At 41.7% G+C, this 72,089-nt stretch overlaps 1 protein-coding gene across 2 annotated transcripts; it reads left to right on the top strand.

Annotated features, from left to right (window-relative positions):
* The first annotated feature begins 40,518 nt into the window (after positions 1 to 40,518).
* smg7 (SMG7 nonsense mediated mRNA decay factor) lies at positions 40,519 to 69,420 on the top strand. Of its 2 annotated transcripts, XM_076295213.1 has the most exons (23): positions 40,519 to 40,631; positions 44,552 to 44,583; positions 44,859 to 44,976; positions 45,224 to 45,356; positions 51,362 to 51,533; positions 51,836 to 51,907; positions 52,224 to 52,374; positions 52,716 to 52,851; positions 54,321 to 54,483; positions 54,668 to 54,824; positions 55,995 to 56,065; positions 56,210 to 56,270; positions 56,377 to 56,496; positions 56,693 to 57,119; positions 57,287 to 57,428; positions 57,679 to 58,058; positions 60,755 to 61,111; positions 61,614 to 61,763; positions 61,997 to 62,080; positions 62,778 to 62,937; positions 64,487 to 64,657; positions 64,955 to 65,103; positions 66,118 to 69,420. In XM_076295213.1, exons 1-23 carry the CDS (start codon positions 40,606 to 40,608, stop codon positions 66,229 to 66,231), a joined length of 3,546 nt encoding a protein of 1,181 aa, XP_076151328.1. In that variant the 5' UTR covers positions 40,519 to 40,605; the 3' UTR covers positions 66,232 to 69,420. The 2 variants fall into 2 exon arrangements, with proteins under 2 accessions (XP_076151328.1, XP_076151329.1); XM_076295214.1 differs by lacking the exon at positions 61,614 to 61,763.
* Positions 69,421 to 72,089: the final 2,669 nt, after the last annotated feature.

The raw sequence follows: 72,089 nt of genomic DNA, 5'->3' as shown, positions 1-72,089 counted from the left end.
AAGCTTTTATAAAAGTTCTGGGATGAGGGAGAATTTTATTAAAATTCTTATGCGGATTATAACTTCACTGCCCAACCTGCGAAAAAGGGAAAGAAAAGAAAAAAAATGTCTTGATTTGCGAGAAAAACACAGTTATGGTAACCTACTAACAATAAGGATTTACTCACAACACTCTAAATACATTACACTGCTGTTTTAATTGTCCCAAACTTTTAGATGATAGGCCTATGCACAGTCAAGGACTTTTTAACACCCGCATCAACCCGACTCGTCATGACGTGCCTTAGCCCCAAAAAGGTTGAGAACCTCTGTTCTACGCCTTAACTGAATCCCTGTTCCAAACAGTGCTTAATTTTTTTTTAAATAAGCCTACAGAGAAAAAAAACAATTCAACATTTTAAACATGTGTAGAGGACAATCTCTCACTGCTGTCAGTGTCAGCATCACTGCTAAGAACAGTCTTTTAACGTTACGGTTAAACGCCTGAAAAATATTAAGCTGCTGCTGTTGTTTTCTTTTCATGACTGAATGATTTAGGCTATTATCCTATGAATGAATGGAACGTTGTGTTTTTAAGCGCCAGAATTGACCCATCCAAAGCCACGCCTGAAAACCGCCACAGGCCGATCGTTATCATGTCATGACAATGCTACGTTTTCATATTTTATAGTCTATCCATGCACACCATATTCCGTTTTTATTCGGAATAATGTCAATATTCAGATTGCACATGAGTCAATAACTATAGGCTAGTTGTCACACATTTTTTTTTTATTGTTGTAGGCTAATATTGAATGATTTCACAAATAAAGCTGTGAACGAATTGTACGCACAGTGCGTACAGGATTACACCTGCCGGCGCCACTGACAGAAGAAAGCAATTCAAAGTTTTAGATAATTGTTGGTACTGGTAGTGGTAGCTCTATTTTAAATACAGTATGTTTAGATGTTTTAGTTTTTTTACAATAGCGTCAGGCCTGTGTACATGCATTATGTCATTCTATGGACAGCATGTCAGAGCACAACATTGATTTTGCGAGGATTACAGAACAAGATTTTATAAGCTTATTTTTTCCACTTCTTTCTCTAAATAGATGTACTCCATTTTGGAATTTAGCTGAGCCGATCATGGAAGCTGGGCAAGACTCCGTGATTTCGTTTGCGCTAATCAGTTTTCTATTGATCAAGTCAATCATATATCACTGTGGGTAGGCTACCCTACAGTGGGCATTATTTCAAATTGGCTGGCTTCACGCGTGATTCGCACGTGACCTCACGCGCAATCACGCAACTTTAATTTGTATTTCTCCAGTGGCACTGCAACGACGCTGCAACAACCCAAACAACCGCCAGATGGCTCTTGTGAGCAGGGTGTCTCGTAAAACGAAATGGAGCCTGGAAAACCCTACACAGACTTCACTAGAGACTTTAGCAGACTGGTTTAGAAATAATTTAATAGCCAGAAATATGCCTGCCCTGCCCTAATAAAGAAATATTTGGTTAACTGCGAGTGAATCCCGTTTGCAGCCGTAGAAGAAATGTACGCCCTGGCTGTCAGTAGACGGAGGAGGAGCACACAGTCTACGAATGCGCGACGCTGCCGCTCAGTGATTTAAAATGTCTCAAAACCACTTTGTATTAAGTTTTAATGACTCAAAAATGACATTTTTAGAATCAGAGAATGAAGAACACGTCAGGTTCATTAAAAAGTATTTTCTATGTGTCACGAAAGGCTTCAGAGGGTGGGTTACAGTTAACACGATAGTACCCAAATTTCAATAGCCACAGAATGGACGTCGTTTGGTATGTTTTAGGAATCATTAGCCTATGCTTTAGGCTACTTCAGCAGATTTCGTTAGTTTATTTGGAGCTCCTTAAAATAGGCCAATTGTTTTTCATCAGGGTTATAGGTTTTCAGAACAGACAAGTCACATACAAACCACTGGGGCAGGTAAGAGCTAGCATACCCCAAATATACAATCAGATATGTTGAAATTTGTATAGGCCCTGACAGTTAAAAATAAGAAAGTGTATCGGACAGATCATGTAATGTGCAGTAGCCTATAAGGATAAATCGCGCTGATTTGAAGTGACCTATAATAACTATCAGTGAGCCACAGTCTCCCTGCACCTGGCGCAGCGCTTCACTTTTTGACACTACAATATGCATACATGAAGTGCATACATACATGCAATATGCATACATGAAGTGCATACATGAATTTACCCGTCCGAAATTTTGACAGCTATTTGTTGTTATAGTCTTGAACAGAAGTAGCAATTGAATTCCTTTTGCGCTCCGCACAGGTGCGAGAGCGGGTCACAGTCAATTTCTCCGCGACTGCGCCTCTGAAGTTCCCTAAAAAGCGCTTGAACATGGATTTACAAGCAAGAGGGATGTCGACCACACCGCTGAAACAACACGATTGAAAGCCCTTCTTAAATCGACCAGAAATCTGCTTGTTCTTAGTGTAGCCCATCCTTAAAAAACATTGACTGATGATAGTGGAGATAACGTGTTATCCTGAGGCCTTTGCAAGTCAGCATCTCCGACAGTAGTCTACCCTATTAAAAATATAAGTTTTCGATGTCCCAAACGGAGAGCCACATGTGCTTACTTTATTTTTTTTAACGATCTGTGATTACGAGCCAGTGGTTTTCAAACATTATGTGCGACTCGGACATCTGACGAAATGCAACAGGCTCGTCCTCGCATTCGCAAAATGAGTACATACATTAGACTGCTCAGATAATAACAGTTGTGCCTCCTCAGTTTTGCACGGTTTTAGTCAAGTTATATGCTGGTTTTAGTCAAGTTATAGACCTGTTTACCTTTAAAGGTTCTGTTTCATTTTGCAATGAGCAGTGCTTTCCCTTTTGAATTGGAAATGCTCTGTGTCATGGTGTGTGTGTGTGTGTGTGTGTGTGTGTGTGTTATAATAATAATAATAATAATAATAATAATTAAAACCGCCCGATTCACGTTGGCTGGGGGGCAGGGGGGCCCATCAGACATTTGTGCCCAGGGGTCTATGAATTGTTAATCCGGCCCCAACAAATCGCACCTTTCCACCTCTGGGCTAATGTCCAGGAGGAGGAGGGGCCTGAGGCTAATGGCCTACAAGCTGATCTAATGTCTGATGTGTGATCAGTGGAATATGGGGAGGGAAGTGGCAGTGTTTTTTTGCGCGTCTGCAGAAGTCAGCCAAATATGAGGGGACTGACATGCGATTCTCTGTGCTTAATGAAAATATACATTATTCCCAAATCACAAAGTAATGGTCAAAGATTACTGATGATATTTCATTGTTATTTAAGAACATGCAGTGCGCGTAGGGCACCAAAAACATCTTGCTCATAAAAAATGATCATACTGCATATTGTGGCGGGTCTGTTATTTAGCCTACTTACTTTAGGCTGCGCAAACCACAGGTCTTTATTTTGGGCAAGCCTGCATTCGAGGCAGGCCTTTATTTCATAGGGCTTCTGTTGAAGAATTGTATAAAAAGCCTGCGCTAACTTGTCCTCCTGTCCCCGCTACCACAGCTGTGTGAGCGCGTCCCTGGATAGTGTGGCATGCTCAGGCGTTATGTCTCCTTCTTGCAAACTTGACTATAGCGAAACCATTAATGAAAGCAAAGCAACCATTTACATCTTCATAAAATAACAGCTTGCCAGATATGCCTTCATAGCTTTGGGCTTTATTCAGCATTTTGTTCTTCCACTGGAAATGACTATTCTACATTTGCTGCCTGCTGCATCCTTTCTGTTTTTATTGTTTAGAAAACGTTTGAGGTCTTGAGTTAATGCATTAAACATTGTTTGCTGGTAACTCACCACAAATAGCCTACATATTTTTGCGTGCGTACATTCTCATTCTCTCTCCAAATTGTGCCTGTTCTATAGGCTGGCCAAGTGCGTAATTCTGCGGCATAAGCAGATGTATTTGTTTATTGTACAGAAAAATAAAAATAACCTGTCAAGCAGTCAATTGACTACATAACAACAGCAAGCCGCTAACGCCATGTCTCTGGAGTGAATACACCCGCCCCTCACCAATCAACTCACGTAGGCAAGCAAGGCACGAAGGCGGATAGATTGGATACACCTGCCCACCAATCTACTCACATGAGCATTCGATAGCAAGGATACTAGGCTGTTACGTTACTGACGACCAGAGAACAACACATTTGGCACAACCACTTTTGAAGTGGATTGTCATCTCATTTTCTTGTCTCTTCAGTTCAAGAAGATTAACATTTGGAAGATTGAGGTAAAATTGTTTTCATGTATTTGTTAGATGCATGTGTATTCGTTGTCAGGTCATTTTAATTTATGTTAGTTAATATCAATGTTTGCCGCGGTGTCAAGTCAAACATTTCTGAGCTAACGTTAGCTAATTATGATAGTCAATGCTTAGCTAGCATACCAGGCAAGGATATCTAACAAGCTTTGTTAAAAACTCACCTATAGTTATAGACATATGTTCTCCTCTTGAAAGTGTTTGCTTACGAGTAGGATCGGGATCGGGCTTTTTTTCTGTTACGAAAGGAGAGCTTGGTATGTAACATTTAACACAGATTACGTTAGCGTAGCTGTTGTTAGCCTAGCCGTTTGCATGAGAGGGGTGCTTAGATTAATGTTGTGATGACCTTGTTCCACTGACACTATCATTCAAGTAAAGTATTAATGCATTAGATAGACCTAACGATGATGTATTTTTTTCATTAAGGCTTTCCTCCTGTATTACATGTGTAAAGTGAACTTGTATGACCATTTCTGTTATTAATTTCTAATCTATTATTTATTTCTTAATTTCTTTACTCTTACTATCCAGCATACATTTGACTCATGGAGAGGGTGCCACTGAACAGCCCTGATATTAAAACAATTGATGAGGGCGTCAAAAATCGTTTTAAGTGGAGCTGGTTGGAGGAGACTGTCAATATTGAAGGACAGACCCTGCGACTGAAATGTTTTAGCAAAATTAGAGAACCTGGCAAGGCGATTTGCAACACCTGCAATCACCCAATAAGTTATGGAACAAGTGGGAAGACTGCACTAAGGAAACATGTGGAACAACTGAAACATCTAAAGGCCTGGAAGCTTCAACAACAGAATATGCGGATTGAAATTGCACCAGCAGACAATGTCATCATTGCAGCTCCACAGAACAACTCGGTTCAATCCAGAATACCTTCCTTATGCAGCCGAGTTGCACAGAATCAAGTAAGTGCTTTCTGACCATGTGGTCTTATAATGGCATCTTCTGGTCTTATAATGGTTACAATCTAATATGGCCTTATGACATTGTGTGTTTTAGGATTTCTGGCAGAGCACTCCCTGTCTCTGACAATTGCACCACACCTCATCAATTTAGCACAGGTTCTGGCAAGAGATCCTAAAGCTCTTGCAGAGTTGTCAATGGATAGAACATCTGCGTCATAAAAACTAACACATGGGGTGAAAAAGTCTGTGTTGGATGATATACTGGAATAAATAAGAACTGTGCCCTTCTCTCTTAACATCAACAAGGCCTACAAAAGGATACTGGGTGTCCTTGTCAGCTACTGGTCAGAGAAGGTGGAGCGAATGGTCGTCCAGCACTTGGCTGCACTTCAGCTGGTTTCTGTGACTGCAGAGTCTCTCTTTAACAAATTGGATGAACTCTTCAAACAGATGTCTCTGCCCTGGAGTAATCTAGTATCCATCCTAATGGATTCATGTGCAGTCATGAGGGGTTCCAAAAGTGGGCTGGAGAAATTGATCAGAGACAGGCGTGCGCCATAGATGGTGACTCTTGTCACCACATACACAATGCAAGTAAGAAGTTCTGCAGTCCGTTTCAGCACTGGGTCGAAGGTTTGATGTCTGATCTCCACACTGACCACAAATGGTCTGTGGAAATGAGGGACAGTCTCCGAGAAATTGGAGACATAATTGGTGTTTACACCTCACGGCCAGAGTGTTATGTGCCACACCGGTGGCTGTCAGTGTTGGATGTCAGCCTGGACACAATGCGTTTATGGGATGTGGTGGTTCTCTTTTATTACGCATTTTTCAATGGACAGGACAAAGAGACTGCAGATGCTGTTGCACTTAGGAGGGGTGTGCAAGATTAAGGCAGGGCTCGGATTGAGGAAATCTGGAAGGAGCTGGGAAGGAGGTCCAAGCATTTCACAGATGAAGGCAGGATGAGGAAGGCAATAATCTGTAAAAAGGTCAGCACATTCTCAGTATTTTTTTCAGTAGTTATGTCGGTGGCTGTTGCCTATATGCGTTTCATTATGTATTTTCATCTTTTGGCAGGAGGAGTAGAGGACACTCCTTGAACTGAATTTCTATGCCTCTGTACTTCCAATGCTTAAGAAATACACACTAACATGTCAGACAGTAGAGCCCAAAATACACAAGCTACATGATAAGCAAGAGCTGCTACTCAGGGAGTTCCTGAGTTGTTTCATGAAGCCTGAGTCTCTCCTCAGTGGACAGGGAAGGAACCTCTCTGGTCCAAAGTTGGTTCAACTCGATCTCAAGTCAACAGAGGCCCATCTATCAGAGCCCTTTATTGGCTCTGAGGATTTTGAGGTTGTGTGTGTGTAATTTCTTGTGGTTTACTGTGCTTTTCTTCTTAGATATGCAAGTGACATGATGCTGCCTTTAAAGACCAGGGAAACCAGAATTGACTCATGGTGGAACAGTGTCAAGAAGACCCAGAGGTACCCAGCTCTCTGTAAGCTGGCTCTATGTGCCCTTTGCCCATTCCATGGTCCTTTGGTTGAGTCCTCTTTCAGCATGATGACTAACATCTTACAAGCCAAGAGCACCAACATGAATGTGGAAACCTATGAGGCTTATGAAGTCATCAAGTACAACCTAAAGGCCATGCAAGTGTCTGCAGTTGAGCTTTATTCAAGACTCAATAAAGAAAGCCCTGTCAACATACCACTGGTCAGGAACATCAAACTCTCAAGCCAGCGGTACAGGGCACAAATAAGGATGAGGGCAGAGGCTAGGAAGCGCTTATATAATGCACCTTGCACCTCTGGAAAGAAACGAGCCAAAGATGTCCATCTGGCAGCTGCTGCAAAGGCACGAAAGGACTTTCGGAAGAGGCGCCTAGAAAGAATGCAAAAACTGGCTCGTAAATAGACTGCAATCTCTCTTTCTCTCCCTCTCCAAATGTACATTGTTCTACATTTAAAAGTAAAGTAAAAGTATCAATTGTATAACTTTGTTTAAAGGCTTGACTGTTGCTTTACCACACTGTTTCTGTGCCCCACGTGATTTTGCAGCATCAAGCTATGCGTCGTATATTTTCCTGCTTTTTTGTTGTAGGCCAAACACATCCCTGTACATTGCAGTCAAGAAGTAGGGCAAATTAATTTACGAAACCAAAACGTGGGTCATAGTTGTCTAAGCCTCTATTGCGTAGCCTGTTAAAAACGTTGCTAGATGGTATTAAATCGCCAACAACATTGTTTTCTGCAGAAGCCTACCCTAGGCTACAGATTAGTTCTGAACAGTTATTTCTCTACTGGCTCAATTTTCAAAAAGGTTCTTTCTCTTCGTCCTCCGCAAATTAAGCAGGTTCCGTAGAGAGACGTTAAATAAATTAGCGTTTGCGATTGACAACGTTGTAGTCCAGGCAAAGTAAGGTCTGACCCAAAACTAATTGCAACAGAATTTATTTTTCCATTTTTATATTTCAATTGGTGATCTAAACACCATAATAAAAGTCCATGAAAATCCAGTTGGTGGAAATATGTTAAAATGAGGGTTGTTTTTATGCATTATCCTTCAGGAAATACTGACAAAACAGTGATTAGAATGTTTTAGAATAAGCATTCTAAAGAATATTGGACCCCATTTAAACTAACATGGAATTTTAGAATCTTGCATTGTTGAGTAAAATTCTTTTATATTTTCAAAGAGTTGTTCAATTTATACTTCAAACAGATTTGTTGCTAAATTGTTCTACAATGTTAAAGCTGTACATAATTAATGAATATGATTTTTCTCTCATTAAATCGAATTGATCAGACACACTGCTTCACTTACACAAACAAATTTATTTACATGTCGTCTTCATCAAAGGGGCCTGAAATTTCTGGATGAGGAGCATTTGTGCAATTTACACCCCTACAATCCCCACAGGCTGGAGAGCACTGGAGCCCATGCTTTCTGCAACTGCAGGTTGCTCTAGTACAATCTGTTTTGCAGTTGCACCTAATTACTTTCAGGAGAGCTGGTGGTGCTGGGGGAAGGTCTGTTTCTTTAGGGATGAGTTTTCCATCTACCAGATGCCAGCCCCAATCAGTTGGATTCAGGTCTGCTCTACCTAACCATTCTTGTACTTGCAAATACACACGGAAACTGTGGTATTTTGTGGCTGAGGCAGTAGGAGGTAGCACTTGTGGATGGACAAAGGTCGAACTCGTCGCAACTTTTTTACTGAATATTTCATGTCGAAGTCTGTCAATATTCACATGTTTTGCACCATAAACAATCAGAAGCACTGCTTGTCCGGCCTGTTCAATTTCTTTTTTGGTTGAAAACTCATTATAGAACACAGCTGCTTGTTTCCTAAAGTGTATCAGTTTTAAGGCGGTGCCTTTTCCAACCCCAAAGAGGCTTGATGTTGTATCACAGCCTAATGCTGCATGCCCAAAGAGGATATATTTACAAACTTCACCCAAGTCTTTTTTTAAGTTGGTAATGTTCCAAATTCGTGTTCTCTTTCCATCCTGTTTAAGGAAGACTGTGTGACTGTCCAGGTTTACATGATGACACAGCAAAGCCAGCAAGTCTGTGTCTTCTCCGACAACGACAGTTTTTTCAGTTATAGCCTCCTGTACTGCTGTCTGCACAATCAGCAGGTCAGCGTCTCCATCACTATGGAAGACTCTGAAACTCTCATCTTGAAACTTTCTTACCATGAGATTTAACATCCGTTGTTTATTTGCCTTGTTTGACAGGAAATTCTCTTTTTGGGAGTTACAGACCATATCTTCTGTGAAGGTAATTGTTGGCTCCATATATCCTTTTCTGCGACGCTGATGTGTGCTGTCCTTGGTAGATCGTCCACTGTCATATCCATCAAATACAATCACAGTTGATTGGCCGTATTTCTTCCTTACGTGGTTGATGTATAAATCTGCAATGGCACCATAGGTAAGCCCACGCGGCCAAGGTAACTTTTGCAAGAGAGAGCCTCCATCAAGTACAAAATGGACATTACATGAGGGGTCCTGTTCATCAGGCGTATGTAGAGCTAATACAGCATCTGTGTGCTGGTTTGTTAGCCTTCCTCATCATCCCCATGTTATCAAACAATGCAGCAGGATGTCCGCATAATTCATACCGGAAGATTTCATCAGGATTCTCCATGTATTCTGATGCAGCAATGTAGCGCTGGAACAAAAGCTCAGGAGCAACCTGCACAAATTCACCATCAGCTTTGATGGCATGTTTGGCTGCTAGTGTCACTGCTCTATCATTTTTCCTAAAAGTATACTCTGCAACATTCTTTCCCTCCATTTTATGTAAGATATGCAGACCAACATCTTTGGCCTTATCTACATTAGTAGAGCTGTCAGCTGTGACTCCACTGGTGATGTTGCGGAGGGAAGGGTCTGATGTTGTAGGAAATTCTCAAGCTCTTGGATGTCTTTTTGATCCTTTTCAATTCTTGCTTGCATGCTGTCCTTATGATGTTCACTTGTTGTGAATGCTGTTCCGGTGACTTCTTGCATGGCATTGTTGACCTCAGCACATGCAGGCATTGACAGCAACCAGGTCACCCGCTGCAACTCTGTCATGCCTCTACCTCTTGTCAGACCACCATTCGTCTTCATGCTTCTCATCAGTACCTGCTCAATGACTAAGTCTGTGGAGAGGCCAGCCCAAAGGCGATCACTTCTCCTGATGACATGGAGGCACATGACATGGAGGCAGGTTGTTCATGTTCAAGTTTGGACATTTTTTGCAGGTACAGATTAGCTGACTTGAGATAGAAATTATGTCCAGATGCAGCTAGGTATGGCAGCATGTCAGAAAGTGTGTTGATGTGAAGTTTCCAGTTTCCCAGACGCTCTGCCAAAATGAACCGCCTCAGTATGTCTATCATGTCCATATATTGAAGCCATAGGGTAGCAGTCCGTGAGTTTTTCATTTTCTCTTTTGCTTCATCCATCTTTCCCTCCATTCTTTTCAAGACTGATGAATCTTCAATCTCCATGAAGCTGATGTCATTTTTCATCATTCTCTCTAGTAACTTAGTGGCCAGAAGCAGATCATCATTATCCACAGTGCATCTCTCTGTTGTCTGGGGTGGCTGTTCCAGATGTTCATTTGATTGGATTGCAGAGTTTCCACATATTTCAGCAACACCTGCATGCCATTGGGTGGTTTTGGGGAGGACATGGTTGTATACCTCCGACAAAATTACTGTATTCAATGCTGCATCCACCAAGAAGTGTCTTCTGATAGCACGAGATGTTGCCTTTCCAGACAGCATATGCACAACAGCATTCTTTGCATAAATAGTCTCTAGTAGCTCCTGTAGGCCTGATGCTGCCATCAGGTGGCCAATACATCCCAGGAAACTCATCATTGTATGGAAACCTCCAAGACGGAGCACTATCTGGCGAAGATCACTGTCTTGTGGTTCACTCTCAATGATGGTCATAGCTTTCCACCAAAGTGGCTGATCAAAGGTGATGATGGGAGTAACACTATATTTCTTTGCTTGTTCACAAACAAACTTCAGGGTGGAATACACACAAGACATATCTGTAGGACTCATGTCTATCATAGGCATGAAAACAACTGATGACTTCCCAGGGTGATTTCCTTTGTGGATTTGTTGCATTAGTCCTGACCACCCAGGCAGTTTAGGTTTTAGGGCCCGAGAGACTTTACAGAGTAGCTGCAGGTTAGAGTCATTATCCACGTATGTGGCATTCTCAATCTTTCCATAAGACATGGATGAGAGGCTAGGGGTCTTTGACTTCCAAATGTGGATATTGACACATCCAACTGCTGCTATATCATGTGATGTCACGGTTATCCGAGGTATTGGTTTGGGCCCTTTGGTCTGTGGTGTAACTCCTGCTATGATGCCCATACCATGGAATGTGTTGTGGCCATCAATTGTTCTGATGTTATGGTCAACATTGTCAGCAATATATTGGATGAAACAGCCTTCAATATTCCCAGGGATGTCTGTTCCTTGAGAAACAGCTGCACATGACTCAAACCTTTTCACCTCCTGGTAAGATGAACAGAATCCAAGGTTATTAAGAGTTTCCACCAAAAACCTGGATCCAAACTGGTGATGCATTTGTATGCCAAGTCCTATCTGCAAAGGTGTTAGAAGAACTCTTGGCCTTGTTGCCTGCATTATGGCCTGTCCTATTGCAGCTATCTTTAATTCACAGTTTTTCCCAGCAAATAGTTCTTGCAGGAATAGCTGAAGGATCTCTGGAAGGAATTCCAGGTTTGCTTTGTCTGATGATATATCTTCACATGATGGAAATGTGTCTCTTGAAATCTTTACATCTTTTATGTCAGCCTTGATGAGTCTGGCAGCAGTTTTTACTAGACGCACCTTTTCTTCATCCATATCACTCTTGTCCTTCCTGAATTCATGCAAATATGCACTCAATACATTTGATGCCTTAGGCTTGAATGTAACCACGTTAGGTTTTCCATTTATATTTTTTATTATTATTTGATCACCAAATGTTTCTAGTAATTTGTTTTTCAAGTGCATTGCTGTGTATGGCTCACAGATGTCATCACTGTCCTCCTTCAGATGGTACTTCATTTTCACAAGAAGTTCTCCTAGTGTGATCTGTTCATCATCATTCTGCTCTAAATATTTGACTACCTTCAGGAATGCTTCTGTTCTGGCAAGATCATGAGGCCTGCCCTTTTTCTTTGGACAATACAGAGTCTCATCATAAGGGTGAGGTATTTGTTTTTTTGTTCGAAAATTCACACTGCACTGTTGGTGGTAGACTGCATCTGCAGCGTGAAGATCTTGAACAAATTCTATTCTTGCCAGAACTTTTAAAGCCCAGCTATCATTGCGCTCAAAGCATAGCTCACGCACAGAATCCTGAAAATCTTTTGTTCTCACAGGGAACATCTCATATCCTCTTTTCTTTCCGTCATATTTTGCCGGCTGTCCACAAAATAGACAGTTTACATCAAATGAGAATTTTTGTTCCATGGAACGTAGTACAGGTTGGGCAGGATGTAAAGACTCAATAGCTCCAGAATGCCTTTTATGGCCTGAAATTCTGATTGGGTTGCAGTAGTCTTTTCTGCATTTCTTATGAACCCTCTGTCCACTTTGAACAAGTATCGTATCTCCACGAGCCTCTGCCGCTTTGAAAATACCTTCACACCCCTTTTCCCCAAGGGCAGACGTAGCTTGATCATCGTCTGACACAGGGTGATCACAGAATACACATGTTTCCATGCTGTTGCCCTGAAATGAAGACAGATATGCCACCACCATTTAATTATCGAGTGAGATAGGCTCTGTAAAGCTAAAATGAATGTGTTTTTAAACTTAGGTTAGCCTACCTCTTTGTTTAATCCACTGCATACAAAATACTAAAGTAGTTTACATTTCTAGATAACTCTATGTGTAACACACTAGATGACAAACTTACCTGCTTAAGTTGGCCTGAATTTCTGAAGTGAAACCAATATTTCACCAAAATTGCACAAAATCTTACAAGATTTCACCAAATGTCTGATTTGGATGAACAAATTTCAACCGAATTGGAATTCTAAGTTAGAACCTTATAAATACAAATTTACCAACTACCATTAGGCCAAATATCTTAGGCCCTGTCCACACTAACCTGGGTAAATCTATAAACACATAAATAAGTAACCGTTTAGCCCTTCCATCCACATTAAAACAGCGAATTCCGACACTGAAGACGAAGCTTTTCAAAAACGATCGCTGAGGTGGATAAATGTGAAAACTCCAGGTTCGCACTATAGTGTGTACAGGGCAGGGATGGAAATTAACCACCCGCCCCCCGCCAAATGCGGGTAGTTTTGTGCGCTGGCGGGTGAATTTGGTCAACTTACCAGCCACTGTGGCGGGTAGAGCTAGCATACCACAAATAGTCAGATCCGGTCTAATTTTCATACTTATTGACGGTTAAAAATAAGAAAGTTTCTGTAGGGATCATGTAGCCTAACGTTACCAGCCTATAAGGGTAAATCGCGCTGATTTGAAGTTCTACAACTCGTAGTGAGCCGCCACCGCAGCATAGCCTATAGGCACTGATGCAACGCTTCACTTTCACTTCACTACCATTAAGAAACTGTCACTATGCTTTCATGTGCCACTGCTAGATTATTTCAGGATGACTGCATAGACATAAATCTAGTGAGATCTGTGGATCTACGTTATATCTTCACAGGCTAATATTCTCACGTAAATAGTTCTCTTTTGAATTGGCCCGTAATCCGGCCCGCGACACGCTGCTATTTAGACCTATGAGGCAGCCAGACGGACATCTCCACACCCATTCGTCGTGATGGAATATCTCACAAACTTTTCATTCAAAGAAATTACAAACCGTATCAGAATAAACAGCAGAACTTACCGAACGCAAAGGTGTAAAGCATTCCCTTATACAAGTTATAGCCGTTCTCGAGTAATACGGTTTTGAAATTGAAGCAAATGTCCACACGGTCTCCAACGTTGGGCTTTTGTCATATATGATAAGGCCAAATACAAAATAAATGTTAACAATATCGCCTAGATAACTGTACAACCAGAGTTTTTCCAATGTAGTTTCACAAAATGCATGCATATTACGTTTCTTAAAGCTGAGCTGTGCTTAAATTGTTCAGTGCATGATGTCATTACGGGACCAAATAGAAAATAAATGCTAAAGCCTTGATACCTGTAAATACTTAAATCAGATGATGTACACTATAGTTAGATCAAGTTGGAGAGTTGGATTATAGGATGCTCCAGAACTCACACAAAAGGAGTCTTAAAGGAGCCACACCACTTTTATGACAAGACACTATAGCATATGAATGTGGTTCTGTTGACCTTTCGTTTTGTTGCTACTGTGCTTGGAGAACAGGTTTAGGGCAAAACTCAGCACATTTTAGTCATATTGCAATAATGTCGATTACCGTGATCAGGGCCGTAGTCACCATAGACTTTGGGGGGGACGTGTCCCCCCCAATATTCAGATGTGACCAAAATGTCCCCCCCAATATTCGGACATACAAAAAAATAAAGAAAAAAATGCTATAGGCTACTACAGGAAACCAACAAGTCCCGCCATCTGAAATGCAATCAAACGTAAATAACACACAAATTAGTGACCTATTCATGGTTTCAGAGAGTACACTGTGAGTGGTTTGTCCTGGAGGTTTTGCGTTTATCGTTTGAGGCGTGCGCTATCAAAAGCTTTCTGCACCCTACTGTGGTGCGGGCTGTCAATAACATCGCAAAAGATACCGGTACAATTCTCACAAAACTTGTTGGAAAGGTGTAGCACTGTCTAAGGAAACCCCATTCATTTTTGAAGCTGATCAGACTCAAAGGTAACTTTGAAGCATTTTTCATATTGTAGCCTATTTTCTCGCAATGAAAGTGAAACGTAGTGTCCTTTCATTTGAATTTGTGCGTGCCTGTGTCATTCATTTCTTTCACATGTCTTACAACATAAATAATGCATTCATATGCTAGTAGTAACGTCAGAAATGAACCGGTTTATAAGCCTCTTAGAAATGGCTGTTGCATCTTGCATGTTACATTTAGATGCGCACACAATCGGACATCCATGCAGGCAAAACGTAGCACTCAAATGTGGCGACGGCACAAAAGTTGAAAAAACGTTTACAATGGCGGTGATGGCCTACAGTTCATGTAAATCGCGGACCTTAACCAAAGAAAGGAATTTCCACCTCCATTCACCAAATAAAGGCTGTGTTTCTACATTTTAACACAAAATGTAATTTCTGTCAGAAACCAGCCTATAATGCATAGGGTAACTTGAGGTGAGTCAGACAGAAGAGGGACCTGTCTTAGTAGCCTATATTGAATCCCATCCCTTTCAAACAACCTTAAAATTGTGTGATTAGCCGCCAGAATAATAAAATCAAAATACAAAATATGATTGGGCTAGGTCCAAACAAATGAGTAAGCATTCAGTGTAATATAGAGGTTATCAAAGATACTCTAGTTTGTATTTTCTTTTAAAATATAAATTTTGGAGACAAATGGAGTCATACCACAGGTCTATGTCCAGGGATCAATTATTGAATGGACCTACGGGGCCCAAGAGCTCAGGGGGCCCTGAAGCCTAAGACTGTGTGAAGTTGCTTCTCCGCCCTTCTCTTCTATTTCCACAAAACTCACAAGTCGTCATAATATAAAGGGTCATTTTTTTTTTTTAAAGTCTTCCGGGGAAGTATGCCCCCGGGCCCCCCTATCTTAACAGAGGAGGGTTTTTTTTGCATCTATGCCCAGGGCTTCATAATCCATCCGTGCCTATGTCCGTCAAAAGTTTGGTATATCCTAATTGACTGACTTAACTAATGACTTGTTTGTGATTTTAATAATATTTTTGCATGGCAGGAAATGTATTAAAATTCTGTTATTGAAATTCACACCGCACCACAGATTTGGTCCCCCCCAATGTTGACATCATGGCTACGGCCTTGACCGTGATCATTTTGGGTAGCCTACTATAATCATGATATCACATTTTCATGCCGTTTCTCTAGTGGCTGGTAAAAAAGTTGAGTGGCTGGTAGATTTTGGAATTCACCAGCCACAGTGGCAGGTAGAAAAAATATTTAATTTCCATCCCTGGTACAGGGTAAACGAATGTTTTCAGAGAAGATGACGTTCGGTTGCCATGACACTGCCGCAAGCTTGTGCTCGAGATGAGACGCTCTTAATTAAATATGGCAGGTGAAATGGAAATGATGATCTCTCTGTACAATTTACTGATGTATCTTCAGTTACAGCTCGTCATAGTGTTTAATACATATTCGTTACTCCAACGCAGAAGGCGAGCGCTGTACTTGTTGTGCTTAAGCGATGGGAGAAAAACGCAAAGACGCTGCAAACCTTACATGGAGCGCCGTTTCTGGATAAGACCCGGCCGAACAGCTAGCTGGTGGGACAATTTTGTTAGCCAGACAGTGCTGCCAGAGGAGTGGAAAGAAAATTTAGGATGTCGAGAGGCAGCCTATACAAGTTAAGTGACATTTTGCGCCCGCACATAGAAGGCCAGACAACTCGCATGAGAGATCCAGTAGATGTGGTCAAAAAGGTTGCCTGTACTCTGTATTACCTGAGTGATGAAGGTAGGCTACGGAAAACAGCTAACTCTTTCGGCTTGGCCCGTCAAACTGTCTCCAAAATAATCAGAGATGTATGTAAAGCGATTGCCAATCACCTGGGTTCTGAAAACATTACCCTGCCACTGACTGAGCCTGCCGTAGCGGACCTTACCTGCCATTTCTTTCAAACCCATGGTATACCTCAGTGTATAGGAGCTATCGATGGCACACACATAGAAATTAAACAGCCTTCGTCAAATTCAATGGACTTCCTGAACAGAAAGAACAGGTATTCCCTAAACGTCCAAGCTGTGTGCGATTACAAATACAGCTTCATAGATGTAGTTGTAAAATGGCCCGGCAGCGTTCACGATGCCCGTGTATTTGCAAACTCCAAAATTAACAAGCACCTGCGAGATGGCACGATTCCTCCATGTCCCAAAGTAATCGTGGAGGGAGAAAGCCCAGTGCCCGTGTTTATGTTAGGGGATCCAGCATATCCCTTAATGCCCTACCTCAGCGGTCCCCAACCACCGGGCCGCAGGACATTCCTAACCGGGCCGTAGACTACGACATGAGTTTAAAAAAAATGCATGCAAACTAAACTAAATTTAATTCGCAATAATGTCACGTTTTTACATGGCATAGGCCTATATGCAGTTGTTTGATTGCACGCATGTTTGCATTTTGCAAGGTCTATTTTCTTACGTCTGTCTGTCCCGCCTTCAACACTTTTACATATTGCCTTCAGCGCTGCGCAGCCTCAGGTCAGCTCACTTCACTTGATCGATCAGTTCTTGGCGAACAAAAACAGCAACAAAAAACAAGCATCTTTAGCAGGTCACTGGCCAGAGTGTTTGAGTTGCGAGAGCCGCTGAAGATATTTCGTACAGAAAAAAAGTCACCATTAGCTGCGCATTTTAGTGATGAGGACTAGGTGTCAAAACTCGCTTACCTGTGTGACATATTCGGGTTGCTTAATGACCTCAACCTGTCACTCCAGGAGAGAATGACGACTGTCTTTAAACTGGCAGATAAAGTCGCTGCATTTAAAGCCAAGCTTGATTTGTGGGGACGACGAGTGGACCAGATAAGTTTCAAACAGTATTGGGGGTTTTGGGAGAGACTGAGGCAGGGCCCTTTCTCTCGCAGCTGGTGCGCGATCACCTTGTTGCGCTTTCAAATGAGTTTGAGCGTTACTTCCCATCCTCCAAAGATCCACGGAAAAACCAATGAGTGGGTCAGCAAACCATTTGTCAATATCCCAGTCCTAACTTGTCAGCGCAGGAGGAAGAGCAGTTGATCGAAATTGCAAATGACGGTGGTGTTAAGAGTGTGTATAAGGAAACCTCTCTGGCGGGTTTTTGGATCAAAACCAAAGCAGAATATCCCGAGATAGCCGTAAAAGCGCTGAAAACGTTTCCCACCACGTATCTATGCGAGGCCGGGTTTTCGGCAATGACTGCAACTAAGACCAAATTACGCAATCGACTGGACATTTCAAACACACTGAGGGTGTCACTGTCTTCCATCACCCCCAGATGGAAGCTTCTTAATTGTTGTAGGGAAACAAGCAGGGCTCCCACTGATTATATTCGTAATGCACGTTTAGTTCCCATGTTTTGTTCCCATATTTTGTTAAGCATGTTAACACTTATAGATTGTTCAATATTCATAGTTCATATTGTTCAATTTTCACTTCTTCAAGTTCACGTTTTTCACAAGAGATCGTTACCTTCACTGTTCATACATAACTAAAGCTAGTTCTTTTCAAGTAATGCATGCACAACACATATGGAACATGGAACCCCCGAACACCCCCCCCCCCCCCCGCCGGTCCGTGAAAAAAAAATAGGAACATGGTACATAAAAGGTTGGGGACACCTGCCCTACCTTATGAAGGAATACACAAGCGGTGGACTGACACCCCAGGAGCAGTATTTTGGATTGTCCCTTTGCAAAGCACGGATGGTCATTGAATGTGCCTTCGGGCGTTTGAAGGTGCACTCCGGAGAGCAATGGACTTGAACCTTAATGATTTGCCACTGGTTATCATTGCATGTTTTGTTCTCCACAATTTCTGCGAAGCCAACAATGAAGCACTCGCGCAATCAACTGTTGATGCGACTATTCGCTACGAGCGAGACTTTCAGCCTTCAACTCAGCACAAAAACTTCCGCACAGAGTGCAACGAGTCAGAGGGAAGACGCATCAGATATATATCTGAGATATCTGGATCCTTGACGTTATGTGAGCCTTGTTCGTTTAGCCAGGCCAGCTGACAAGTTGTTGAGGCTTAGGCCTAATTGTTATCTTAATAAAAGCCTTTGTTAACATTTCTTGATGAATATTCCTGATTTAATGTATATTAATAATAAATTACTAGGCTATAGCATAATGACTTAAAATTAATTGATGTTAATACTGTTGCCTTCATATAGCTAGAATTAAATGGAGAAGTTTGAGATAGGGCTGTGCAGTTGGAAGCAACAGTGAGACCTAGCAAGGCCTAATGATTCTATGGCAACATTAGAAACTTTAAAATCTAAATCATTCAGCCTTTCAGGATGTTTAATTTTAATGTTTGCCTCATGCTGCCACTGAATTATGTAGGTGTTAGGCTATTTTGTCCCGGCTATTTAATCCCGGTGATGCTGCAGGGCTGTACGTTAACTTTTTTTGCAAGTAGCACTGGTGCTACAGAGGTTAAAAGTTTTGTAGCACCAGCCACAAATTCTATAGCATCGATATAAAACCTCTAAAATCTCTAAAAACAATCACAAGTAGGGCAGTTAATCAATTGTGGTTGGGATCTAGGCCTACTGCAACTGGATTGATAAAAGGTCATGTAGTTGCAAACATCTCACCTGGTTACATTGTGTTTGAGATTAACAAAAGCTATCAGCATGATGTGTTATTTGGTTTTTGTGATTTTGTAAAAACAAAAAAAACAATCCCTGACAGTTCCATACAGTTCGACTTTTCAACAGGTAGGCCTATCAGGAAAACAGGTCGCCATGGATTTTTTGTTATTTTTTTATACATACAGTATGCATTGGAAGTCAGTTCATTTATTTTTGAATACTGTAAGTAGAAGATATGCTGAAGATTTTATTCCACTAAGATTTAATTCACGTTTAGTTCATATGTCTAAGTTTTTAGATTAGAGTAGGCCTACATTCAACCTTATTGTCATTGCACGAGTGAAATATCGTTTTAGATCTAACAAATGAGTAGGCTAACTGACATGTCAAACAGTGCACCCATGAAATGCATCCCTAGACTGTTCCATACACATAGGCTACAGTAGGTAGCCTACTGAATATAGCTGAAGGTTTGTGGCTAACGCAGTCGTAATTAAAGTGTCGTGAAGGTTTTTTCCCGAACCGATCATGTTCTTGTATATGTTATTAAGCACTACTAAGCGATACTATGTTACGCATAAAGCATGAAGTGGGCTCATATTGACAGATATAAGCGAACATCCCGGTGGACTTTTTTCTTCGAAGTTTTAGATCTGAATGGTACCGTTTGTATACTAAGTTGTTCGTTTTAAACTGAACTAAAAATGCAAAGCAACAAGGCGATTGCCACAAACTTCTACTTCTGCGTGCCTAATCTGAATTCACCTCAGCCCGGTCGGAAGATACTTTTTCGCGAGGACAATTTGCAAGGTATTGTTTGATTTGGAGTTGGATTGTTTGGATACTAGGCCTACAAACAAGTAGACATGCTTTTTAATCGCGTAGACTGCAACTACCAAGTTGAAATCAAAGTAGCCTACTGTACATCGATTCCCCCCTCACAGAAGCAGCCTATACATACGCAAGTGTTTCACAGGGAGCCTACACCGGGCGCGTAGCCTAACTGAAGCGCTCCGTTCGCAACGCGCAAAAACAGAAGACGGGTCTATTTTTTTTAACGTAGCCTATGCACCGCTATCACATCTGGTGTAGCCAGCTGCACTGATCACAGTAGAAGGTAATTGCTGTAGCCTCCCTGTCAGTCTCACACGCATGCATTGTATTGCCATCAGCAAAACTGTATCGCACCAGTGCTACGTTGGTAAACAGTGTTGGGAGTAATGCGTTACAAAAGTAATGTAATTACTGTAATATATTGCTGTTTGCGGTAACGCGGTAATGTAAGGCATTACAAAAAAAAATTGGGTAATATTTACTCAGTAACGCACGTTACAATGCAGTTTAACCCAAAATTAAGCGCTTGATTTGTTTTGATACATATTCGCAAACACAACGCAAGAACAACAGAGGAGAAAAAATCTGCGCAAAATAGTAGAACGTTATCTTCTGATACTGGTTGAATATGACTGTGGCTGCAGCAAACTATGGTGTTGTGCATGTCAGCTTTGTGCTGTGAACATAAATTGAAGAGAATAAAGGGATAGAAATGCAGAAAAAGATTGTGTAGCCTGGCAGTGCCACCGCTCCCACCACGCGCATCACACACTTTGCGTTGAGCACCAAAGGACAGAGTGACCCAAATGTAACCAATGAATAGTAGCTTTACTGCAAACTGCGTTTCACTCTTCATCAATAACGTTTACAATGTCAAAATGCACTAACACGATGTTACATGCAAGTTGGATACCTTTTGGGTTCTCTCAATCACCACCTAGTACTAGAATTGGTGGGTCTTCAATCATTCGTTTTCCAAGCATTTAGGCTACACGAAGCACATGATATGCTGAGTCGACTGAAACGCATTCCATTCAGATAGCTAGGTGGATACCAGGCTCATAATTCACTTGTATTCGCAAAACGAAATGTGAAGCAACATGTCATTGCATACTTCCATTTCCAAAGCAATGAAGGTTGCTTAAAACAACTTAACATTGTGCATATTATTGTTTATATTGTGCTATCAATATAACTCAAACAAATAAGGCTTGTAAACAAGAGCTGGCAAAAGGGCATTATGACAACGTAAAGATCAATGCCCTTAAAGTGACAGTGCACCATTTATAAGTAAAACAGCATTTCTTCAGAAATGAATGTTTAAAAATACACAGTAATGGTCTGTAAATAATAGGCCTTTAATTTTACGTTAGGTGTTTGAGTTATCATTTAAATGTCACTCACTCAAAGCCACTCACTTAGGGCACCGAAATGGCCAGCAGGTATTTCAATTAATCATAAAATTGCCCTGATATGTCACTAGACATTAAGAAATCATCTTCATTTCAAATACTTATATCACTGACAACAGTAGTCTGGCCAGGATATTGTCATTTAAAAAGTGAAGTTGCAGCCCTCAACTGATGTTGATGTTGTCATGTTGTGTTTTGGCCTAATGGGCCACCCTCCACCTATCTACTAATCACAAAGTCAGTAGTGTTTTGTCATCCGGTTGCCAACTCTGCCAGTCAGAGGGGAGGGGAAGGGGATACATCGCTCTACAGTAATTTGAAAGTGATTGTAGTACCCGTTTTTGGCCACAATCTTACATACGGTTCCTTTAAGCTTTGATTTACAATATAGTAGGCTCTCTATTGATTTTAATGAGTAGGCCTAGGCCTTAAAGTTACAGTATTTCTATCACAATTTACCAGACGTTGCCTTTTTGTCGGTTTTTAACAAAATTCTGACTATGATTGTTCCTTGTATTGCATTATGAGCACTGCGCCTACTGTATTGCATTCTACTGTTGCCTTAAGCCTAGCTCAGTCATTATGCTATACCACATCTCCCTCTATTGGAAGAGCAAGCTGCATTGAGCGTAATAAACTGCATTTAGAATGGCAAATCCATATTTCTAGATATTTTGGTGAAAGTAACTTAAAAGTAATGCAATAGTAGTGTAATGCCTTACAATTCAGAGACAGTAATATTATAATGTAACAAATTACAGTAATAAGTAATGCATAGTACATTACGATTTTGAAGTAACTTGCCCAACACTGTTGGTAAATCATCCATCGCACAAACTAATTTTTTTGTAGCATGTGCGACATATATGTCGCACTGTACAGCCCTGGATGCTGGCATTAATAGATGTGTGAAACCCTGATATCACATTATCAACCTAAGTAACCTATCCTAGAAGTAAATCAGAAGACAGGCAATGTCATTTGATCAAATGTATTCAACAACAAAAAATATCTCAAAATATTCAACAATATTAAAAAACTGCTAACATATGCCTACATTCCCAACACATCACAGAAACTGATTAATTCCGCTACCATACACGCACATCATGTGTCACTCTTCAAAGTACTGGGAGTAAGAGAAAGAGTTCTGTTGTGTTGATGTGGAAGAGCTGGGAGTTGGGTTTGGTGTGTGTGTGGGGGGGTGTCCATAGCGCTGGCTGTTCAGCTGGTGGTAGAGAGGATATTGAGATGTAGGCTGCTGGAACATCGACTGGCGCATCATGGCAAAGCCCTCTGCAATAGAATTGGTGAACCTCTCCACATTCCAGTTAATCTTGACATGTTGTCAGAAAACTCCTTCTCGGTTTCCTCCATTCGCTGAAGCACCTGTCGTTTGAGCTGCAATTCCTCCTTTGCAATTGCGTTGGCTTGCTCTTCAAAGGGAAGTTTTCGCTTTAGCTTCTCGGAACGGTGGGTCGATAGATAAGCTGCAAGCCTGTCTCGACGACCAGTATACCCCTCCTCCTGAGGATCATCTCGGCTCTCAGCAGGTGAAGAACTGTTTACCTACAAAACATCAGTCGGTTAGCCACTTTAGTCCTAGCACTAGCTGTCACACAGATCGCTAAATGCTTGTAGCCTAGACTACAGTTAGCATCAGTGGCCTAGGCTAAGCTGCTACGTTATTGTCTTGGTAATGACATCTGTTTTTTCTCTTGTTTTTCGCCGAAATTAAGGCACACTATTTTGAGTGTCAACTGTGCAAAACATCAACTTGAGACATAAGCACTACAATAGTCAGAGTTTTAACTTACCATGGTATCGTCGGGATCTAGCACCAGATCGCTTGTTTCCAGTCCAGAGCTTAGTGTGGTTGTTGCTGGAGATCCGCCCCATATGTTCTGGCAGAGATCAAAATATAGTAGGACAACTCGTCCATGGCCACTTTTCTTCCCGGAATCCACCGCCTGCCTATATTTACCTCTAACTGCCTTCAGTTTGGTAGTTACGGCTGATTTTGTAATCTCCTCTACCTTGTGAGGAAAGTCCTTTTCATCAGGGCTACCGCTGGCATCAGCTGGATATTCCGTCACAAATCGCTGGAGAATATCTCCATATTTTGTGACACACGACTCCCAATCTACATTTTCCACGGCTTTCGTTGTCTTGTAATCCAGGGTCATCCTCAATAGCAACTCCACCTCCTTGTCGGTCCATACAAAAAAACTCGCCTTTGAACTTTTTGATTGCGCCATTGTAACGTTAACCAGCTGTTCAACTCTGCAACTTTTACCTAACGCTATCAGCTGATCGCGCGCCAGTAATCTAAACAGAGAGGCGTGGGGGAGTGGCGTAACCATGACAACAACTGTTTATCAAAATAATTTCAGTGTGGAACGTGGAGGCAAAACATTCGGTAAACATTAGTGTGGACGGAAATCGTTTTCATGGCAAATGTGCTTTTTTATATTTACCCAAGTTAGTGTGGACAGGGTCTTAGAATGTAATGCTCTAGAATCTTTGTCATTGCCATAGGCCTACTTTCACTTATTACTTTTAGGAAATCTCTAAGGCATAAAGCACCAGACAGCTGATGACAGTTTTCTGACAGCTGATGAGCTGTGGATACAACTCCTGTTCTATGGCGGAAATCTGACAGGAAATGTTACGATTCATATGATAGACAAAATGTTTAATTTATCAAATATTGTTATAAATGCCATACGGTGTGATGTCGTATGTGGTGTCATGAAAATCCTGGACCATCAATACATCACTTGTTCTGATATACCATGTTTGGTTCAGGAAATATGATGCAAAATATAGGTCTAATTCATTTGTAGTGAAATGTGTAATGGTTGCCATGGCAACTATTAGGTTTTTTTTATACCAGTTTTAATCTGAAACTGTACAATTGTAGTAAGTTTAATGCTTTTATGAAAAAAGTGGACTTAATTATCACATATCACCTGTACTATGACAGTTCATGAAAACTGCCAAAAGTACAGTTTTTGGCATTTGACCTATGCACAGAGTATGCCGTTTTTGACAATGTTCCACCACTTGGATTTTCATGGACTTTTACTCTGTGATATGGCAAGGTTTCAAGAACTGAATACAACAAAAATAATTTCTGTTGCAATTAGTTTTGGGTTGGGTGTTTTTTTCTCACAGAATGCCTGGACTATTGTGATAAGTAGGCTATAACTACCAACTTTTCAAAGTTAACTTGAATGCATCAGTTTTGAACAAAGTTGTGTAGGCTACACCGCACCAGTTGTAGTCTGCATGAACAGTTTTTGCACAAGACACTGTTTTGATTTGCGTAGGGGAGGTGCGGGCTGAAGCCAACCTGTTTGAGGGAGAGCGGTGCAAGGAGAGAATGCGTGCTCTATCCTGTGCATATCTCTACAATGAAATAATGTGTCTAGGCTAATCTATATTTTCAATAAGCAATCACTGCATGCCTATGGAAACAATAAGTCAATATATTAGAGATATCAAGAGTAATGCAGGAATGGACGTTACAGTTATTCAGTATTTTTTCGTTTTGTGGAGTGGCACCTCTAGGCTATGAAAGCAGATTTCGATTTTCGTTAACCACTGTGTAGCCAAGTAGCCTAAATCAAGGTAATTTTTAACTATGCATGATTTATTTTGTTATTGAATTCGTAGGCTGGGATTCCTCTCGGCAACAATTACCGTAAAACTTAAAATAATCGCCGAGTCCCAAAGAGACGCCTGTCTCTTTTAAACGCCTGGCGTGGCTACAGGTTTGGGTTAAAGGCCGGTATCCAGTAGAGGCCTGGTCTGTTTTTTAGTTTCGGGTTGTATTTAATCTTCTAAAACCCGTCAGATCGTCTGTTTAAAGATTCGCAATAACACGAAACCGTTACAGAAAGGAGGTTACAGCAGTGTGAATTAGATGTTGCACGTCTATATACCTTTATACACGTCGTTACAAGCCGTCGCAAAGCATTCACATGTCTGGTCACAGTTGCAAGGTTTTAGAATGTTGCATGAAGTTGCTGCTCATCTCGTTGCGAATCTTGGGTGTGATTTGGGCTTAAGTATGGCGCAGACTGCGCACGTTATGATTAGATGGCATTAAAAGACTGCGGTAGGGAAAAGCTAGAGTTCCAAATTGTATAACTTTTTTTCCAATATGAACTATGCCTATATGTCCGACTTCGTCATCGTTCAATTCATCCCTTGTGTTTAAAATTTGCGGATAGGCCGATGGTAAGCTTGTTTTTATGCTGGCAACAAAACCAGAACGGTTCGCGAACGTTATTCTTTATTCTAAATGCCATGGCGATAAAGAGAAAGAAGTCAGAAAAGGAATTTACCTTAGACTAGGCTATATCAGAGCCCGTCTACGGACATTCTCTGGCTATATAACCTACTGAAATAGGTTAATGATGTAAAGTCAAGTGCGCTTCTATGGGACTGCTGTGTGCGCGCACAGTTTTTATTGATGAGTCGGAGTGGCAAGTGCTGCGCATAGTTGCAGTGGAATGTGGCTGCCCAGGGCATTATAAAACTTCTTACTCTTAGACCTACTCATACACGGCGGTGAAATGGCGTATTTAGCTGTCTAAATTCGAATCATATGCAGGGGGAGAAATCGTCGGACATCCATGATTATTTTGTTATTCAGCACCCCTGGTCAAAAATATGTTCCCGCGAGCCTGGAATTCAGGCTATGATTTGAAAGTAGACTGTTGTCAAATTTGGCAAATACAAAACGGGAGAAACAATATGGTTCATGCTCTCTCATGCTGTTTCATTCGTGCCGAAAAGGAGGGAGAATGAAACATTAAGCACGTTCCACTTTTGCATAAATAATTCCTGAACAGTTTTGGTCAGGGCTGATAATGCAACTGTATTTGACAAAGGACCGATATAGGCTATTTGCTAGTGACAAAATATGAGCTTTCAGTGTGATACGATCTCTTTGTAGATTACGTTTAATTAAAACGTGTTTCATCTGTTCTGGCTATCCCCGCTATTTGGATCTTACTGTATCTCACTCAATGAACAACATCTCAACACTAAATGAATGATGATCCGTAATTGTCATCAGATAGCCTAGTCATGTAGGTAAGACATTCAGTGTGTTTGAAATAATTAATTCGATAATATTTTCCATCTTTGCAGAGGAAAAGTTTTGTGTAAAGGGAATTAAAGGCCTGTCTCATATAGACGCCTGTCTCTAATACTAGCCGGTGCAGTTTGGCGATTTGGGAAAATAAAAGCCCGGGCTATTATTTGGAGTTTTAAGGTATGTTTAAAGGTAGCCTCCTGCTTTTTCAGAAGGGCCGGCAAGCAGGCTACTGACAGAGCGACGTACAGTGGCAGAGCGACACACAGTGGCTGAAAGTGATACTAAAGTTTCACGCAGCTTCACGTCACGTAATGCGTGAATAAAGTGGCCATTACAAAGTAATGCCCTCTGTATATAGGCCTACTTTGCAGACGTCTGTGCTGAGGTCTCACAAACACACAAGATGAGAAGGGGAAGGAGGTGGGGCGGCTGGGGGATCACTTTCTTCCTGGAGCGAGGGAGCGGGGAAAATCGCACAACTAACGCAACTATGGCACATTTCGCTGCTGCTGGATATTAGATAAATGTTGGATATGAAAATGATTGATGGGAAATGATGTGTGTGAAAAAGAATATCCTTAGGACAATAGGACAATAAAGACTCTATACTACTATACTATACTATAGATCCTTTTAACAATAAAAACAAAAACAATGCTTGAACATTTTATTTGGTTCCCAATATACTTCCTCTGCATTAGGATAACATATGGAATGTTAAAACGGAAGTCTTGTGGGGCCAACTATGATGCTGATAATGGAACTCTCTTGAAAGGGTCTATACTATACTATATGTAAGGGATAACGGCCGCCGAGGTGGCCTGTTATACGGAATTAATGGACGAGGGCGAGGGGCCTCCGCCCAAGTCCATTAATTCCGTATAACTGGACACACCTCGAAGGCCGTTATCCCGTTTATCACCCGGTTGCCACTGTAAACACTGTAAACACGCGGTTCTGTTTAAAAAGAAGCTCACTAGTTCAGCTTGTTGTACAACTTTAGCATGGACAGTTAGCTTGTTTACAGTTGATTCCATTGTTGGGAAGCCTGCAACCAAAAGATTCTAGAGCGCTGCAACCGTCGTCCTACTATGGTTGTTATAGTTACCATTCATAAGCATTGATATGGAACGGTGTCCTGTTATTCAGAATTAAAGGCCACCCGCCAGCCAATCAGAAAAGAGTATTTCGTTCCGCCTAGCTCCACTCACATCCATCTGGGATCGCTTCCATTGGGAGTGATTTCGGCACCAGATTTTATAGTAGAGCCAATCAGGACGCAGGGCGGGAGTTTCATAGATGTGACGTAGCGGAGAAGTGCAACATAAAACAATGATCGTTTTAATTTTAGAATCCTTATTAATGCCAAAATGTTACATTAATGAGTCCCGCTGTGTGCTTGTAGCTTAGACCTAGGCTACTTCCTGGGTGAGTAGTTTGATAGGGCAGTGAAGAGCAGTGAAAGGCAGGGCATTTTGGGAGTTGTTGGCTTTCATCCACATGAGCCAAAAATACATTTTTGGCTTTTTCTAGGTCAAGAAGCCACTGACTTCAATGATTTCTACTACATAAATTACCCAATTTAAATACACATTCATCTTCCCAGCGGTAAAATGCTCCTTTAACCATGTGACGTCCTTATGGAGGAGTAGATCAGTGTGTTCAGCATTCGTGTCAGCTAGTAGCAGGCGGAAAAAGTGATGTAAACTCGAGGTAACACAGACTGGTGAATTATAAAGTGTAAAAACTGCATATGTGGGGCTATGGCTGTTAGCCTACCTGCCAGCCCTTTCAGTCTACCGATCATAGCTGGAGCGCCATCAGTAAATAAACAGCATACTTTTTGTAAATCCAGTTCATGCTGAAAAAATACTTCACCTGTAGTATGTTCTGTGCAAAATCGACCCAGGGCTACTTCACTCCTTTGAAAAGATGCAAGCAGTCTTTGTACCTTACTTTTCCGTTCCTCTGAGCCCTCAGGAAACATAGTAGAAACGACCCATAATTTGACATGTAGTGTCGCTTATTATACTCCTTCATAACCGAAATGTACTCATTTCACAGCAAACACATGGGTTTATTACTGGATGTTGACATGTTAAACAAATATTTGTCAGTCCATTCTGACTGGAATTGGTCAGAAAGCTGATGATCCACTGATCCACTGAGCACTTTCTCGTCTGCCTCCTTCAGTCACTTTAGCCAGAACTGCACTTGGTGAAAGGACACTACAAAATTAACAAAAAACATTTTTTAATCCATTATTCATTCTGTAATTCATTTATTGAATTTAACACGTTATTTTGACAGCCCTAATGATTTCAAATCAATGTTGCAGAGTTGAGTTTCTCCTTGTCAAACACACTACCAACCTGCTCAGCAGACTTGTCTAAAGAAAGCAAGTCAGCTAGGCCCGAGATGAGTCCACAGTGAGACAACGGGACAGGAAGGACTGGCAAACTCGGATACTTATCTGACTTACGGCTTGCCACACTGTTAGTAGGATCTGCATTAGTGACAAACGCGAAATGGCACACCCTCCCTCACCCACCCACCTGAACCGGCTCAGACGGCACAGATTTGGCCACACCATAAACCCCCAAAAGGCCCAGGCCGGAGCTTCCCCTCTGAAATGAAATGAGCGCAAGAGCCTGTTTTCTCCTCTTTCCAAACTCTTGACATTTTGGTTTAATGTGCCAGCTCACTTTCCCTTTCCCATAACAGCAAAAGCACTACCTCCTTATGCTGTTCAACAGTAGGTGGGTTTACATGTACAGTTTTTTATCATTTTGTTTAAATTATTTTTAATGAACATGTTGTGTCATCTGATTACATGGGGTACATTCTATTCTCGCGAGCCGCAGGTTCGCCACCCCTGCCCTACACCCATGGCCGGCGATGCAACAGCGATTTATGGCAGGCGACCCGGCAAACTTGAATAGAATCGATTGAAGTGAATGGGAAAACCGTCGCCATCGCATCACTCTAATCGGCCCCTTTCTATTTTTCAGGGCGATTTTGATACCTCATAACAGGGCTGGACTGGGACAAAAAATCGGTCCGGGTATTTTTGGCCTGAACGGCCCACTATAATCGGTCAGGCAGACTGCTGGCAGTACCCTTAAATATGTGTATTGAACGAAGTGTCATGGTGCCATGGAACAAGACTGTACTCACTCGCTCTCTCAGACTCATTGGTGGTACGAAGTGGCTGGAGTACACAATCTCCATATTCAAGTATAAATACAAGCACTTGTCAAAGAGGAGGCTCTGCTAGAAGAACCTAAAGTAACCTATTAGCTTACAGTAAAGCTCCATTAGCTCATTGAGTCTCTCAGAGCCAGGTACGTACATTTGCGAACGTAGTGTTATCAGCGCCATGGACAAACCGCAGATAGAAAACGCTGTGTTATCCAAGTTTACGTCGTATTTATCAAACTTTCAATTCATAGAGTAATCTGCGCCTTTCTACGCCCCCAACTGCAATTTACGAAGGTCCACAACTGAACAACATAGCCTACATTTAAGCGCAGTTGAAAGAAGAATCATTTAGCGATCATGAAATAATACCATACATGATAAGATGTCAACAAGCAGGGAGATAATGAAGATCAGTAGTTCTACTCAAACCACTTGTGCACATAGGCTATGGAAGATTGGTCAAATCTAGCAAGTAGGAAAGTTTAAGTGAATGATGTGAAAGTGAAAGTAAGACATTCGAAAGGCCAACGAAAGTGAAGGTTGCTTTTGATATAGTACAAAAACACAAAACTGTTGCTCTAAATAGCGATTCTGTTGTCTTTGAAAGGTTCTCTTATTGACATATTTAACTGCAATTTGGATTAACACCAGCTTTTACAAGGCGGAAGGAAGTATTTAGGCGCAGAATAGACGTGCACTTTCACAAGCAGTTTTTGTACATACCGCGGAATACATAATTAGGCGCTCTTTACGCTTCCTCTCCCATCTCTTTATGGTAAACTCCCACTTTCCCCTTGACAAGCAGTCAGCGCTTTTTCCTCAATGCGGCCTGTTTGTACATACCTCGCAATGATTTTACACGCACGTTGCGAAACAAATACGCCTGAAGTGGGCGCAAAAGTGTAGCACATCTGGCCCTCAGTGTTTTATGTAAATCTTTCAGTTACCATTTGAATGATGATGACTTGAAATATTGTATTTTTACCCATCTTTACCAGGGGAACCCTGAGTCAAATAATGTTAAAATTATGATAAATGATAGTCAGCTGGAAATGCGATCATGTTAAGGAGCAATGGGCCTCATTCACCAAAATCTTCCTAAGAATTTTCTTAACTGTGTTCTTAAGAATGTCCTACGAAAACTCTTCACAAAGGTGTTCTTAAACCTGAGAATTGTTCGCAGTTTTGTTCTTATCATGCTGAATGCCATTTCTTAAGTTGACAGAGCATACCTCGCCATGTTTTTATGTGCACGTTGCGAATCAAATACGCCTGAAGTGGGCGCAAAAACGTTAGTACATCTGGCCCTTAGTCTTTTTTTTTACCAGAAAAATGAGAGAGAACTGGAACAGACATAGCAAAAATACTCATTTTGAGAACTATATTTTGCATTTTGTTGTCCAATGTGTAATGATTGATTGAAATCACACAGGGATTTGATGACAGGATGTGTTGTTTGAAGGTAAGATTTGCTTTAGCTGCATGTTTTAAGTGTTTTGAGAGAGTAACAGCCTTTTGCAAGCACTGTTTAAGTTGACACAAGCATCAAAACGATCGAGAAAAACTGTAATAATGAAGATGTTAGGAAAACTATAGCTTTTGGTTAATGAAGATGCATCTTCCTTATTAATTTAATTGCGCAACAGCCCACATTCTGCATTCACTCCAGCTACCACTGTTAGGCCTTCAAGAAGTCGCGATTTCCGTGCAGTTGCTGCAATGTTACTATGTTGTTTTCATAGACAATTACAAGATTCCACTAATTTTTTTTTTTTTAAATATATAGTGCTGCTTCTAACATACCCACGTTATCTCCAGAGTGGTCACTTGAATGCGCACTCATACCACTACAACCTAATTTTATGTCTCTGTTTTGATGACACCAAATTATTAAGTATTTCTTGATCGGGGAACTTTTAGTTACTTTTTCTTTCAGACAGCGTTCATAGGCCTATGATTCAATTGTGCCGCAAATTAACAGACAGAAACGAGGCATAATTTCAATTCGTGGACCAGCAATCTACTCGTTGAGGAGGCTCATATTTTGAGAAAAGCTGCAGATCATAGACAGAGAATGCACTGGGAACAGAACGCAGGCATGCTTTTGTTGTCACAGGCGGCGTTGTATTACTGCTAGTATGGAAAAAATGAACCAAAGCAGCTGTTGCAGCTCAGGCCGGCGTGGCCAAAAAAAGTAAGAGATTTGATTGGGCCATGCCATTGTCAGTATAGAAAATTAACCAGTGGACTGCTGCCAGCCCTTTGAGTGCCAGCACTGTCATAATCACACACAAAAAAAAAATATATAGGCCTAGCCTAAATTTCATTGGCGATTTGGCCCAAAAATACATCAGCCCACCGGGAAAATGGCCGGTATGCCAGATGGCCAGTCCAGCCTCAGCCATGCTCAAGGTCACAACGGTAATTGAACCTACAATTTTCAGGCTACTGCATGCTAACCCAGCTCCTTATCCATTATGCTACCACCACCCACCGTCTTATGATATGATCTGATGTAGTGTAAGACATATATGTTGTTTTATCTCCCTTATTACATGGGTACAAAAATAATCACTTATCACAATTTAATACTCTTTTCAGAAAATATCTGATTGTGTTTCTTTGTTGGTCTTTCAGAGTTGACAGAAATGAACAAGTATCAAGCTAATGTGAGGACACTGACCACATGCCGTCTGTACAGCCTTAGTGCTAGTAAATATAAGAAGATATTGGAGCATTTCCCTGATGGAACCCTTAAAGGTAAATATGTAAATTGCCTTCACTTTGACTAGCACCCTTTTTGTAAATCATAATTAAATAATGATGTTATTTACCTATGAAAATCTACCTTGGAAGAAATGTAATGAATTTTGTTAAAAAAAAAAAAGAAATCTGTAAAAACAAGCTGGGTCTATTTATGGATGATAATGAGTTTTCATTTGGGAGCAAAATTACGTTAGTTTAAGGAGTTTTGAGATACTGTTGTTTGCATTAGCAATGCTGCAAGGAGTCGAAAACGGCCATTGATTTGAAGCTACCGGAATAAAAGGTTATACACTGACTTCATTAACCGTCCTTATTATAACTTCTCTGTACACTTTCAAAGTTTACCATACTTTGATTTGTCAGTAGGTGCCCTTTCCACACTACCACCGAGTTATTTTGAGCCTTGTCAGTGGTTTGATCATGGCAATTTATTTTGACATGGCTCCATGCCCGCTGCTACAGACTATAAGACATTTTATTGCTAATGCAAACAACGGTCTATCTCAAAACTCCTCTGATTAATATAATAATAATGTCTCTCAAACAAAAGTTCGAACTAGTTATCATACATAAATAGATCCTAGGTTGGTTTTATGGCAAACCATTGCTTCAAACTTGTAAACTTGTACACTTGGAACTTTATTTGGAACTTAACTTGCTTACGACATCTGATTTTTTTTTTTGTCAGGACATTTTGCATTGTGATCATGCATCATATTACTGATGTTATTGAAAACATTCAAGCGCAATGAATAGACAATATATGAATTGGAATATTTGTTTTTTCTCTGCATATCCTGACATTTTATATTGTACATGTTGTGTTAGAGAGAAAGAGAGAAAGAGAATTTATTTGTTTTCTCCTGTTGTTTTTTCTTTCTTTTCTTTTTTAGTGCATGAAGAGGAATGATCAAGGGCTTTTTAAACCGTGATCCCAATTTCTGTTGCCTCATAATAAAGTTTCTATGCATATATTTCAGGCTACGTATTTAGAGCAATGTAATGTGTATGGGAAGTATGTGTTTGTAAGATTTGACTTAACATCTTAAATAAACTCTGCGACACTGTGAAACAGACAGCATTCTCAGCCTGCCACATTTCACCAGACACAATGTTTGTTGGAAAATGTGCTGGTTTCTAGATTTCTGAAAAGAGTTCAGACGTTGTGGCAGGTGGAGCCTAGCCTGGTGTTACCATCCTACGTACTTCCGGCCAAAAGAATTCGTAGTCACAGGCGGTAAGGGCCAGGCTAGGTGGAGCCATTGCATGTCCTGACTTGGGATTTATCACTTTTGTTCAGTGAAGTGATTGAGCGAATTGGACATCATGTCAACACCCCTGTCCTGTCTCAGATAAGACATTATTCACCACGCCATGGTGAATCTCACAAAGCCTGTCAAACTGACATCAACATATTATCTACCTCATTTGATTGATTTGTTAATTGTAAAACTAAATAGAATGTGAAGTTTTATTTTCTGATAAAAGTATTATAGGAAAACAATTTAATATACGTTTATTTCAATTAGCATGATCCAGAATAATTCTCATTACTGATACGGTAAATAACAAAGGTAGACCATTAGTAAGAAAACATTTTTTTGCAGATTTTTTTCTTTTCTATATTAAACTAACAGTGCAGTGCATCAAAATGAATGTTTTATACATTTTTAATTCCATTTTAAATAATTAACTCTCATTACCGAAATGCAACATGTATTATAGATAATTCCTCGCCAACACCTGGTCACCAGGAGAGAAAGTTCTTTCTTTAGCTTAAGCATATTTCTACTTTCAGAAATAAGGTGAAAATTAGTCTTTAGAAGATCCCACACACTATCACTATACTAGTGCTTTTAACACCATCCAGCCCCTCAGATTGGGAGACAAGCTCTTGCAGATGGGTGTGGTCACTCACCTGGTAACCTGGATTACAGATTACCTGACCGAGCGACCACTGAAGAACTGTCTCTCTGACACTGTGATCTGCAGCACCGGAGCGCCACAGGGAACTGTGCTCTCTCCAGTCCTGTTCACCCTGCCTGTACACATCTGACTTCTGCTACAACACCGAGTCATGCCACATGCAGAAGTTTTCTGATGATACTGCAATTGTGGGGTGTATCAGGAACGGGCAGGAGGAGTACAGGAGCCTGGTGGAGGACTTTGTGCAATGGTGCAAACTCAATCATCTTCAACTTAACACTTTAAAGGAGAATTCCGGTGTGATTTTGACCTAAAGTGTTTTGAAACATGATACCGAGTGTGAACGTATGTCTCATAGCCCATCTCGGCTTGTCCACTGCACTCCAAAATCTGTCGCTAGTTAGCCGATGCTACCAACAAGGCGGTCAATGGTGGTGCCTCGGCATCGGCATAGCCATGCAAATAAATCACTGTTTTACACCATTTACGAGGCTCAATGTATCTCCACACTTCATTGGTAGACTTCCAAGGGCCCTGACATTTAAAACGAGACATTGAGAACTTTGAAAAAGCACTGGTAGTTTACTTACAAGACGATTTATACAGACAGTATCTTCACGAAGTTTAGCGTTTGCAGCCATCTTGAATTTAGTCACGATAAGTCGAGCGACGAGTAAGAATGAACAGCAGGGTGCTTGCGCAAGTCTTGAAAGTCTTAATAAGTATGGAATTTTGAAACACTGTTTTCCAGACCTTGAAAAGTCTTGAATTTTGTGTGAAAGTCTTTATAAAGTATGGAAAAAATGTATGGTAGAATCTTACAGTATGCTCAAAGGCATTGTGAAATGAGAAATAGGAAGGTAGGCTATAAAACTATAATTTTACTAACTGGTCACGTAGCCTACTGTATTAGCCTAATGGAATGATATCCAATCAACGCTTGGTTAGCCTAGTCTGGCACCTTTTCGTCACTGCTGAGGTCTATTGACACATAGCTAGCCTGGTCAACAGAAATGGGTCGTTGCGTGTTTTTGAATTTATGGCTGGATTTGAAGTTAAATGAAATTAAAAATTAGAGTCTTTGCCATACTGTGCAGTTTATTTTTTGTTCTAACCAAGTGCGCTAGGTCAAATGTATGCACTTTTGTGAGTGTTTTGATACAGCTTGTTCAGAAGTTAAAATGAGATAACATAAAGATAAGTTCAGTCATGTCAAGGACAGAAAAAATGAGATGTGAGTGAGACTGAATTCTACATACTGTACATTCATCCATCCATTCATGTTTTTTTATAGATAGTTTGGTAACACTTTACTTGACGCGTGAGTTCTTAACACATTCATAGCAGCTGTCATTAACTTCACATAAAGCATTCATGACTGTTTCATGCATATGGTTTCATGAGACATGACTCAACATTCCTACCAAACCTTTCATGAATGTGGAAGACAGAACAACGACAACTCGTCAAAATAAAAGTCCATCAATCGCAAAGCAGCATTGCCGTTTTTGTTCCAAACCTCTTACCTGACCATGTCACATCTGAGTCAATGGGCTAGTCCAGTGCCAAAAACACAGAACATGGTCAAGCAAATAATTTTTGTTTCATAAAAATGTATTTGTTTTATGATGTAACCTTTGCAGATAATTTCTCATCTTTTGCTACTGGGAATGTCCAACCATTCCAGGTTACACAAATACAAGTCGAATGTAGGCTAGTTTGCCTCCCAGTGTTAAACTCAGTGATTACAAATACTTCACAACTTGTATAGTAAAGTGACATTCAATGTAGACTTCATAAGATATTCATGAAATATTTACAAAAACGGCAATGCTGCTTTGCGATTGATGGACTTTTATTTTGACAAGGTTTCATCGTTCTGTCTTCCATTCATGAAAGGTTTGGTATGAATGTTGAGTCATGTCTCATGAAACAGTCATGAATGCTTTATGTGCAGTTTATGACAGCTGCTATGAATGTGTTATGAACTCACCCGTCAAGTAAAGTGTTACCGATAGTTTTTGTGACACTTGTTTGATGTGAAATTCATGTACTTGTGATTTTCATGTTTTGAAACATTTTCATCAGTAAAAGCATAATTTACTGTGAATAATGCATTTGTTCATTGAATTCTAGCCTATAAAAATGTAATTTCTAATAAACACAGTTGGTAGCCTACAATCTCAACCAATGAAGTAGGAAGTAGGCACACAAGTATACAAGTAGGCTACATAAAGTTAAGGTCTTGAGGAAAAAAAAATCCAGTTTTAAAAAAGTCTGGAAAAAGTCTGGAATTTTAATTTGGAAAAAGAGCACGCACCCTGAACAGGTATGATAAGGGATCAGATTCCAAAAATAATTCTGTGGAAATGCATGGATTACAGTTTCTTCCAGTAGCAGCAACTGGAATCCATGCATTTCCACGGAATTATTTTTGGAATCTGATCCCTTATCATACCTGTTCATTCTTACTCGTCGCTCGACTTATCGCCGAGGCACCACCATTGACCGCCTTGTTGGTAGCATCGGCTAACTAGCGCCAGATTTCGGAGTGCAGGGGACAAGCCGAGATGGGCTATGAGACATACGTTCACACTCGGTATCATGTTTCAAAACACTTTAGGTCAAAATCACACCGGAATTCTCCTTTAAAGACCAAGGAGATGGTTGTGGATTTCCGCAGGTCTAAGCCCACTCTGCTACCAGTCCACATTGATGGGGTCAATGTGGAGGTGGTTAGCACCTACAAGTATCTGGGTCTCCACCTGGACAATAAACTGGACTGGTCAGCCAACACTGATGCACTCTACAAGAAAGGGCAGAGCAGGCTGTACTTCCTGAGGAGGCTGCGGTCCTTCAATGTGTGCAGTAAGCTCCTCAGGATGTTCTACCAGTCTGTTGTTGCCAGTGTCCTCTTCTATGCAGTAGTATGCTGGGGAGGAAGCACAAGGAAAAAGGATGTGGGGCGAATTGACAGGCTGGTAAGGAAAGCTGGCTCTGTAGTGGGAGCTGAACTGGAGTGCATCACTTCACTATCTGACAAAAGGACCCTGAACAAACTGATCAACATCTTGGACAATGAGTGTCACCCACTCCACAGCACTATTGTTAAGCAGAAGAGCCTGATCAGCTGGAGACTTCGCTCACTGCCTTGCACAACTGACAGACTGAGAAAGTCATTTGTCCCCAGGGCCATTGAACTGTTCAATGCCTCACTTAAGGGAAGAGGAGAGATAGACTTCTCTGCATAGTCTGTCTGCCTCTTCACCCCCTCCATGTTTGGTACTGTCTGTCCACTAGCCACTTGTACCACTGTCTTTATGCCTCACTGTTTGCGTGCTATATTAGCACATTAGCACATATGCATAACCCCCCCCTCCATGCCACAGCCGAACTGTGGCCACACTTATACATTTTCTTAAATAGTTAAATATATAGATATATAGACTTTACTTTACTTTATTTCTGCATTGTTGCACTGTTGACTTACTCATTTGCACTATCACCATGACCACTATCACCATTGCACTACCACCATGACAATCATTCACACAGAGCACATTAGAGCACCGCACCATACCTTACTATGCACAGAGAATCACAGGCTCAGTCCCTGCCTCAGTCATTGCAAGCGCCTCTGATTTATTAATCACCACTATGTGGATACTGTTTTTATAATTGATTTAGATTAAGTGTTAGTATAATTTGTCTTTTTGTAATTTGTATTTTAGTATATTTTTATATATTGTATTAAGTGTTAGTATAATTTGTATTTTAGTACATTTAGCATATTCTTTATCTTCTACTGTCCTTACTGCTTAGTTGTGTTTTTATATTATATACTTTAATTACTCTTTCTGCTGTTAAAGAATGTGTTTGTGTTGTATGTATGCTGCTGAGACCTTGAATTTCCCCTGGGGATCAATAAAGTATCTATCTATCTATCTATCTATAAAGTATATACAGCGGGAAAAATAAGTATTGAACACGTCAACATTTTTTTCAGTAAGTATACTTCCAATGAGGCTATTTGCATGAAATTTTCACCAGACATTAGTATTAACTCAGATAATCCACCCATATAAAAAAATCCAAACATTAAAGTCCATAGGTAGAGTTGTGTGCAATAAAGTGGAATGACACAGGAAAAAAGTATTGAACACGCCTGCTGAAATTTCTTAAATACTTTGTGGAAAAGCCTTTATTCGTAATGACAGCTTCAAGGTATTTCCTGTATGATGAAACTAATCAGTCAGAGTATTCTGGTGTGAGTTTGGCCCATTCTTTTAAACAGATAGTCCTTTAATATTGAAGATTTCAGGGGTCCCTCTTGTAAATCCTGATCTTTAGTTAACTTCCAAAACTGTTCAATTGAATTGAAGTCAGGGCCTTGATTTCCTTTCTCTGAAACCAATTGAGAGTTTCCTTTGCTGAATGGTTAGGATCATTGTCCTGCTGGAAGGTCTAGCCATGTCTCATCCTCATCATCCTGGTGGATGTAAAGATTCTCCCAGAAAAAAATGACTCCATTCATCATTCCTTCAACTGTATGAAGTCTGCTAGTACCATGAGATGAAAAACAGCCCACACCATGATGCCACCACCTCCAAACCTCATTGTTGGTAGGGTATTTTTAGGGTGATGCACAGTGTCATTTCTCCTCCAAATATGGTGTGTAGTATGACATCCGAAAAGTTAAATTTTTAACCAGAATACATTCTCTCAGTATTGCATAGGATTGTCCAAATGTTGTGTAGCAAACTTTCAACGAGGTTTGACATGTTTTTCTTCAGCAAAAGAGTCATGCGGGATGAGCGTGCGTAGAGGCCATGGTGGTGGAGTGCATTACCTATGATTTTCTCTGTAAAAATTGTACCTGCTGCCTCCAAGTCTTTCTGGAGCTTTCTCTGAGTGGTCCTTGGATCTTGGGCTACACTTCTGACTATCCTTCTGACTTCCTGGTCAGAAATCTTGCAAGGAGATCCTGTGCATGGCCAGTTGATGATGCATTGATGTTCCTTCCACTTGCAGATAATGGCTCCAATACTGCTTGCTGGATGATTCAGAAGTTTTGAAGTGCATCTGTAACCAGTTCCATTGATATGTTTTGCAACAATAAGGTTGCAAAGGTCTTGGGAGGGCTCTTTGCTTTTGCCCATCATGAAATGTTTCTTGTGTGACACCTTGGTAACAAAAAACCTTTTTATAGCCCACCAGTATGTACTAACCCAGTTTATATCAATTTGCACAGATAGGAGGGATAATTTCTCTAAATACTTATAGATTCCAGTTTGTTCCTTGCCATTCCTTGCCTTTGTGTACTGCTTTTTCTTAGTGTGTTCAATACTTTTTCCCTGTGCCATTCCACTCCATATGTGTGGATTACCTAAGTTAATACTAATGTCTGGTGAAAATTTCATGCGAATAGCCTCACTGGAAGTATACTTACTGAAAAAAATGTTGACGTGTTCAATACTTATTTTCCCCGCTGTATCTATCTATAAGAAGAGCAAAGTGAATCATTCCACCAACAATCACAGACAAAAACAGTATTACCCCTTAATATTGATGGAAGGGCGAGTGATAAACCACATTTAGGAGACCTCGCTGTAAAGAACTAGAGTTCACTACAGAGTTCAGAATTCATATAAAATGAAATGAATTGAACACATGGGAGGTATTTCACTGACCAGGCTACACAGTAACACCATCTAGACCACCATCTCCGATATGCAAATGAGTCCATTGTGGAAAAAATGGTAGGACCTAGGTTAGGATTCAAAAACTTGTAGAATCAAGGTGCACATATTTTTGAGGAACGTGTAGCATCAGACCAACAGGAAAATAAACGTATTATAATCTAACGTTTACATTAAAACAATCTAACACAATGCGTGATGTGACGGCGTACCAGACATTACATTGATAACAGAAACCATTTCTGCCAATCATTTTGCCAATGTAGGACGACTTCTCAGGAAGCATGCTGATGATCTGCGACGCGCCTGAATTTGTATTCAAGCTTGGTACCCTCCCCTCTTTGGTCGCTCGAGCTAGTAGTGAGTGACTAGGAACAATATGGCGCCGGGAGTAACTCTAGCTTTTGAACTAGTCGTTGTCTAAAGACCGGCGATCGGGCAGGATGAACCTCTGCGCCCAATATTTACGGTATGTGTGGATGGTGTTTATATATCTTTATCGCAGTGATCAATTGTATGGCTGATTTAATGTATAAACTAAGTAAGTTAGCCACACTGTCGGAAGACAGTATGGTAGCTAACGCAAGTTAGCTAACTGAACATCATAAGCAGCTAGCATGCTCAATTCTTAGCTGGATACAGTATGTAGCAACAGTCAGTTGACAGTTCTGGAATGATGTGGATGAAATGCACACTCTGGTCACCTATCGGTATATTCGATGAATAGCAAACATTGAAGAGGTTAACTCAATCGTTTAAGTTTTATTTCTGGATACTGCGAAAGCAAACAATTGCGTAGAGCTAAGCTAACACCATGTACCAATGTTAGCGTTTCACGGAAAACTGAAGTGATGGCAATGTTTTTATCCAGCGGTGGTAACGTTAGTGGTGGCAGGATTTTAACGGCCAAACAAATAACTAATGCTTACATCCTTCTGGCATGACTTTGTTTTAACTTGGACCAAATTCACGTATATTTGTCGTTTCCCTCGACAAGCCAAATATGTAGACATATCAGTTACGTTAGAACAGCACATCTGTCATGTCAACCTGAAGTCAGACATAGCTGTGTTGTTAGTTAACAAGCGCTAACGTTAGATAGCCATTTGTTTTGAAACGGTTAACTTAAAACTAGCTCGAAAATAACCACCCTGAATTAACCTGTTTTCATAACAAATAAACCAACCCGAATTTGGGCAGTCACGTACAGTAAATGTAAAGTTACCGCTATGTAGATCTAAGTTAATGTTAGCTGGAGCTCAATGCTAATCAGAGAATGTCTCTGATGCTAATTAAGGTAGTCTACCTAGCATATAGCTAATGTTATGAAGACAACGATGCTATGTTAACGTCACGTTAGTTAGCTTAACGTTACTGATTTCAACGTCTCTGATGTAAATTAACACGAACTCGGGGTACTTCACTAACGTTGTCCAATCAAATGCTTAAAATATCATACGTTGCGGTTTGGCCACTTGGCTTAACGTTGCTGTTTTTACTCTAAGCATCTCTGTGACAAGGACTGGCTAACGTTAGCGATATCTGCCATTTCGTAATAGCTAGACGCTATGCCAATTGACTGTACATTTGTCGATAAGTTGAATTCTCCCAGGATTTAGAGACTTGTAATATTAAACAATGGAGCTAACTAACGTCCAGTAAGATGCCTTTAATGTTGTTTGTTATAGTATAGTAGCTTGATGAACCACTGCTGTCGGTTGTGAGCTGTGACGTTAACGTTAGCTTATGTTAGGAATCGTGTGACAACCCTGAATGCTAGTTTGCTAGCATAATAGTTTAGCTCGGTAACCTTGAGGTTAACCATGGTAACGTTAACCATTGCCAACACTGCTTGTGATTTTAGCAGACGGCAGATGCTTTAATCGTCTAATATACACGATTGTATGTTGGTGTTCAGAGGTGAACGTGGGAACACTTTCAAATGAATCTAATGATGATATTCCATCGCATGTCATATCAGCATTACGTTAGCGGAATAGACGGCTAACTACAGTAGATGCCTTGGCTGCCCACAACCAGTCTGACTGAGCTGCGCTGGATGTCTGACAACCGATATAGCATGCAGGTGGCAGTGGTTAGGCCTATAGCAGCTAGTATTTTATCTTTTTTTACTGTGTATCTGTATGTGGTGTTGACCCTGTGAAGTTAATCAGAATGTCCTGAATTGCGGATCGCAGAAGTAAATAAACATGAGTGACTGGAAGAATAAAAACAAAATTGTATGGTGGATTGGTGTTGGCATGTTGACCTATTATGATGTAGTCAAATAACAAGCTGGTTATCCTTAGGAACAATGAAAACAGTACTATTAAGTCAATATCCAGCATATTTAATGATCTTAATGAAAGCATAAGCATAAGGGGCCTGCTAATGTTACTGTATCTTGCAGGGTCAACTAGAACTAGAAAAGTTGTTGCCAGTACAAACCTAGTAGATCTAAGTTCTGGATGTAACACCACCTCACTAGGTTAACAAAGGATCTGAACCGTCTTTGGAAGTAGATATGCTTAAAACTAACTCTCGAAACTCACGTCCCAAAGTTAAGATACACCTGTCTGAAAAGGTCCTTCAGAACATATGTCCGTCAGTACACTATTACCCTTACTGTCCTGAAGTATCATTGAAATTCAGCCCTTACTGATATTCCTAATTGCTGGAGGATAACACAATAGGCACACTTTCATTTTTGGAATTATTTAGTTTGACCATTTACGCTTCAGGTCACTCATTGTCTTTAATTTGGCCATTACCTGTTATGAAAATGATTTTAGGAGAAAAACTGAAGGCGCGACAAGTACCCAGACAATTGTGTCATTGCATTGTTAATTATTGGCATATGATCTCTATCATCCATAGTTGATGGTCTGTTTTGGATGTGTAGCAAGGATACAAGGAAGTTTATTGTCACATGCATATAGTTATGCATTAAGTGCAGTAGAAGAGGGGTTTAGTAGATTAAGTGGCAAGGGCTGCATAAAATGAATAAGCCTATTAATTTTAGTGGTCAAGGTTTTAAGAAACAGTATTGGTTTTTCTGCACAAAGATAACAAGTTCTTTGTAGCTGGCTCTACACATCGGAGATATTTTGTTCAATAGCCTATGTGTTATAATAACATAACCCATGAACATAACCCAGCTAAAACACCCTGTTTTCACCGATTAGATAGGTGCTCCTATGGGAGTAAATGTTTCTGTATTTATGTAGTTAGAATGAGTGGCTAGCTCTGCAGATTACACTTGTGGTGCAACAGGTGATATCACAGCCTGGGATTGTTTTTTAAGCTTAGTGTTTGTAGCCTAGATAAGCATTTTGTAAATCAGTGTTCAGAGAACAGTCTGGGAATGTAGTGATATGGTGGGAAACTGTTTGAAAAATATCAGCATAGGCCCTGATATTGTCATCTTGCCTAATTCTTGCTGTGACATCGATGGTAAAACACAGCTGCCAATATCATGATCTCCCTGTGATGTGTTGTTGAACACTTGCTATCACAAAGATTTAAAACCGAATCAAGACGTTAACAGCTAGGCCTATTTGATTTAATGACTGAATCTGAGTGTTGGCTTTTTAAATCAAGTAAATATAGACTATTGCAGTAGCATTTATTTCCACCTCTTTCGATTAAAAAAATGGAAAACGAAGATATTTTTGTAGAAGTCAAAATTATATTTAATTAAACAACCTTACATTTACAATACAGTACAGTACAAAGATAATTTCAGGGTTCCAGGTCATGGAATTTCTGGAATATCATAGAATTTTAGAAAGTCTATTCCAGACATGGAAAGTCCGGGATTTTTTTTTTTTTTTTTCATTTTTGGGACAGTCATTGAATATCAGGGAATTTTGTTGTAGCAGTTTAACATTTTCTTGCCAAAATACATTAATAGAAATATATTTCTACACAGACTTTTGTGTATACCTGCTTATTAGCTTTACTGCTTGCTTGAGTAGCCCAACTGTGTTTATTCAATTCCCTATTCATCTCCTGCTCTAAAAAATTAAGATTCGTGACCCTTACATGGGTGCTCTGAAATCATTGGTCGGTATAGTGTACTATTCATTATATAGTAAGTCATGGAAATTCAGGGTTTTTTTCTGGGAATAGTCATGGAATTTTACATTTGACTTAGAGTGGGAACCCTGTAATTTAGATACCCTTTTGGGGCAGGAGCTTTTGTTTCTTAAGGAATCCGCTGTCGTGGTTTGTATGGAAATGAATATTTAATGACAAACACATGGGGGGGTATAATAGGGGATGGGTGGAAATAGGTGACTGTACTACCAAAGAAATGATCTTGTATTAGGCTATTGTCTTTAGAGGGTTTTGGTCATTAACATTGCTCTCATGTGTATTTTGGAGCAGACAGGCAGAAGCCCTGAAGGCTGACATGACCGGTAAGTGTTACCCCAAAACTTTGATATTCTGTTCATTCTGTGTGGTCTGCAGTGGCGGAGACTACTTTGTGACATTGCTATTTCTGTGCATTTTGCCTGGTGATCATTCTCTAGAACATCTGAACATTTTTGGTAACCATGGTATTACATGTCGTTACCAAAAGATATTGGAAAAAGCAGACATTGCATCTTTTTAAAATAAATCATACACACAAAGTATAGCCAAGCAAAAGGAAATCTTTAGTGTTCATTTTTTAATATAATTATTCATGCAGATTCAAAGCTTGGTGCTGCCGAGGTCTGGACGTCACGACAGGCGCTTCAGGATTTGTACCAGAAAATGCTGGTGACAGACCTGGAGTATGCGCTGGATAAAAAAGTGGAACAAGACCTGTATGTGGTTTCATTTGTAATATTTTCATATTCAAATGTTATACGTGTTTAACCCCTCCTGCATGAAGAGTGACGATTGGCTGGTCAAGGTGTTCAGGAGATCAATATCAGAGAGAGAGTGAGATCACATCAATTTGTGCAACTGGGCCTGTTTTTTGCATGCTTTGTTCTCTTAGTTAGTGTAGAAGTGAACTTTCTCATTAGGTGAAGTGGAGACTAGTGGTGATATTTTTTCTTCTTCTTTCAGCTGGAACCATGCTTTTAAGAACCAGATAACTACACTCCAGAGTCAAGCCAAGAACAGAGCCAACCCCAATCGGAGTGAAGTGCAAGCAAACCTCTCGCTGTTTCTTGAGGCAGCCAGTGGATTCTACACACAGGCAAGTTCCAAGGATTTTCACCGGTGGGGTTTTCCATTCTGTTTGAGCAAGGACAAATTTTTTTCACTATTTCAGAATAAGCACAGAGGCACATAGGGCGTTGTGATAGGATAACGACTTAGGTTTAGTTAATGTAGGCAAGCTTGGTTGGGTTTTGTTTAAAGCATTGTCAGGACCCCAGGGGTTTCCCTGCATAATGAAGTTTAAGGTGCAAGTGTTTTTGTGAAGCATCCAAGCCAAATTAATGTAGAAAGGCATTTAGGTAATGTCTTGTTAATCAACAATATTAGATTACCATTTCCGTAAGTGATGTGTGACTGATGCACTCATTAGCATATAAATAAACAAATAAAAGTGCCTTCTGGCAATCGTGGCTGAAGGAGGCAGATGAGAAAGCACTGCTTTGAATAAAACATTTAGCCTACATTTTAAAAAGAACGCCCAGACCAGTTCTGTTGACAAGAGCACCAATCTACTATTTCTGCAGTAAGGAATATCCGTTGCCTACCATAGGAGTTGGTCAAGTCTGAAGTAGCACTTCAATGCAAAACAATCCAGAGGTAGGCCTAGCCTACGAGTTAGCACACCTCTTGATAATAATGCTAGCCACCAGCCTTGTCAAAGTTAACTTTGTGAACGTTTTGCTGAGCATAGCGTATGACCGACTAACTAACTAACCGACAAACTCCCTTAATAAATTCACTACATTTGTAACAAAATGTCTTCAAAAGAATTTTTTGAAGGTGGTTACATTTATTTCTATTCCAATAACTTCACACACTACATTTCCGTTTGCACTCGTTTTCCTACTGTTTAGTTTAATTTCTTGAACTGCTCTATTTCTTCTCTTGGACTGCCACCTACTGGATAGAAAAGGCAACAAACTCTTTGCCTCCTCGTGCGGCTCGTGGCTGCTCAACTGATGTTCTCACTTCTCCTTGGATTTAGAGGTTTTTTTTTTTATAGCCTATATTTCTGGTAAATGAAAATGCTTTTCATAATAATTTTACTGTCATGTTTGTGATGTTTGTCATGTAATTTTACTGTCATGTTTGTGTCTACGTTCCGCCTCAAGCCCTCCCGGACACAGCGTGTGACGTCATTCACTCTACAGTCGCTAGGCTCCAAACTCAGCACAGTGATGCCTTCTTTGCGATCTCTGGTGACTTCAACCACATTACACTGGATTCCACCCTCACAAACTTTTACCAGTTTGTTGACTGCCCAACTAGGAAAAACAGGACAATAGATCTCATGTATGCAAACGTGAGGGATGCTTACAGTGCCACCCCCCTTTCCCCACTGGGGAAGTCGGGACCATAACCTCATTCATCTTCAGCCAATGTACAAGCCAAAAGTTCAGAGGCTACCAGTTGCCACGCGCACCTTCAGGAAGTGGACACCGGAAGCGGATGAGGCTTTGAGAGACTGCTTTGAGTCCACTGACTGGAGTGTGCTACTGAATGGAGAGGACTTTGGTCACACATTGCACTACTGACTATCTGAACTTCTGTATGGACATTGTTGTTCCCACAAGGACTGTACGCTGCTATCCAAATAACAATCCTTGGATAACCAGTAATGTCAAGACCCTTCTCTATAGGAAAAAGATGGCGTTTAAGGAGGCGGACATGGCAGAGCTGAGGCAAGTACAGGGGGAACTCAAGAATAAGCTGAAAGAGGCTAAGGAGGACTACAGAAGGAAGATGGAACAGAAGCTGCAAGATAACAACATGAAGGAGGTGTGGGACTGTATGAAATCTATCACTGGCCTTAAGAAGAGCAGCAGCTCTGTGGAGGGAGACCTGGTCAGGGCGAACCAGCTGAACCACTTTTACAACAGGTTCGATTGCCCATCCCCCAGCCGCCACCCCACCTCATTACCAGTGCAACACTCACCCCCACCATCACTGGATATTGCACCCCTCCCCCACATAGCGACCACGAACAACGAGGTGACAACGACCTCAGTCAACAGCCATCAGACACATAGACCCTAGATGCTGCCCCCCTCCCCTCCCCCCCTCCATCATCACTGCTGATCAGGCTATCGCACCTCTCCCCCACATGGTGACCACAATCAGTCTCTAGCCACATGACAACCCTCACAGAAGCACCCCTCCTCCTCCTCACCCTCCACTCTCCTCATCCCCCCCATCATTACAGCGGATCAAGTAAGTTATCTTTTAAAAAAACTCCATCCTCGTAAGGCAGCCGGGCCTGACAGACTGTGTCCAAGGCTGCTCAAGGCCTGTGCTGCTGAACTGGGGGAGCCACTGAAGCACATCTTCAACTGGAGTCTACGTCTTGGACAAGTTCCAACACTGTGGAAGACATCATGTCTCACCCCCGTCCCCAAGAAACCACAACCCAGCGAGCTTAATGACTTCAGGCCTGTCACTCTAACATCACATGTGATGAAAACAATGGAGCGACTGGTCTTAGGTATGCTCAGACCCCAGGTACGCCATGCACTAGACCCGTTACAGTTTGCATACCAGGAGAAAGTGGGCGTGGACGATGCCATCACTTATCTTTTACACAGGACACATTCTCACCTAGACAAGGGGAAAAGTGCTGTGAGAATCATGTTCTTTGATTTCTCAAGTGCCTTTAACACCATCCAACCCCTCAGACTGGGAGACAAGCTCTTGCAGAAGGGTGTGGACGCTCACCTGATAACCTGGATTACAGATTACCTGACCGAGCGACCACAGTTCGTCAGACTGAAGAACTGCCTCTCTGACACTGTGATCAGCAGCACCGGAGCGCAACAGGGAACTGTGCTCTCTCCAGTCCTGTTCACCCTGTACACATCTGACTTCTGCTACAACACCGAGTCATGCCACATGCAGAAGTTTTCTGATGATACTGCAATTGTGGGGTGTATCAGGGACGAGCAAGAGGAGGAGTACAGGAGCCTGGTGGAGGACTTTGTGCAGTGGTGCAAACTCAATCACCTTCAACTAAACACGTCAAAGACCAAGGAGATGGTGGTGGATTTCCGCAGGTCTAAGCCCGCTCTGCTACCAGTCTCCATTGACGGGGTCAATGTGGAGGTGGTAAGCACCTACAAGTATCTGGGTCTCCACCTGGACAATAAACTGGACTGGTCAGGCAACACTGATGCACTCTACAAGAAAGGACAGAGCAGGCTGTACTTCCTGAGGTCCTTCAATGTGTGCAGCAAGCTCCTCAGGATGTTCTATCAGTCTGTCGTGGTCAGCACCCTCTTCTATGCAGTGGTATGCTGGGGAGGAAGCACAAAGAAGAAGGATGCTGGGCGACTTGACAGGCTGGTAAGGAAGGCTGACTCTGTAGTGGGAGCTGAACTGGAGTGCATCACTTCAATATCTGACAAAAGGACCCTAAACAAACTGATCAACATCTTGGACAATGAATGTCATCCGCTCTACAGCACTATCAAAAAACAAAAGAGCTTGATCAGTTGGAGACTTCGCTCACTGCCATGCACAACTGAAAGGCTGAGGAAATCATTTGTTCCTAGGGCCATTGAACTGTTCGATGCCTCACTAAAGGGAAGAGGAGAGATCGACTTCTCTGCTTAGTCTGTCTGCCTCTCCACCCTCTCCATGTCCATGTTTGAGTACTGACTGCCCATTACTGCTTACTACTGTTTTACTACTGTTTTATTAATGTACGCAGCCTAATGTTTTCACTACTGTTTTACTGCTACACTGTTTTTCATGCTATATTAACACACATGATCAATGGCTGCGGTCAGGCTACAATGAATGGCTATAACCCTATTACCTCAACCTGTTCTTGCACTGAAATAGTTTTTTATTTTACCTTGTCTACATTATACTTTACTCTCCTATTTGTCCATATTATTTATGCTGGTCTCTAGACCTTACTCTTGCACTGTTGCACTGTTGGACTAATGTTGGACTACTTTTTGCACCTTCACCATGACACTCACTCTCTTGAGCACCTTGCCATGCACACATAACTAAGGACTATGGTTGGACTACTGTTTGCAGCTTCACCATGACACTCACTCCCTTTAGCACCTTACCAGTCCCGGCCCTGTCACTACAAGCGTCTTATGCTTGATCACCCTCAAGCACATTGGACTTTCCTAATTTAATTTATTTAGTGTATTTAGTATTTAGTTTTGTTAGTTTTCTTATCTTTCTTATCTTCTACTGTCTTTATTGTACAGTGGAGTTTAGTTATATGTTTATACTTATACTTATGTTTACCATTTCTGCTGTAAGTGCATGTTGTGTGTGATGTCTGTATGCTACTGAGACCCTTGAATTTCCCCTTGGGGATCAATAAATTATCTATCTATCTATCTATGTTATGGATAGGAATCTAGCCCAAAAAGAAGCAGACATGTTTGTTTCTTTAGCCAGGTGTAATGCTACTGTTGCAATCAGGAAAACCCTGACGATAAGCGTAAATCGGAACACGGACATTCAAAAGGAGGATTCATCTTTTTTGTAGGCTAGCATAACCCTTCTGGTTGATATGTCAACGTAACCAAAATAACACCTTTAAAAAACGTGTTCTACACGTTAGTTTGGTACTTGGTATGCCAGACTTAACTGATGCATAAAGCTTCAAACCTGAACATTTCCCAAAGGCACCTTTGCAAGTACAAGGTAAAGGTAAGATACATAGACGTCAGTCAGAGAAGCAGACTCGTTTTCTTTTTGTGTATTTATTTTCTTTTAAAAAATGTACTGAACACTCAACGGAACATTTGACGGTCACATTGGCATCTTATCAATTTGTACATTGGAGCATTTCTCATGCTAATAAGTCATTCAGTGATGGGTGACGGATATCTTTGTTGCTTGCTATACTCATTCCTGAAAACGATAATTTGTAGATAATCTGCCAAGTGTCTCACTTTAAATGAAAAAGAGAAGATCTTTTTTTGATGTGCGGCTCTTTTGAGTTGTGTGAAATTTTTTTTGGCTCTTCATGCTAGACTGGTTATCCACCCCTGATTTAGATCAATTAATCAAAGAGTATATAATTAATTACATTATTTTTTTTAACCGATTGACAGCCCTAAAAAAAAAAAAACAGTTCCAAAATGTAGGCTTGTTTAGCACCTAAGCCCCCTGAAATCCTAGGGAAAACCCTATCTTTTAGAGCAGGGATTCCCAAACTGTTACGCAAGCTGCCACTAGGGGATATGCAAGATGAAAAGGGCAATGTCAGAAAGGTGTTAAAAATGATTAATTAATTAATAATCTAATTAATTCATAAATAATAAATAATTTAGAATCAGGTTCTAATGATATGGAAACGTGAAATTAAAGGAAATCATTTGTAAACTCTATAGTAGGCTATGTTTTCAATAACAAAATTAGCTACCCACAATGCACATGATATCCTGCAGGCAGCCAGAATATCTGGTGCGTTAGTTTCGTGGAAGTATAGGCTAGGTAGAAGGCTACGCAAACATGGAAAACTGGCTAAAAACAGGGACACTGTCCAAAAGGCCTAATTAAAGGGATCGAAGAGGAGAAGCGAGAGAAACCGAGCAGGGATGGGGGCAGAATGATGAAGGTGGAGGTGGAGTGCAGGGGGATAAAAGAAAGGACGAGACAGAAAAGACTGAGCGAAGAAAACGAAAGTAGCCTATGATGAGGCATATAAGGCCTCGGCTTCACGTGGATTGGGAGACAGACTGCCCAAAGCCACAGTGCGTGGTTTGCAGTGAGGTGCTATCTAACCAGTCTAATGTTGCTCTCCACACTGTTTTTTTTAGCCTGAGAGCTGATAGACCAGTTGCACATTTTGATTTTGTTATTTGTTATCATGTAGGGTGGCTAATTAAACATGATGCCTGGAATGCATCAATAGAATGTGTTACTTTTTTGTGTGTCCGATGGTAGGGGTACGCAAGCCGAGTCAGGATGTAGAAGGTGGTCCGCGGGAAAAAAAGTTTGGGAACCGCTGTTTTAGAGGGAGAAAATAGTCAGTCTTTCAGTTTTTTTTCCTTCTCTCTCTCTCTCTCACAGTTGTTACAAGAACTCTGCACAGTTTTCAATGTGGACTTGCCATGTCGTGTGAAATCATCTCAGCTGGGTATCATCAGCAATAAACAGAGCAGCACCAGCAGCATAGTGAAGCCCCAACCCAGCTCCTGCTCCTACATCTGCCAGCACTGTCTTGTTCATCTTGGAGACATTGGTGAGGCCATCAACACCAGCCAGTTGAGGCGCCACAGGAAGTGTGTGTGTGTGTGTGTGTGTGTGAGGATTACTGGATAAACCTTTATTTTATTTTGAGGGGTGGTAGGGGTCTTATTGAAGTCACCCTTTGATGTTCAATAAGAGTATAATATTTTTACAATTTTGCAGTTCACAGCATCATGATTGTATTGCAGTTGCTGTAGCTATACATGGTCTCATAGAGAAATCCAAGAATTTTCTGTAATTCACTTAAATGAAGCTTGTAGGTTTGTATTGACTCTTCCTCTGCTTCCCCTTCAGCACGCTACCGCAATCAAACCAGCCAGGCAGAATCCTACTACAGACATGCAGCCCAGCTCGTTCCTTCAAATGGCAAGTGTGGCATGAATTACCTTTCTTTCTTTTTTACAGGTTTAAGACTCTCCTTAACACTTTTCTGTTTTATTTGATCTTATTTTATTTCTACTTGGTTAATCCAATGAAACATATGCATTGTAATGAACATTACACAATAGCAGCACTTACACATGCGATTTTATCATTGCAATTTGCTTCTGATTTATACTTGTGATGGCATAGGATAAAGTGGGTTCTTGTTTTTGTTGAGGGGGGAACATCTTAACATTTGTTAATAGAAGTTTAAATTGCTGTGAGAAACATCTTACTTCTGTGTTCTGTCCTCATGCAGGCCAGCCCTACAATCAACTCGCAATCCTGGCCTCCTCCAAAGGAGACCACCTCACCACCATCTTCTACTACTGCCGTAGCATCGCTGTGAAGTTCCCTTTCCCTGCAGCGTCCACCAACCTGCAGAAAGCGCTCTCCAAAGCTCTCGAGAGGTAACATCTCTCACGGCAGGAAGGGAAGGGAACATCTGGGAGATGAAGGGAGCTCTTCAAGCGTAGCTAGCAGAGAAATGTGTTATCAACCCTACTGATATTAAGTTTTTGAGTTTGATATCCAGTGAGCATACATACAGAAATGGATATTTGCACTGTACTCTTGGCTGCCTGGAAAGTGTCGAATTGGTATAAACTATTGGACGAAATCCAATAGTATGTTTTGAGTGACGTCTTTATGTGCAATATGCCTTTAAACCAATCACTTTACACATTGATCTGGTAGGATTGTTTGAAAGAATTTTAAACCTTTCCTTTATCTTTTTCCCTTCATTCCACAGTCGTGATGAGGTGAAGACCAAGTGGAGCGTCTCCGATTTCATTAAGGCTTTCATCAAGTTCCATGGTCATGTGTACCTTAGCAAGAGTCTGGACAAGCTGAACACCCTGAGGGAGAAGCTGGAGGAGCAGTTTCAGGTACCCTTAGGGCCCGTCCCATTTCTCCCCCCTTAACACTTCCACTTGGTTTTGATTGCCCTCAACATTAAAGCCCCCTCGACAAGGGAAGTGGAGGGTAAGATCTTTCCCTATGAATTGGCACACCACTATATGCAAATTCGCATAGCGAACGTGCTCACCTACGTCACGCGCAGCGCCGACGTGTCTACCGGTAGTAGCCTGCTACTATTTTCATTCAGGAATATACCTGTTCCAGCGGTCATTGTTGTGTGGGCTTTGCTGGTTTATCTACGTCTGGTTAATCAACAAAAATATTTGTGTTCATATGAACGCCAGAACACACACCTTAAATATTGACGAATCTACCCAGATCATATATATAATGTTATTTGATGGGCAGACTCTCTCAAAGCACTCAGCAGATATCAGGAACATCGTCAGATAGCTTGAGATATTTTCTAACATTAGTGTTCAAATGTCAACAGTCCATCAGATGGGCATCAAACTAACATATTCCAACATATTTCGAAATTTTAATATGCTTCTTTGTGAAAATATATAAAAAAATTGGCCAGCTCGCTGAGCTCACACGCTATCCTGGGTAATTTCATCTCCCACTTCGTTTTAAGCCTGCATCGGTCCTGGCTATATTTTGAGGGTTGATTTTAAGGGGAAAATAGCACTTCCTCTTGCTCCCTAAAGTAATGGGACACCCTAGCCCTACACGTGCACGCGCAAAAACGAGGGTTAGGGCAAAAATCTAGGGGTAGGGGAGGTATTGGGACGGGCCCTTAGTCCAGTGTTACACCAGACATGTCACAGCAGCTTTATCATCAAACTGAAGAAACTGCTTTTCTCCTCAAACAGATTTATATTTCTTTGCTGTTTACTCTTGCTCTGTGGCTGTTTTAAGTTAATAAACAAATTGTTATGTAAGGTCCTCTGTACACCTCAAGTGCTAACTTCATCTGCTCTGAATGGCTGCCCTCAGAATCTTGACATATGATACATATGCATAAATGAAATGAGAGTCCCATGAATCTTGAATTTCCCCTTGGGGATCAATAAAGTATCTATCTATCTAAGTATAAGTATATATACTCTTGATCCCGTGAGGGAAATTTGGTCTCTGTGAATCTGTGAATTAGTGAAACACACTCAGCACACAGTGAGGTGAAGCACACACTAATCCCGGCGCAGTGAGCTGCCTGCAACAACAGCGGCGCTCGGGGAGCAGTGAGGGGTTAGGTGCCTTGCTCAAGGGCCTACTGGTCGGTTACAAGTCCGAAGTGCTAACCAGTAGGCCACGGCTGCCCCATCTATCTATTTTCTGTGAAAGATTTCTTTGACTATGCATTCTTTACTTGAGTTGTATTTCTGAATGGATGATTACTGCATTTTTAAACATAATAATTTTATAAATACTCAGTTATACAGTCATGAGTGTCGTCACACTTTTTTCTTTTTTGTGTGCGTGTCCCTGGCAGAGATTGATTCTCCAGAAAGCGTTCAGCTCCCAGCAGCTGGTCCACATCACGGTGATTAACCTGTTTGAGCTGCACCACCTGCGGGACTTCACCAACGAGGCGGACGAGCAGAGCTACAGCTCAGACGAGCAGATCAGCTGGTTCCAGCTTCTGGGCCTCTTCAGTGAGTAGCGCTGCCTTTTTCATTTACAAAAGAATAATCACATTTATTATTTTGTGGGGTTAAAGATCAGAGCCGCAGTTGGGATTTGTTTAGAAGACATTTTTGCGGCTTAAATTGAGGTGCCGATAAAATGTCTGTGCTCTGTGCTGCTCTAACCCACGTCTGTGTTGCTGTTTACCCTCAGTGTCTTTCCTCGGAGTGATGTGCAGCCGCGTGTTACTCAACAAGAGCAGAGAGGAGATCATGGGCGAGTGTCCTCTGCCGGCCATCAAAGTGTCCTTGGACTGGCTCAAGTTGCGGCCCACTGTCTTCACAGAGAGTGTTGTGGACAAGAGGCAGTAGTACGTTCCAACTACTGCTACTTTTACTTTTTTCTGTTTTCTTTGGGGGTCTTAAAATGTAAGGGGTCGTGGGGGCATAAGAGGACTACTGATTGTTAATGTGTCGAATATAATTCCAATTTGTTGAAATGATGATATGTGTAACAGACACTAACAATGTGGAGGAGGGGGTTTTATCAGTGGGATTGACTGGGTCTCCGTTCAGCTCATTCACATATTCTGTGCACATTCATGAAAACTCAGCTCAAGAATGTGCACATCTGCCTGTGTTTTTATCCACTGTGCTATTGGAGTTAAAAATTGACATTCTCATAATCAAGGGAAGAGTTCTGATCAGCTGTGGGATTAAAATGTAAGGTTGTCAGGGCAACATTTACGGAAACATGCAGGTAGAAATGTAACAAATGCGAATATGTATGAATAGTTTTTTCCATCAATTTTAATAACATTATACCTTATTTGAATCAAAGGTGTGCTAAGGGATGTTGGGTAACGTCACTTCAAACAAAACAGATAGCTAGCTCACCCCTCCCTCCCATGCAACTGGAACTTTCCTGAATGCGCATCTCGTCGGTGAATGACTGGAAAAGTTTATGTTTAATGGTCCAGGCTGCACTAGACTGTTTTTGTTGCCTTTTTGGAGACCGTGCTGTCTACAGAGACCACATTGTTTTTACAGTGTATGCAGGGGACGGGCAGCTAGTGGATTGTGAGGAGATGTTTGTTGTATGTGACAAGAAATGTTTTAGCTTAGAAGGTGCGTAACATCGTTTAGAGCACCTTTAACGCATAGGTCACGCAGTGGTTTACGCAGTACTGTCGGTACGGAAAAAAAACGCAAACAATCGGTTTTACCTAGCTCGAGTGGCTACAGCTAGCAGCTAACGCAGCCAGGCAGCTACAGCGCTACACTCTGGGGGCGTTTACATGGGAGCTCACGGACTTATGATCTCTTCTCAATCTATTCCTATTGCCACTTATTTCTTCTAGGAGAAACAGGTCAGACCTCCTTTCAAATTTAGCTATCTTATGGGTTGTCAGTTAGTCTGATCAGGTATTTTCATGTGTATGGAAAAAACTGTCGATTTGACCTTTAAATCTGTCAGTAACTTTGTAGCATAATAACTTTGTAGCATAATAAATCAAGAACCCCTCTCTCTCTCTCTCTAGCATCTGGCCGTGGCTTGTGTCTATTCTCAACAGCTTCCAGCTCAAGGAAGATGAGTTGTCCAGTGTATCAGGTATTGCTATTTGTGTCAAACTTGTTGTGTGTCCCTTACCCATCGTTTTTTTTATCACAGTCAATAACATGGCAATATTGAACTGACATTGGTGGTATTATTCTGATATGTTGTCTTTTGAAATGGTCTGTTTGTCCTGTTCAGCCACCCCTCTCCCTGAAGAGTTCGAGCTGCAAGGCTTTTTGGCCCTCCGTCCTGCCTTACGGTGAGTAGCAAAGGCAAAGGTCATGAAAGGTGTCCTTGTAATGATGAATCTTTTTTTAGTTTTGCTCCTTGCCGTCCATATCTCACATGGTATGCATGCCCTCCAGGACACTGGACTTCTCCAAAGGGCATCAGGGCATTGCAGTCGGGAAGGATGGGCTTGTGGTGCGCTCTCGCCATCAGCGCCTCATCAGCCTGGGCAAGTGGGTGGCAGACAACCAGCCTGGGTGAGCGGTTTGAGAATATCGTTGCTCTTTATGTTGTCCATGCATTCAGGCCTCTACTCCTTTATTTACAGTGAGGTGAAATGTAATTCTAAACCAGATTCTAAGAGTGCAATTGATTGAGTCTTTTGATGACTGCTGAGGTGACACTGGGTTTCTCTTCTCTGTCTGTCTGGCTGCCTGCCTGATGTACTCTCAGGCTTATCCAGTACAGTGTGAGCGATGACCTGCTGCTCTTCATCACCGACATCCCGGAGAAAGTGATCGAAGAGCCCCAGGAGAAGGACACGCCCGTCCTCCAGGAGTCGTCGAACGGCGAGCAGATATCCCAAGAGGGCTCTCTGGGCCTCCGGTCGGTCCTGTCGGCCGGGAAGAGCCAGAACAGCACGCTGGACAGCAGCGACAGGCCTGTGGTCACCTTCAAGGAGAACATCAAGCCCCGCGAGCAGAGCCGGGAGCAGGGCCAGGGCCGCGGCCAGCAGCAGAGGGACGGCGGCGGCAAAGATCGCCCCGGCTACGCCAAGGGCAACGGCGCCACCGGCAAGAACGAGCTGAAGAAGGAAGGCAAGCGGAAGAGCGAGGTGAAGAAGAACAGCCACGACAAAACACCCGATGCTGGGAAACAGGTACTCAACAGCGAGGTGACAGATGAAGTGTATTAGCACTGAGTCCAGAATTTTTGGTGTTGACAGCTCCTATTACTCCATTGGATTGCCTTTAGACAACATTCAATTTAAGTGATGTTTGCATAGCATTACAGTAATCAATGTACTGTTTTGTGTGTGTTGCAAAGGTGAAGACACAGGCTGAAGTGAGGAAGACTCCGGTGTCCGAGGCGAGGAAGACTCCCGTCACCCAGAGCCAGACCAGCGGCTCCTCTCAGTTCATCCCCATCCATCACCCAGGGGCCTTCCCACCGCTGCCCAGCCGAGCAGGTACAGACCACCAGCAAACACATTCTCACACAGACAACGTCACTGCCTGTATTTCAGTATTAATCAGCTTAGGAATTTACGGTGGCACTCAACTGCGTCCTTAATTAAAACAGGCGCATGAATGCATGCTAGTCATTTATCAGGAATTTTACAGTCCGAAGCATTTATCAGCTGTAGGTGTGACAGATTATAATTGGAAAGATGTTGACTGATGACCGGCTCTTGTGTATGTGCTTGTGTGGGTCCTCAGGTTTCCCTCCCCCTCCATACGTCATCCCTCCACCCGTGGCCTTCTCCATGAGCCCCGGCTTCACTTTCCCCACCAATGTCTCTGTGCCTGCGCCTTTCCTCCAGCCTGCCACTCATGCCCAGACCGCCAGCCAGGTGCAGTCTGGGAAACCCTCGCACATTCCCTACAGCCAGCAGAGGCCCTCGGGCCCCGGGGCCATGAGCCAGGGGCCGCCCCAGGCTCCACAGACCCAGCCGCCTCCACAGCAGCCTTCCCAGCAGGCCTTGCAGCAGCAGTCCGTGCAGCTCCAGGTGCAGCAGCAACAGCAGCAGCAGCAGTCGCCCACCAAGCAGGCTGCCCAGCTGGGCAAGAGCCCACCGCACCACCACGGCATGCAGCAGGTCAGACCTCACCCCCAGGACGTAATTTTAGTGTGTTTTATATATAAGTTTATCCTTTACACCCTCATTTATTTCCTGTGTGTGAGATGTCTCCCGGTCAATAAGCTGCCATCTCTCCTTGACTTGCTCTTGGCCCTAGTGGGTCAATATTCCTTCAGGAGGTTGTTTTATGATGATGCTAAAAACCCTGTTGGGCCAGTGAACTGCAGCTGTAAGGGAAGAGTTTAGGGGTGTAAAGATTAACCGATACGTATCGGTATCCATTTTTAACGTGTAAGATACGGCTACATCGATACGTGAAGCCCCGTATCGGAATAAAACTGAAATGAACCGGTCGTTATATCGATTTACTTGTTACGAATCGGTTCACAACCTTTTCTGCTCGCTCAGACTCTCATTTACGTTCCAAGGAGCGCGTTCATCCCACGTCCGGTTTTGAAACTATACGTGGCACGGAATTGTGGGTAATGCAGTTCGTTTTTGGCTACAGTCATTGCCCAAAGTAGTCAAATGACCTCATTACCCATACATCTACTGCAACTTAAGCATGTGACAACTCGCACTCGGTCGTTTGTTCAGGGTTCCTACGCAGTATGGAAAACCTGGAAAAGTATGGAATTTGACTTTAGCAATTTCCAGGTCTGGATAAGTATGGAAATAACAAACAAGGGTATGGAGAAATATTTGTGCTTCCAGACTATTAGCTCTACAGCACTAATCACTTCAATCAGGTCATAATGAACCATTCCTACTGTTGTGTAGCATAACTGTCAGTCAACATTGTCAAGATACAATTAGATGGGGGTCCTCAGAAAATGTCTCTCCCACAAGGGGACCATGGCACCAAAACCAAATTGAGAATCGCTAGTCTATGCAAGTGCCCTACACCATTGTGCACTTGTGTAAAAGTTATTATTGCAAACCAAAAATACTGTCTTCCACCAAACAACTTTGACAAAATTTGGGAAAGATTCTTGAAAGATTGTAGTCTTTAACTAATGCCCCCAATTCAAGCTTTACTCAAAAGACTCCAATCTTTCAAGAATCTTTCCCAAATCTTGTTTTTTGGTGTAAAGAGGCAATAAGGTGATTTCTGAAGCCCCTGCAAGCAGTGAACTAAGTATCTATCATATGTAGGCTATGCTGTGTCTACAGAGAACTAAAAATGTGAGTGGACCTTCCAACACAGAACTTCCTCAACAAAAATTATTCAACAATGGGAAAGTGTGAGTTTTTCGGGGATAACTTAATAATAAGCTATCGATCGAAAATGGCAAAATGTGTACATCTCTAGGTCTTGTCACAGGCTTCTGCAACATAGTAGCATATTATATTATATTATATTATATTATATTAAATTAACATAACTTTAAAATCATTTATTTAAATAATAAACATTGCTTTGCACTTTCCCCATTGCTGAAATTAGGGCTCTCAGTCAATGAGCAACGTGTCTCATGCATTAACCAAAGCTATTGTGTGGCAGTTGAAAGCGTTCAACTGATGGACTAATGTTCATGCTTAGGAGGATCTTTGTCATAATCAGAATTAAATAGATTTTGCCACAAAAAAATAGCTTTTTACGCTTGATAGAATGGCAAAAATGTTACAGTATGAAGTTGATGACAGCTGGATTGAGTGAGTGCCCGTACAAACTGCCAGTTGGCTCGTAGAAAAATGACACGACTAAATGAACAATATTAAGTGTCTTTTTCAATTAATTTCAGTTGTCCATACCTTTGTTTTTTTACCGTTATCCCAAACCAGAAGTGGCCGCAATGTTGAAAATATGTTCAGAAAAATCTACCTAGAAGTTTTGAAACTTGAGTATGGAAAAAGTATGGAATTTTGAAATGGAAAATGTGTAGGAACCCTGTTTGTTTTACAGTTTTTTACTCTTTTGTTTTTCAAAATCCAGCGTGAAATTAAACACTAAACAGCAACGATAGTCTGTAGAGTATAGCCTTACGTTTGATGAAGGGATTTCCTTAATGTTAAATAATAATTTGGCCTTTGCTAAAAAGATGCACAAATTATTAGCCAATTATTTTGTTCATATTCACTCAGACTATATAGGTTAATGCCTTCACTCAGGCATTATAGGTTTCTGCATTAGGTCTACCGTTGGAACAAAATAAACCCAGAGAGTTCATTGACATGTAGGCCTATTTTATTCTTGTAGGCTATATGAGAAAAGGCCAAGAGTGTCTTAAGCACAGTTTTATTTTATTTCGGTATTGTCTTACCTCAACAAGGCTACAGCTCCATGAAAACAATCAGTTATAACTCTATAAAATCTATTAAGTCTAAAAAAAAAGAGAGTTTTTTTGACTGAAATGTAGACTATTCTTTTTTCATTTCAATACAGTATATGAAACAAACCTCAGTTTAGATAATCATATTAATTGTTTTGCCTAATTGACAACCATGACCATGGTAACTGATAATATAAAATGAATTTGCACCTTGAGCAAATGATAAAAAATCTTTCAGAATGCTTTCCATTCTTGAACTGCATCGAATTGCATCGAATCGAATCGTACTGAATCGTTTTTTATGAACATGCATCTTTTCTTGTATCGAATCGTGCCCATGTATCTAGATGCGAATCGTATCGTCTTTTACATGAGAGATTCACACCCCTAGAAGAGTTGTTAATTCTCTACCCCCCTCCTCCCTCTCTCTCTGTGCAACAGTACATGTCGGTGGCAGAGCAGACCGGGCAGATGTGGAGCCAGGCGCCGGCGCAGCCTCAGGGCCCCATGCCCAAGATGCCCATGCAGATGCCGGTCAAGCAGCCGCCGCCATCATCCTTCTTCATGCCGCCCCAGGACCCGCTCAAGCTCTTTGAGCACTCCATGTCCCCCAGCGTCCCCATGCAGCCGCCCAACGCCGTCATGGACAAGAAGCCCAAGTTCCCCGAGGTCAAGGTGCAGCAGGACTTCTACTGGGAGTCCCTGTACCGCTCAGGCATGGGCGAACGCATGACCAAGCGCCAGCCGGGGATGTTCTGCCCCGACCAGGAGAACGTCCCCAGGGGCCCGCCGTATGAGGTGAGGAGGAAAACATCGACACTGTGCATGGGGAGGCAAACCCCATGCTGTGGTTAGAACTCTGCCATCATAATTGATTGCTTTCAATATTTCTGAAAATTAAAGGCAGATGTGACTCAAAAGAATAGCAAACTGTTAAAAAAAACAGGTGCTGAGGGTTGACTTGGTGCCGTCCTTTTTTTTCCTAGCCTGAAAAGGTGCTTTGTTTCCATTTCCTTCTCTGTTTCAGCTCTTTCCCCTAATTGTCCTCAGCATGCTGTGCTCTTTCAACACATAATGTACAGAACTGCAGCATTTGTTCAGAATGTTTCAGTTTGAACTACTAGCCAGCGAAAGACTTAACAAATCAGCTTAGTCTATAAGAACATATTCGTATCCTCCAGCTGCCTGCACTTGCTGTTCCTCTCTCCCTTTTTCTTATGGGCTTTCTCTCTCTCTCTCTCTCTCTCTCTCTATCTCTCTTTCCTCTTTCCTTCGCTCTGCGCTTCATATCTTCCACTAGGACAACAAGAGCTCCCCTCTTCTTCCTCCCGACCTGCTAAAAACACTGGTGGACTTTGAGGAGGAGGAGGAGCTGGTCTTTGCTAAGCCTCCTGGCTTCTACCAGGCCGTGGCTGGCCCTCTTAGCTCTGCTCCTGGGAGAAACATGTTTGTATGTAGCTTCCTCTTTGTCACTCCTGGGCTTGTTGTGGAGGCCTTGCTGTGGGGTTTAACCTGTAATAGAAGGAGTGTTTGTAACATTATGACTTCCACTGGAGATAAATGATAGAAGGAGAGTACTGAATAAAATGGCTCAAGTGTATTTATATGGTTTAATGTCAGTGGAGTGAAGGAATTGAATGTGGTTACTGTGGTAGTGACGGATGGATGTCTTGTGTTTTCCAGTTGCCAAATCAGTCTAGGATGGAGAGTGCTGAGGTGATGGGTCAATCCTCTTCACTGCTAACTCGCGCTGGGTTTCCCATCCAGGTCAGGCTGCCACACATACTCACTCACTCACTCACTCACTCACTCATATAGACATACACTCTTAAGATGATGATACATGGAGTAACTATTTGAGCAATTCTGCTGGGCAACCACATAACCAGTTCCATTTATTCTGATTGGATGATCATGATGATTTGCCTACTGATTATTAACGTTCTCCAAAAAATAAATTATTGCACAATATCAAAGGGAACATGCCAGAACCACAACAATGAAGGACGCTGTCCAGAAACATTGCTCAAAAAGTTGCCCCATGCATCATCAGCTTTACTCTCTCACACACACACACAGCCTTGCCTCTGATCCCTACACACTTCGCACGTCTGTCAGCTCCATGCCTGTGTGAGCTGCTGACACAGGAGGCTCAGGAGGAGCCCTGCTGATCAGCAGATGCGGCCACCTCTGACTGTCCCCAGCTACATGAATGTGTGTTGAAGTGTTGTGGAGAAGTCGCACATCCACTGAGGTGTAGACAGTTGCTGTTCCTACCCCTCGGGCTGGTGAGCTAAGGTGAACACTGCCATGGCTGCACTATGTGCCAAGTCAGCACAGACAGTCTGTGTTGGAGTGGTTGGCGTATAGGCCACCAGAGTATTTCACGTGTGGGTGTTTATGGTATGCCATCCCTTTGAGTGTCAGGATGCCACTAATGATTTGTCTCTTGCTGTGTCCTCAGGAGAACTCCTATCAGAACAACAGCATTTTCAGCGAGGCCTATGGGAAGCACCCACACCCACCCACACCCAAACCTGACGTTCCCATAATGCACCAGGAGCACTCGCTCTATTCCCTGTTTGAAGGAACTCCCTGGTCCCCCTCCCTGCCTGCCAGCTCTGGTACGTCCAACCTCTTTGTCTTTATTTAATCTATACAGGGTTTAATTATGACCGCCGCTAGCGAAGCGGTCATATAGGGATTGTCAAAGTTTTTTTTTTTTTTTTCCCCCGTCATCTACTTCCTGAATTTTTGGTCAACGATACCCGGGACACAGAAACACCGGGGCACATGGAATTTGGTGGGTATGTAGCCCCACTAGACTTTTACGGAAAAATTTCGCTTGGTCCCCGGGGGCCACTACCTTCTGCTTTTCCCAAATACAATGTAGCCTACAGGTGTACCTTTCATCAGTCAAGTTGCAATGGATGGATTGTGATGAACTGCCTTACTTGTGATTGTTTAGATATTTTAAAGGTTTTATAACAATGCTACACATTTTTTGGCAAGTGCTACAAATCTATCCACCTTTGCAGCGCCAGTAGGCTACTTTCTGTGTGGCCCGCAAACACACATGCCAAACAAGCATACACAAAAGTTTCAAGAGTGGGGGTTGGAGTAGAAGATGGAGACAAATTGATTAATGTGATTTATTTTCGCAGAATGGATGTACAGGACTGAGCGGCGGTCATGTTTTGTACCGCTATTCGGTACATCTAGTTTAATAATTAAATAAAGATGCCCAGCAATGAAATTAGAGCACCATTTAGTTTGTTGTTTTATCTTTGAGAGGGCATGTCATGTCATCACTTCAATCCAGAGTCAGACCTGCCAACCTGTATGCATTTTGCGTAGCAACCACACATTTTCACATCAAAGTGAAGATTGCGCACCTATCGCTTTAGTTGGGATAATGTAATCGTTGCAGCCTCACCTGTGGCAGAAAGACACCGCAAAAAGAAAACGAAAAAAGAAAACAGAACTTGTAAGCTATTGTAAGTTAAGGGATCAACTGCACACTGACAACAGTAGATGTCCAGTAGAAGTCTCGATCTACTATATTCAGGTGAATTAAATATGTTGGCATAACATGAGGGATAGATTTATTTCTTTACAAATGAAATAGCTAATGATAATGGATTGTAAAGAGGTAATAATAGACCAGACATGATTGAATAGAGACAACATATAAGAAAATGGACAACATTATCCACATCAGTTCCTATCAACATGTTTTTCATAGGTCAGGATTATTGGGCTCTAAAACAGATTGTCAACATTGTAAAGCTACTGTAAAAGATTACATTTGCACACATTGGATCAAATCTAGATAGATATCCGAGATCAAAGATTGGTCGCTATCCTAAATGTATCTTGTGTGCATGGTTATGTCTGTTTTTGGCTGCATGTATAAAGGCCAAAGTGAGCAATTTCTTTTTTCTCGGCTCGGTGCTGCTCGAAAAATTTCTTCAAGGTTGGCAGGTCTGCAGAGTGTAGCTCAGCTGGTTGTGCGGATCGTACTAAACCATAGGCATGGGTTTGATTCCTATGGAGTACACATACTCATGGAACATTTCTAATCGTGCTGTACTTCAAATTTGATGGCTCGTATCAGTACATGTGATTTTGTTTTTGTCTAAATGGCGCATTTGCATCTGTCCCTCTCACCAGACCACTCGACGCCTGCCAGCCAGTCCCCCCACTCCTCCAACCCCAGCAGCCTGCCTTCCTCCCCACCCACACACAGCCACCCCTCGCTGCCCTTCTCCAACTTTGGGCCAATCGGCACGCCCGACAGCCGAGACCGGAGAGCCACCGACCGCTGGAAGGCAGAGAAGACTGGTACGCCGGGTTCCTGGTTTTATTCACTACACCAAATTCACTTGGCGTGGTTGGCCTTACTGTCTTACCACTCATGACCTGTCATGTCCACTCTCGTTGTGGGTTCTGTGCTACTATCTCGTGTTATGTAATCATTGTGGATATTCTGACAAAAAGGAGTTGAAGTGGGCTGACTGTGCTGATGTCTCTCTCTCTCTCTCTCTCTCTCTGTCTCTCTCTCTGTCTCTCTCTTTCTCTCTCTCTGTCTCTCTCTTTCTCTCTCTCTCTTTCTCTCTCTCTCTCTTTCTCTCTCTGCAGGCGTGAGTGGCTTCGGGCTGGACTACCTGCCCACGTCCTCGCCCTCGGCCCCTGAGACCAGCTGGCACCAGGGCGGCCCTACAAGCAGCTGGGCCACCCAAGACATGCCCATGGAGGACTCCTCCACCAACCTGCTGGACAGCCTCAAGGTAACCCCCCACACCATCATTGTGTCTCATTTCTCTTGCTCGAGGCTGGTACAGTATTAACACCTTGCTTCAGAGAAGACCGGTCATCTGTAAAGAGTACTTGGAAATGCACACCTAAGCAACAGTTCTCAAGTTATCAAGGTTACTACTGATAGATAGATCGATCGATCTATCTATCGATCAATCTATCAATCTATCTGTGCTGTTTATTTGTAGCAACCCTAAGTTTACGATATTTGGTCTTTACACATTGGTACAGTCTCAAGATTTTAAGTGAGGGGGCATAAGGCATATTATTACAGTTTTTTAGTCTTTTTTTGGGCCAAGGTACATTTTGTTAGATAATTTAGTCTCTCCATTTGTTTACAGTTTTCAGAGTCTGCATTTTTTTCCCTTTTCAAGTAGGCTAGGCAGTCACTGTTTTCCATCTTTTCATCCATAGATAGAAAGTTAGATATCGCATTGTACGTCGAGTTCTATTAAGTGGCATAGGCTACGTGAACGCGGCCGTCATATTGCTGGGGGCAAACACCTATGGGCAACACTTGCCGACAATCGGAGAGAGACCAGTAGGAACGGCTGAAGTGCCCTTGAGCAAGGCACCTAACTAAGGCTGCTCACTGCGTCGGGATTAGTGTGTGCTTCACCTCACTGTGTGTTCACTGTGTGCTGAGTGTGTTTCACTAATTCACGGATTGGGATAAATGCAGAAATATATAGAAAGCAGAAATATATAGCCTACTATTTGCAACAACTCGATAATACATGTTTTTGGACCAATTGTGAATTGGACCAAGTGAAACTGGTGTGCCGCGGGACAGTGGTTGTAAATCACTGTATCATAAGGCAGAGATCCCGTACAACAGTTGATGAACCATTCCTTGTTGTCGTTGCTCAGCTTATCCCTGTTGTGCCATATTGTTTAAGGTAAGAACAACTTCCAAGGGGCCGGGGGTAATGTGTAAAGTTGTTTTTGGTTAACACCGTGTGTGTCTGCGTATGTGTTGTCCTCAGTCCATCTGGTCGAGCTCCATGATGCAGCCCGGGCCGTCTGCGCTGGAGCAGCTGCTGATGCAGCAGAAGCAGAAGCAGCAACGAGGCCACGGCCCCATGAACCCACCTCACTGAGGGGCCGCCGGAGCCCTGCGCCCGACTCACACCTCGTACTCAACACGAAGAGGAAGAAGAGGATGATGATGATGAAGAAGAAGAAGAAGAAGATGCTGAAGAAGAAGAGATGAAAAAAAATGACACAAGCTCCAATCGGCAATTACCGGCGCTAAGTAGCGGCGTATGGAGGCTGGAGACGGCGAACGATGCGTAGCGACAGGCTCCAACACCAAACCGCTCGCCTGACCGAAATGAGGGAGGTGCAGCCCTCTCCTCTCCTCTGTCTCTCTCTCTCTCTCTCTCTCTCTCTCTATCTGTCTCTAGGTCTCTCACCCTGTGCCCATTTGGGGCAGTGAGGGCATGCAAGCACCTGACCCATCACGCTGCTCAGCACGTAGCCGCAGCAGAAACTCTGACACAGAGGAAGTGAAACACTAGACTTCCTCTTTGACTAGACCCCTCCCACCCCCCCCTTCCGCCATGCTTCCCTGGTTTGGGGATGGGGTTTGGTTCAAGGCTACCCTCCTGTCTCTCCTGGGTCTTGGGATTCTGGAAGACTCCACCCAACCCAAACTCTGCTGACTCACACTCTGTTATCGGCTTCCCCTTATGATGTGCACGATTCACTCTGTGTGACTGGCACACTGCACATGTAAGAGGAGATGTGTGTATGAGAGTGTGCTACGTGTGGGAGGGGGAGGTGTTGAAAGTGATGTTTTAAGGGAAAAGGAAAACACATACAAAAAAAGTTGAAGGTTCAGAAGAAAATGAGAAGACTTTTTGAGTTTTGAGAAGTCTGGATTTGTTTTCTTAATGCTAGTGGAGGGCAGTGTGGATCTAGGGGATGGAAGCAGTAAGAGGAATGAGTGAACGAACGAAGGGAAAGAATTGAATTCTTGGCTAACTGTTCTGTTGGAACCTTGAGTGTGTCTTGTGTTGTGACTGCACCGAACAGAGTTAGACATCAGAAGTAGATGAGGACTATGATGTCATTGTGACGTCCACTCTGCTGATGAGAGTGGAAAGGCTTTTTCAGTAAGGTGCATCCCCACTGCACTCTCGCCTGGGATGACTTCATAAGCGTACATGACATTATAGCTCATCAAAGGAAAAGATAAATAAAAAATACAACCGAATCAAAAGGAAATAGGGATTAGATCATAGCTTATAGGGTGTAGTATTATTAGCTCCAATTGAGATTGCAATTATTAACAATACTGTATTTTGTGACTTGTTCTGTAGAGTTTTAGCTTTCTGAAATATTATTGCGTAAATATGTTCAATAGTTTACTGCAAACTGGGGGAGGTCTTTATATTTAATATGACTCTCCCCCACTTCCTCCTCCGTCTCCCCTTTGTTCTTTAAGTATGTCTTTGCTCTAGCTTACCTACATAACTGACAAATTCTTTTGTTCATGTTCTTCTGCCTTTTACTAGTTTTAAGCAGCTTTATCAACTCTTGTGCCTGTTCAATGTTTCTTTTTTTTTCTTTTCCTTTTTTAAAAACAAAAACACACACACACACAAAATGATTCTATCCATCATGGTTGGCACTGCTGTAGAGTTAGGGCGAGCAAACGGGTCCAGCAACTCTGCTGCTGGTTCAGCAATATGGGGCACACAAGCCAGCGGCCACTTTTGAGGGGACAAGTGAGCACTTTGCAAACCACTAGCTGTCCTTGGATCAGTGAAAGAACGTCTCACTGTCCTGGCTCGCAGGCTGTTGTCACGAGTGAAGTCCGAGACAAAGGGGGGCGGGGGGGGGGGGGGCAGGGTGGCATCTGGTGGTGCCTCCATCTCTCTCTTCAGCGTCTTTAGTTGGATAGGAGAAGGAATAACTTGCGAGACAACATAACAATAGCCAGCACTGCGCTACACAAATCAGCACAAAAAAATGGAACAAGTCACACCACTACCAACAACAGCATCCCTCTACTGTCTGTATTCCAAGGTCCTTAGGTGGTCTGTTTTCTAGGTCATGCGGTGTCAGAATAGGTGCAGCAGATGTGAATTTGTTTTGATTCTATTGGCTGGTTTATCTATAGGGATAGATCAAGTGTTAGGATTGAGCTTTTGTAGACCAGGCAGGAACATCTCCAGGACCACGAGGTTGGCCTGTCTCTGTTTAAGGACAGCAGTTTGAAGCTAGAGGTCGCTGTTGCATAGGCTTAGAGTTCTATGAAATATATCCACAACGGTAATTTCTTTATGGTTCAGACAGTAAATGCATTTTGTACGGAAAAGGGTTCTAAGAAAGATACAGTATCTTGTATGAGGGAAAAGTGTGTTTTTATTTTCATGTAGAGAACATTTTATTAAAGACAACTTAATGACGTGTCTATTTGCCGTGTGATTGTGCTACTCTTGTTGCATTTAAAAAATGTACTTAAAAAAATAAAATTAAAAAGTTAATCATATTGAACTTTCGGGGACAGTTTAGGCCAGAGGCTTTGGTTTGACAAAATAAGCTCATGAAATCTTTGATCTGTGTTGGACTATTTGGCCTTTTTTGTATTTTTTTTTTCCCTTTTGATTTTTTTTTATCACTGTGGGGTTTTCAGTACCTGCACCAGTGCTCTTTAACTGATTTCCAAGTAGATAAAAATCTCTTGGCCAGACGCCAATCGTGATTGCAGTCTGTGTGGACGTGTGGTGTCCCTGTGCAAGCAGCCCCATGGCAACCCATCTGAAAATGATCTTGTTGCTGAACTGCCATTGTTTCTGTGTACTTCCCTGTGCAGAAAGCATTTCTCCCTCAAAATATGACTTTCTCTTCTGTGATGTACACTTCACTATTTAGTATACGAGATCGACCCAGCACCTGCGGGCAGTTCAAACATTCCATTCTGAAGTCCCAAACGGGGTGTTTCAGCTGAGTTTCAGCTTTTTTTTTTACAGCAGCATAGCACAGGTTTAAAAACCCCAGTGGTTCATGTGTCCCCATCTGAGTTTGGCTTGCCAGGAGAGAATGACCTCCTAACTTCTGCATGACAATATGGCCTTCAGAAAATACTTTGTTTCTGGTGGAGGAGACGTTGAGTTTTCTGTGAGAGGGTTTTTAAATCCCTTTAGAAGGGTTGGCTAGCGGAGAGTAGATGTCTCCTGTTGTTTTGGGCCTGTGTTCTGAATTTTTGTGTTTGTCTTTCTGTAGACATTTGGAAACGCTGGAATCAGCTATGCCTTTAATAAAGTAAACCATGTCCTCAATCTGTGAAGTTGTCATTGATTTATTTTTCCAAGCCGAAAAGCACCAAATGAAAAATTAGCTACAACAAAAATTAAGATTGGCCAATATGCGTAGTCCCAATAGCGTGGCCATTCTAAAATCTACAATTAAGATTTATGCTTTTTATTCCATCTGAACAGTGAGTTCTTGATTGTACATCTTTTATTTCAACATTTTTGAAGTTCTAGTAGTTCCAGTGTGATAAACATCGTGTAGTACTGATGATGCTGGTGAAATTTCACCTTGAAAAACTACTCTGGAGTTCTCAGTTCAACCCTCTGCTGCCTTTCATTGTATATCAGTAAACACCTTGAGTTAAGACAAACTAGTTTGTTATTAAGGATGTACCAAGAATAAATGATCTATTCAGTGAGCATTGTTGGGAAGTAACACAATACATGTAACGGGATCACATATTTAAAATACAAAATATGGGTAACTGTATTTAAATACAGTTACAAATTAAATGGGTGGTATACAGAAAACCGCTGCACTGGTCAAGGCATTTTAAAGGCCAAGGCGTTTTTAAAACTCAAATTTAAATATATTTTTAATAAAACCATATAGCCTGTGTATTTCAAGTGTCTCCTTTTTCTTTCCCTCTCTATATTATTTTTATATTGATAGCCTAAATGAGAAAACTCAGGAAATGTAAAGTTAGTTTTGTTGTAGTAGGGTGTACAGTATATGCAGCCAGCATGTTTTAGGCCAGTAGACATTTATTAGGACGGGCATTTATTAGGACGTCACTGCAATATTATAAGCATTACAGAGCAAATACAAACATGTCCAGTTGTATGTTTTCCAAGAAATACAAAACCAACAGAAATTAAGTAAAACAAAAAACACAGAAAATTTAAATGAAAACCCACCCACATAACCTAAGTTGGTCCACTCTTATGAATTACTGTGTTCACAGCATGCAACTCTTAATATATTATGTATTAAACCTTTTTTGTTATTATAAAGAGTTCTGATTGTCAATTGTTCAGCTGGATACAAAAAGAAAAATAGAAAAGTTTTCTTAAGTGACTGGATCTGAAGCTATTTGATCAGAGAGGACGGGCTGCCATGTGATGTAAAACTTCTCGGTTGGTGGAAAATATGTTAAAGAACCTACCCAACACTGTCAATGAGAACAATAAATTGGTGAATACAGGCCTAATAAAATATGAAAGATGCTTTAATGCAGACACATTAGTGTTGTGAGAGTGTACATGTGTTGCCTAAAATAACATGTACCCTCAATTGTCAGGTTTAGATAGAATGATAATGATGAATTTCCAAAACAACTTGCACGTCCTCTGCATTGTTGCACAATTTGCAGGAAAGTATGCTTCTCCCTATCTGCATGGATATAATTCCTACAGAAATATTTATATTTATAAACACATGTCAGTTAGGAGAGCTCATAAATAATCTGTTGTTGTGTTTCATAGTGACAGTAGTTCCTAGAATGTGAGTTTTAGATTGTTTTCAGTTTCTGCCCCATACCCACATCCTGTCAGGAAACCAGAGTGGTTTCAGGTTTGTCACCTCAGTCACTCACCAGGTACTGTGTGACTCTTCTCAATTCAAACTCCATTGTGTAGTTTTTGCTCAGCCGTTTGTCAGTGTGGGCTACCACAGCAAAACAAAAAAGCTAATGTCAATACAAAAAGTGCAGTTGCTCCTCATGCAAAATGAAACAGCTCATAAATTAATTGGCACAGCTCCTACACAACTGCATTCACAGTAACAATAGTAAATATGTAATTTTAGTGATTTTAAAAATATTCATTTGACCCTTAAAGGTGCCATGTGTAAGAATTGAGGTAAAAATATCCAAAAAATTAGCTACACGCATCAAAAGAATGAGAAGAAATAAGGGTGATGATGTCATTAAAAAAATGACAAGGTATAGTGCTGCGAAAAGGTAGTCCCTCCTTTTCCCCAATCCTTCCTGGAACATTTAAACTGACTATTTTTCTCTTACACACAGACACTGAAAAACCCTCACACACACCCAATTACAGGGATTGAAAATGTAGATTGTTCCCTGATTGGAAAATGTAACTGTGTCATAGTGCGGGGGTGTTTTCATCCCCATCCCCACTAATGCCAAGATGTGCAGCACGTCTATTCGTAGCTACTTTTAAAAACAATAAGGGGTAAGGTTTAAATCGCACCAAACGCAAGATAGGCTACGATAATTTTTTGAGGGGTAAAGTTTGTCAATAGCCTAAATATAGCCAAAATATACTGTCATCCAGACAATGTATTTTCAGGGTAGACCCAGAATATTTCAGAAAAACAATGCCAAAATGAATTCGGCACATATTTAAACAGTATTTGGACGTTGGACAGTAAACATTGGTCGTAGTGTTATCCAATTGCGTCTAAGTCCGGAATCATTCAGAGTAAACATTGGTCTAGTGCAGTGGTCCCCAAACTACGGCCCGCCAACTCATTTTGGGTGGCCCCCCAAAACATGTCTGTGGTATATAGCACGGCCCACACGGGAGTACAACATGTCAAACTATAACCTCCGTAATTTCCCCCATTCATTCTCTATGGCGAGTCTTAACAGTACACATGTAATACTCTTTTTGTCCACTGGTGGTTGTTTTGGCGCTGTTTCGCGTTTACCATTGAAAACGTAATGAAATGT

The sequence above is a fragment of the Alosa pseudoharengus genome, unplaced genomic scaffold, assembly GCF_046254945.1.
Source record: "Alosa pseudoharengus isolate Yale_2024_CS ecotype anadromous, Long Island Sound unplaced genomic scaffold, YU_APseudo_1.1 YU_APseudo_1.1_scf_2, whole genome shotgun sequence".
Taxonomy (NCBI): Eukaryota; Metazoa; Chordata; class Actinopteri; order Clupeiformes; family Clupeidae; genus Alosa; species Alosa pseudoharengus.
The sequence above is the reverse complement of the archived record's forward strand: the minus strand, read 5'-3'. Positions and strand labels throughout refer to the sequence as shown.

Excerpts from the sequence above, each read along its gene's own strand:
- smg7 (XM_076295213.1), top strand. The coding sequence starts at position 40,606 with ATGAACCTCTGCGCCCAATATTTACG. Across the intron at positions 45,357-51,361 it reads CCAGTGGATTCTACACACAG|TTGTTACAAGAACTCTGCAC; the intron begins GCAAGTTCCAAG and ends TCTCTCTCACAG. Across the intron at positions 57,120-57,286 it reads CACCCGATGCTGGGAAACAG|GTGAAGACACAGGCTGAAGT; the intron begins GTACTCAACAGC and ends TGTGTTGCAAAG.